Source organism: Ylistrum balloti, unplaced genomic scaffold, assembly GCF_031769215.1.
Source record: "Ylistrum balloti isolate Yb309-2 unplaced genomic scaffold, AGI_CSIRO_Ybal_v1 Utg369972, whole genome shotgun sequence".
Lineage (NCBI taxonomy): Eukaryota > Metazoa > Mollusca > Bivalvia > Pectinida > Pectinidae > Ylistrum > Ylistrum balloti.
Window position 1 is genome coordinate 670,148 of NW_026782064.1, and position 60,948 is coordinate 731,095.

The 60,948-nt window shown below is 37.0% G+C and overlaps 2 protein-coding genes across 2 annotated transcripts; one reads left to right on the top strand and one right to left on the bottom strand.

The window, feature by feature from the left end:
- Positions 1-5,470: 5,470 nt before the first annotated feature.
- LOC132547720 (uncharacterized) lies at positions 5,471-8,394 on the bottom strand. The gene is made up of 4 exons (XM_060211524.1): positions 8,360-8,394; positions 6,977-7,479; positions 6,583-6,879; positions 5,471-6,456 (listed from the first exon to the last, which is right to left on the bottom strand). The coding sequence occupies exons 1-4, from the start codon at positions 8,392-8,394 to the stop codon at positions 5,471-5,473; spliced, it is 1,821 nt and encodes a 606-aa protein (XP_060067507.1).
- An 8,878-nt stretch (positions 8,395-17,272) lies between these two features.
- On the top strand, positions 17,273-57,638 carry LOC132547721 (uncharacterized). Its single transcript, XM_060211526.1, has 8 exons — positions 17,273-17,291; positions 17,997-18,241; positions 33,966-34,089; positions 42,412-42,561; positions 44,240-44,383; positions 53,454-53,648; positions 56,341-56,556; positions 57,262-57,638. The coding sequence occupies exons 1-8, from the start codon at positions 17,273-17,275 to the stop codon at positions 57,636-57,638; spliced, it is 1,470 nt and encodes a 489-aa protein (XP_060067509.1).
- The last annotated feature ends 3,310 nt before the right edge of the window (positions 57,639-60,948 follow it).

Here is a 60,948-nt window from a genome sequence, read left to right on the forward strand (position 1 = left end):
GACTGTAATCAGTGACCTTGGTTACATGTTGAGTTTAATAAGTTACCTTGGGTACATTTGGAGTGCAATCAGTGACCTTGGGGAAATGCAGACTGTAATCAGTGACCTTGGTTACATGTTGAGTTTAATAAGTTACCTTGGGTACATTTGGAGTGTAATCAGTGACCTTGAGTGCATTTGGAGTGTAATCAGTTACCTTCAGTACATTTGGAGTGTAATCAGTGACCTTGGTTACATGTTTAGTGTAATCAGTGACCTTGGTTACATGTTGAGTTTAATAAGTTACCTTGGGTACATTTGGAGTGTAATCAGTGACCTTGAGTGCATTTGGAGTGTAATCAGTTACCTTCAGTACATTTGGAGTGTAATCAGTGACCTTGGTTACATGTTTAGTGTAATCAGTGACCTTGGTTACATGTTTAGTGTAATCAGTGACCTTCAGTACATTTGGAGTGTCAAGAGCTTTTTGTAGAAATTCCAATAACATGAAATATTAAATCTGATGAAAATCACAGTACAATGGGAACCATGGCCACTGATTGTCATACCTAGAGAAAAGTGGTTGTTAGTACATTTCAGTCCTAAATTAAAATTTGATGCTCAAAACTGAAAAATTTTTATCACAGAGAGTTGAATAAATGTTTGTTTAGCTAGAGTGAAAAATTCTTTTGATAATCACCCTTTAAGTGAGGGAAAAATACAAAAAAATCGGGATGTGGTTGATTGGGCCTCAGGACAGACAACTTGCCCAAAAAAACTTATTTTCTGCTTCTGAGGTTCAAAATGGGTGGCTATTTCGTAAAGGAACAAAAGAAGAATTGTAATTATGAAAGTGGTAAGGGCAAAATAGATAACTAACAATCTGTAAAAAAGAACAACAGCAGGGCACTCCCACGTGAGTTACCTCATTTATTAGTTGATTAGTATGTACTGAAACAAAGGTGGAGGTCAGGGGACCCACTCACAAAGCATGTACAGGTCATCTCTCATTCTTGCCATACGAGTAGCAGGTGTGGAGCAGGTTGATCCAGTGATATTCCTTCCTGAGACATTGTTGTTCACCCCTATGGTCGATGGGGATTATGTACCTGCATGTCTTGACATTTATAGCTTGCAATGTTGAATATTTTACTACAAACAGGTTTGGACCTGTGTGACAGCAGTCAAAGTGGTGTTGGTGGGCACTCCAGTGACAACAGACAAGATGGTTGGGGGATTCCTTTGTGACAGCAATGGAGATGGTATTGGAGGGCACTGTTGTGACAGCAGTCAAGTTGGTATTGGAGGGTATTCCTGTGACAGTAGTCAGGGGGGTTTATGGGGCATTCCTGTGATAGTAGTCAATGTGGTGTCCGAGGGCACTTCTGTGACAGCAGTCAGGATAGTTTGTGTGGCACTCCTGTGACCGCAGTCAGGGGGTTTATGGGTCACTCCTGTGACAGCAGTCAGGGGGTTTATGGGTCACTCCTGTGACAGCAGTCAGGGGGGTTTATGGGCCACTCCTGTGACAGTAGTTAAGGTGGTTTGTGGGGTACTCGTGTTACAGCAGTTGTGGTTTGTGGGTGCTCCTGTGACAGTAGTTAAGGTGGTTTGTGGAGTACTCGTGTTACAGCAGTTGTGGTTTGTGGGTGCTCCTGTGACAGTATTCAGGGTAGGTTGTTGGTGCTCCTATGATAGCAGTAGAGATGGTGTTGAAGGGCATTGCAGTGACAGCAGTCAAGATGGTTTTGTGCCAGGGTTTGAGATGGTGTTGAATGGCATAATTGTGATAGCAGTCGAGGTGATGATGAAGGGAACTCTTGTGACTGCAGTCAAGGTGGTGTCTGGGTTCACTGCTATGTGACAGCAGTTGAGATGGCGTCGGGGTTCACTTCTGTGTGACTGCAGTCGAGGTACTGTTGTGGGTCACTCTTGTGTGACATCCAACAAGGTAGTGTCTGAGCAGGTGCTATCTCCTGACAGATTTACTTTTAGGTAAAAGTGGGTAATTATAGCTTTAAACTGGGGTAATACCAGGTAGTTCAGAGTGTCACATTTTTGTTAGTTCTGGTTCAACTTTCATAATATACTCTAACTTACGGAGCAAACATAATCCATTTAAGCTTTTCAATTATACTAAGGTTTATGTGTAGTCTTCACTGAAAAAATAGATGCCTATATTCACATGACATGTCTTAAATGTCTACAGTTAGAAATTTTATACACATTTTACATGTAAATGAAGAAGGTAAGAATGTGGGAAGTTTTGTGTTTATTTGAGTGTAATTGTGGGGCTGAGATTCCAATATGATTGGGTTGTTATGTGCATTTTATAGCTCATCAGATCAGTGTCATCAGAATTCATTTCGTTCATTCACCTTTGCTGGAGGGCTCTTCCATAGATACACATACCTGCATTATAATGAGAGGGGAGGGATTTAGAAGTGAAAAACTGGGTAGGTTTTAGTAGGATTTCCCACCACACCTTGAAAAGAATGGTCATTACATTACAGAGATCATGATTCATGCCAGGAAGTGTTTTTGTCTCAGAAAAAATAAAAAATGTTTTGGTCAATGGTCTGTTGTATTTGATTGATGCAGATATGTTTAAGTTTTGAAAACCTGCCAGAAAAAACACTCGTTTTGGAGTACCAAGCTATTTCCCTTTATGTTCAGTTGTGATAATTACCCCAGTACATAGAGGAGAGGATGGAGACAAAGACATCCCTACAGAATCCAACTTGTTGATGGCCATAGGTCGGTTATATTATCTGTCTTAAGTATACTTCTGTTGCCCTCTCCTTAATAATAACAGAAGTAAAAATACACCTGCTAAGCACTGTGTGAAATCTTTGTAGCTCACATTAGGAGGAGAGCACCTGAGAGCCGTAACAAACCGCTGATGGAAAGTTGCCTATTAGAATTGCATTTGTACTGATGAAATCTTGGGAATTATTCTATCAGTTAAAATTATAATCTGATTATATTTTTTTCATTATTTTAAAGAAAGTGATATCAATGATACAAAGTATGTTAGCAAAAGTACTTTTAGTACCAAATTGCTTTTATAAAAGTGTACACTACAAAGACAAATCTCAACGAGGTTGGAGTATATGTTAGCAAAGTACTTTTAGTACCAAATTGCTTTTATAAAAGTATACACTACAAAGACAAATCTCAACGAGATTGGAGTATGTTAGCAAAAGTGTTTTAGTACCAAATTGCTTTTATAAAAGTGTACACTACAAAGACAAATCTCAACGAGATTGGAGTATATGTTAGCAAAAGTCTTTTAGTACCAAATTGCTTTTATAAAAGTGTACACTACAAAGACAAATCTCAACGAGATTGGAGTATATGTTAGCAAAAGTACTTTTAGTACCAAATTGCTTTTATAAAAGTATACATTACAAAGACAAATCTCAACGAGATTGGAGTATATGTTAGCAAAAGTATTTTTAGTACCAAATTGCTTTTATAAAAGTGTACACTACAAAGACAAATCTCAACGAGATTGGAGTATATGTTAGCAAAAGTATTTTAGTACCAAATTGCTTTTATAAAAGTGTACACTACAAAGACAAATCTCAACGAGGTTGGAGTATATGTTAGCAAAAGTATTTTAGTACCAAATTGCTTTTATAAAAGTGTACACTACAAAGACAAATCTCAACGAGATTGGAGTATATGGGGAAAAAATTAAAGAAAAACTAAGTACAGATTAATCAATTTAAAGGTTTTTTTATATTCTGTAAGTTTAGAATGTATTTTTGCCAAAAAATGTATTAATAAACTTGTGCCTGTATTTCTCTGAAGGAATTGGTAACAGTTTGAACAGGGAAGAAAACTCTGTCTGAAAATGTAATTATATGGGAGGATTAAGTTTGAGGAAAATGCAAGCCATTGATAGAACTTAATCATTATCCAAGAGCTTGACTCTGTATTGTTAGCCAGTACATGTAACACTCTTTATCAAAACAAGTCATACAGTTACAATTATATTACTAGTTGACCTGATAATGGCTTACTTTAATTAATAAGTTGCAGTCATTTTACGCAATAAAGAAAGAATAGTAGTGTACTGAGATTAAAGCTGATGTCACCAGATTGTCATAATATATATATAAGATGTTACAAACATGACAGATGAATGAGATAATGTAATCATGTAAATTTTTTTATTGTTAAAAAGCCATTTAAAAACCATTGTGCTTGTTATTAATTGTTCCACAATTGAAAATTATGGAGATCAAGGTTTGATGCTCTGATATAAATTAAATTCCTTTTTTAACGTACCACATTTACAAAGTATTACATATACCACAACGGACATCATGACAGATGTTTGTAATTAAACAGACATTTTAATTAACATGACTGAAAGCATGCAATGATGAAGGACTAAGAAAGTTGTTTCAGTGAATGACCTTGTTTCCTTATATGGTCTGTAGGGTCCAAGTGTAATGGATTCAACAGCTTGGTCAGAGTTAAAACGGAATTCTGAATCCTGTTTGCTATGTATTCTGATGGAATGAAAGTCAGACATTGATAGAAGTAGGAATGCCTGGTTATAACTATGGAGTATGTTGTTTTATAATTTTGTAAATGTTTTATACTTACATGCTGTTTTCTTCACACGTGCACATTTCAAATCTCAGCGTTACAAAATATTATTTCAACATTTTATCAGCATCATATTTTGGATTGTGATTTTTTCTGGTTTGCTTTAAGTAATTTTTAGATATTACAGTCAACTTAATAAGGAAAACACATGTATTCAACCATTATGGTTTCATATTTTATCATCTAAACATGATTTTATATGGCTTTCATATGAAATTTTCTAGTCATTTGCTACAGGTACATAAAGGAAAGCTATTTTTGTCCATCCATTAGCAGTTGAAGTCCAGGGTCCTATCTAAATGGTCTGATTCGTGAGAGAAGCAACTGACCACATGCCTAATTTACCGACCAAATGTCCAGTGGAATTCAGCTAAATGAAACAAATATCACAATAAACCATTGGAGCGGATAAGATCTGACACTGAGAGCTGATAACCTGTGATTTAGTAGTATAAATATATTGATATGTCTAATTGTTTGTAACTTAAGATATCACTGGACAGGATTTACTGGGCCAGTTTTGTGTTCTTAACATTGATACTGTGTGAACTTTATCCGTAAGCCCATGTAACCTGTTTCTAGACTGTGGTATTTCTAGTATTGGATTGACTGGGTAATTTACTTGTGTTCCCCATTACTCCTGATTGAGGGTACAAAACCCCCTAAATTTGTAACATTCAAGATTTGTATAAGTTTTCAAGGACACTCCTTTATGAATACATTGTTAGAGGTAAACTGTACCCCCAGATTTAAGCATTATCATTTCAATTAAATTAACCCATCATTCAGGAATGCATGTCAAACCAAGCTGTGGATTTATTTTGTGTCGGAATCAGAATTGATATTGTACTTTATTTAAATAAAATGATCACAGGACGGGTTTGGTTGGATTGATTAAATGGTTTGATGATGGCTTGTAAGGTTTCGGTTCTGGTGGTGTGCTGGTACCACCACTAGTTACTTTGTTACTGTTACCTGACTTGTAAGGTTTAGGTTCTGGTGGTGTGCTGGTACCACGACTAGTTACTTTGTTACTGTTACCTGACTTGTAAGGTTTAGGTTCTGGTGGTGTGCTGGTACCACGACTAGTTACTTTGTTACTGTTACCTGACTTGTAAGGTTTAGGTTCTGGTGGTGTGCTGGTACCACGACTAGTTACTTTGTTACTGTTACCTGACTTGTAAGGTTTAGGTTCTGGTGGTGTGCTGGTACCACCACTAGTTACTTTGTTACTGTTACCTGACTTGTAAGGTTTAGGTTCTGGTGGTGTGCTGGTACCACGACTAGTTACTTTGTTACTGTTACCTGACTTGTAAGGTTTAGGTTCTGGTGGTGTGCTGGTACCACGACTAGTTACTTTGTTACTGTTACCTGACTTGTAAGGTTTAGGTTCTGGTGGTGTGCTGGTACCACCACTAGTTACTTTGTTACTGTTACCTGACTTGTAAGGTTTAGGTTCTGGTGGTGTGCTGGTACCACCACTAGTTACTTTGTTACTGTTACCTGACTTGTAAGGTTTAGGTTCTGGTGGTGTGCTGGTACCACGACTAGTTACTTTGTTACTGTTACCTGACTTGTAAGGTTTAGGTTCTGGTGGTGTGCTGGTACCACCACTAGTTACTTTGTTACTGTTACCTGACTTGTAAGGTTTAGTGGTGTGCTGGTACCACCTAGTTACTTTGTTACTGTTAGTTACCTGACTTGTAAGGTTTAGGTTCTGTGGTGTGCTGGTACCACCACTAGTTACTTTGTTACTGTTACCTGACTTGTAAGGTTTAGGTTCTGGTGGTGTGCTGGTACCACCACTAGTTACTTTGTTACTGTTACTGTTACCTGACTTGTAAGGTTTAGGTTCTGGTGGTGTGTGGTACTAGTTACTTTGTTTGACTGTTACCTGACTTGTAAGGTTTAGGTTCTAGGGTGGTGTGCTGTTACTTTGTACCACCTGACTTGTAGTTACTTTGTTACTGTTACTGTTACCTGACTTGTAAGGTTTAGGTTCTGGTGGTGTGCTGGTACCACGACTAGTTACTTTGTTACTGTTACCTGACTTGTAAGGTTTAGGTTCTGGTGGTGTGCTGCTACCATGACTAGTTACTTTGTTACTGTTACTGTTACCTGACTTGTAAGGTTTAGGTTCTGGTGGTGTGCTGGTACCACCACTAGTTACTTTGTTACTGTTACCTGACTTGTAAGGTTTAGGTTCTGGTGGTGTGCTGGTACCACCACTAGTTACTTTGTTACTGTTACTGTTACCTGACTTGTAAGGTTTAGGTTCTGGTGGTGTGCTGGTACCACCACTAGTTACTTTGTTACTGTTACCTGACTTGTAAGGTTTCGGTTCTGGTGGTGTGCTGGTACCACCACTAGTTACCTGACTTGTAAGGTTTAGGTTCTGGTGGTGTGCTGCTACCATGACTAGTTACTTTGTTACTGTTACTGTTACCTGACTTGTAAGGTTTAGGTTCTGGTGGTGTGCTGGTACCACCACTAGTTACTTTGTTACTGTTACCTGACTTGTAAGGTTTAGGTTCTGGTGGTGTGCTGGTACCACCACTAGTTACTTTGTTACTGTTACCTGACTTGTAAGGTTTAGGTTCTGGTGGTGTGCTGGTACCACCACTAGTTACTTTGTTACTGTTACTGTTACCTGACTTGTAAGGTTTAGGTTCTGGTGGTGTGCTGGTACCACGACTAGTTACTTTGTTACTGTTACCTGACTTGTAAGGTTTAGGTTCTGGTGGTGTGCTGGTACCACCACTAGTTACTTTGTTACTGTTACCTGACTTGTAAGGTTTAGGTTCTGGTGGTGTGCTGGTACCACGACTAGTTACTTTGTTACTGTTACCTGACTTGAGCTTGTGTAAGTTTGCTTCACTAAGGTGAACAAGTCAATAATATTTGTCTGTTTTTCTTAATGATTGATATCATGGTTGAGGTCTGTGATAACTTTGACGGAGTAACTGTGATTATTATCGGGATATATCAATATATTCGTCCACAGAAAGGCCTAAAGGCTGTTGTGGTAGATGTAAACCCTGCTAAATCAGATATCAACATAAACTAATGAAAAATTGTAACACAAATTATTGCTATAATTAAAAAAAATTTGTTGTACATCTTTGTGATCTTAAGTAACTATATGGTAGAAATATTCTGTCACAGGAATTGGAGAATTTGTTTTGTGATATCTGTGTTAACTACTGTATATTTGACCACACTGGTTTTATAGCTGGACAGTGTGTAGGCAGGTACAAGTATGACATGTAGATATCATCTTCCTGTGTGATACCTTACGATGACAAAGCCTGAAGGTCAGTCCAGGTAAATCAATCATGGGCTAAACAGCCTGTATACCCTCTCATTATTTAGGATGTGTAACTGTACCTAGGTTACCATTACATACCATTCATTGCAGCTAGAAACTTGTTGTTGTCATGGCAACTGTATGGAAGTACTAGTAGCTGGTGTGTAAAGGAAGACGAAAATGTTTAAATGGTGAAACACTATATAAGTGTGAAATAAAATTAAGAGTGATTGAAGTTGATGGGATAGAAGGTGAATGCACAAAAATAGAAAAAGCCCTTTCAGATTGTACAGAGGTGCAATAGGCCCTCAAGGGGGTCAGGAAAGCTGAAATAAAATGGGATGATGATTAACAGACAAAGAGTCGAAAGTAAACCATATTTGTTTGGCATTATGTCTATACCTGATAGAAGGCCATAAAAACATATTTATTGCTATTAAATAGTATTACCTGGAAACATGATTTCTGTCCTTTGACAAGCCCATTCCTGTTTTTTGAGTCAGGTAAGGGGTAATTTAGTAGAATAGCTTTGGTAGCTTTAAACATCTTGAAAATAAAACCAGAAATAACAAATTTGTTAAATAGACAAATTGAACACAATTTTTTTTAGGATATGTTATATTTGATCAATTCTTAAAGATATGCTTCTCTTTACAACAAAATGATAGGCTCTGAGCCTGAGAGTGTGCTTTTTAAACTTAAAAAGGAAGAATTTGATATACTGTTAGAGAGATGAAAGGTCATCATTTACAAGGTCATATCGGTGATTAAATGTCACCATGTACAAGCGATAGGCATTTCTGCTCTACCAGTCATTTCTCAAAAGGTTTGCTACTTTCTTTATGTTTGACCTTGTTAAAGGTCAAGACTAGGGTTGGTGTGGTCAAATAAACCACAGAGTCTGGTGGTCACAATATGAAAGGCAGGTTGTGGGCAGAGTGACTGGACAGAGTAAATACATTATTCAGTTGTCATGTCCAACTGTCATTTGAAATGCTCCATCCTTTATGTGATACACACAAGGAACGTTAATGACAATTGGTCATTGATGGAAGTTTTGTTAGTCTTCTTCACTTACATTCTTGAGAATATTTTGTTAAAGTTTTAAAATGTTTTAATTATGGATATCTGAGTGATAAAAGTTTTAATATCTAAATTTTAATGAGTTAGATGATATAAAGATAATCAAAAACATTTAAATGTTCAGCAGACTGTTCACTAAACATAGCACATGGAAGGTTTGCTCTGATTTACCAGCTCAAGGTAACAAGTATGCCTAAAGGTGTTAACCAGTTCTCATGATGTCTTCAGTTCTGCAGGGCAACAGGTGTCTGTACAGGGGATGTCTGGGTGTGAAGTGCTGTTGTCACTTATAACTTGTCCGACATGACATTTTATACCACACATTAGATATAATTCTACTTCTAGGTGATCTATGAATGTTCTGCTCCTTTTTATGTCCATACATCTGGTCAAACACATGTGATGATCTGTAGCTGTGTACTAGATACACTACAATCAGTACAAGTATCCCTATAAACCTGTTTAGGGATTATCTGTTGACAGTTAACTCCCTTGATCTTATATCTTCCAGCAGGCAATAAGTTATCTCCCCTGTAGGTTGTATCCCATTTTGTTGGGAGCACTATCTTAATTCTACTGGCCTTGTTGGTGTATCCAATAGACAACCTTATAGATAACAAAACTAAGGTTTGTTGAAGTATGATTGATATTTCAGAATGCTAGCACTTTGAATTGATGAATCCTGTCTCCTAAGGTTACCTATGGTTTGTTCGATGCCTTCGACCTAAGATAGCCTTTACCAATCAATAGGTTAACTGTAATGCCTTAAGTGTATTCAAGCATAAGTCACTGATGATATCTTTACTTCTCAAAGAGGTGCTTCCTTTTTAGCAAAATGATGATTCAAGATGTAACGTTTGTCAGTAATTAGAAATACAGAATTAGGTAGGCTTCTTTGATGGTAAATAGCTAAACGTGTAGGTGACCTTGGGAATCCTAGCCATTGTTGTTTTGGTCATTGTTCAGAGGACCAGAAAATTAGGACCCCATTGGTGAATTTTAAATCCTGTTTTCCACAATGTAAGTGTTGTAGCTTCTAACAGATCACAGTTATATCCTAGATGGATGTGAATTTTAATTGAATCATTAAAAGCTGTACATGAAATTTGAGCTATTAAGTGGGTAGGATGTTAATCTGTTGTCAGTTTTGGACCACCCAGGTTTGGTATGTATTGATACATGTGATCTTGTCAGATTATGTCATCTTGGGGCGGTGATTGGCCCTGTATGAAAGTAAAGGACTCTGTTTACATTTACTCTTTGATACCAGGTTAATAAACAAATTACCTTGTTGGTTTGATGTGACAAGTAATTTTATTGGAAGGTGTTGTAATACCTACGACAGGTACCACAGGTAGGGTCAAATGTACAGGTGTAATATGAAATATATACCTTCTTAAAAGTGTAATTAAATTTAAAACTGAAACAAACACAATCTGCACAGATTTACTGTAATAGGTTCAGGTGAAGAAAGGGAAAGAGGAGGTAAAACAAAGGAGTGAGGAAGCTCATTATGTTCCATTGGGTTGGGGATGAGAAGGGGAAACAGAGATTGTGTATACTAATGAAATGTTTAAAGGAAGTGTTTGGTAATTTCTGGTCAATTTCTCTGCTCTTCATGTAATGTGTAGGTAATACCTCCTAACCCTCCAATGTAAAATAGTACCTTGTGGTCAGTATATAATACCATAATTTGTCCTGTTTGTCTAACTGGTTTAGGCTGGTCTGGCCACTTCATTTGCCACAGTTGCCTGGCCACTCCGCTTTATCCACAGTTAGCTTTATGATATCAGATTAAAACTCCAAGCTTGAGAACATCAGGTGTGTCCTACAATGACTGAAGATTATATGTATACATGTGTGTGATTATGTGAAAAATCATATATATTGTAAATGGTTTTCATTAAATTTTCAAATAGTAATATTTTCCCTTTTGTAGCCTTCAATAATTCTATAGCTAAGCTTCAAGATAACCATACATTGAATTGTTCCAGACATTTGGCAATGAATGGTGCTGCCCCATGCCATGAACTCTGGCTGGTGCTTAAATGAATTTAAGCTAATTATTAGCTTTATTTCATAGTCCAAGTCTAGACATATTCTGTGTAGTGATAGACAAACTGTTACAGTAGTCATAATGTTATCTATTGTGGGTAAAAATTCCTATAGAATATAGCTAAATTCTAACAGAATTGGTTGGGGCCCAGTGGGAGGTCAGGAGATACAAATTCTGTGTAATGATTGACAGTAGTCGTAATATTATCTATTGTGAGTAAAAATATCTTGGTTCTATAATCAGCAGTAAGAAAAACTGAAGAAATGAGCAGGAATTGGTCAGAGCCCTGCGGGAGGTCAGGGGAGACAAGTTCCTTGGACCTGCTACATAATAACTGTAAAACGTTGCATCATTGTTATAAGCCTGGAAAGATTATATTTTCATGTTACATAAGTTGTGTGTATAGTGGACAGTGACGTTGATGAGAATAATATCAGTATTGGAAGTTAGGTTTGTACATTTTCATCAGGGAAGAATTTATTCATCTGTGATGTATGTTTTATGTTACGTATCCTGTGATATGCAAATTTTGTTTTCATCTTATATGCAAATGTTGTTTTGGTTGTGTTGAGGAAGGAAAATACATTTTTTGACATTATCATGTATTATCAATGGTGGCCTTGACTCTCAGTCCCCTGTAAGGCAAGAAATACACAGCTTATGACATGAATGGCAGTAGGATTGAACAGTTGTCATTGTGTGGGTTTTTTTAATTGAATTTGATAGATAATTATCTTCTTATATGGAACTTGAGAAAACTGATCTAGAATGTTAACATATGAGGTTTGTACTAGAAGAAAGTGCTGTAATTAACAGATGATAATCTCTGTCCAATAGAGTTACAAACAGTTTTATATAAGCTGTATATATTTTCAGTGTTAAATTTGAAAAGTCTTTGTAGATTCAGGACAATAATATCATTATATAATGTTTGAGATATGACATCAAAGTCTTGGCTTCTGATGTTTATCTTATCCATGAACATTTTTTTTAGATATTTCTTTGGATGTGACTGATTGTTACATAATAACACATTTATGTATCATTTTTTGTCCCCTCATGATAACGATCAAAATACCTCTTGGCTTTCATGTTTAATAAAATGTCTTCATGGTTGATGACACTGTACTGAGGAAGGATGATACAACTAAATTTATGTGAGAAAACAGCAACTGCTCTTTTATTTTAAAAAAAGATTTTAAAGGCATCTTTGCCTGAAGATTTTAAAACAAAAAAAATATTAACATATGTTAGGTTCATAGATGATTAAGCAACATATGCCAAGAAAATTCTATTGTTGATTAAAAAAAGCCCAGAGCACTTGTAAAAGGACTGGGGCTTTAAAGAATGTAATAATTATCAACATGGTAATGGCAGTGTTGCTGTTGTTGAATTCATCAAGATTTCAGTAATTACCTGGCTGTTTAACCAGGTATTTCAGAACAAAGACTGGAAGTATAGCTGGGAGGGGCCACATATACTCCAGCTGCAATGAGACATTAAACCTCATTCATGGAGATGGTTATCTAACAATGCCTTTAAGACTAATTCCATTTGATTTCTTTCACTATAGGGGACCTTTGTTACAAATCCTCCATAAAAGTTACCTCGGAGAATAATAAAATTGTGACAAAAAACGTAATGTTTTTATAGGTTTTGTCCTTTTGATTTGATATAAATCCTAAAAATCCATGATTAAAATGTTTATGTTAAGCTTGTTAAAATGTTAGCTTTATGTATAAAAGTGTTCAGAATCACATTCATGACATTTAATGAAAAATCTTCAAACTGGGATCATGTGTCTTCTTAACATGTTTTACGCAATCTGTATGCACTTTATCGGGACTGTTTCCTACAGAAGTATGTGATGTACTTAACCTGTTCAAATTTCCCATTTATCAGTTAATATATGCATCCAATCAAATTCTACCGTGGTGATTTTCAAATGACTGACCAAATAAGGAAGCCATGAAGAGGAAAAACATCATTGTCTGTTCACTTCTAGAATAACCTAACAGCCGGGCCTGAAAAAGGGAGGACCTTCAAATGAATTGATATGGTAATTTTTGTAAGGTTTGGAGAAGAAGGAGAGATGTCGCAATCTACTACCTCAATGACCTTGAGTTTCAAAGAAATCATTAAGAGTTTTATGTTGAGGAGTATCACATACCTTCAATAACAAGGGATAAAGTGTCTCAGATTGGGTTTTATATTGGGGTTTTACGTTTATTTGTTGTGAGCGGGAGCCGGGAATCTCAAGTGCTCTAACACCCAGAAACCTGGCCTCTCCCATTCAGTATAAAACCTCTTTCACTTAATGCTAATAGAGCGAGGCACGAAACTTGGCTGGAAAGTAAATTCCCCCGGGCTTATAATGTATTGAAAAAATGCCTTCATGTATTTGTGATACTTATGGGATTTGAATTCTAAAAAAAAATACACATTTATTTTTATTTTTGTTTATATTGCATGAGATTTTTTACTTATCTACCTGAAAAAGATGACCGGGCAGTTCTCTATGTAGAAGTTTGCTGTTTAAGTAAATCTGTTGGTTAATCATTATGCTGTAAAGTGTTTCCAGGCATGGGTAGATACAAGCTGTATTATATTAAAGCTTCCAATGATTTGGATGCTGTTCTACATCATTGTCAGTTTAGGTAAGGCTGTGTATTTATTTTGGGACATTTTGAAAAAAAATAATGAATTCATAGCTAGTCTGACGTAAAATGCTGCAAGATTTTGTATTGGCTGCTGTCGATCGGATTAACCACTTTCCCACACAAAATGTTAAAAAAAAATGATTTAGTGATGGACGTTACACCCATGTAAATGCTTGAGTTTGTGTAAAAAGCAAGTAAACAAGACTTCTCCTGGGCGACATTCTAGCGAAGGACTAGTTGGTTAAGGCCACAAAGATTATTTCACATTCTTAAGCTTGGTCTGTTAATAGAGTAAGTAGTATACATACTGGTCAGAAGTAGACAAGACTTGGTCTGTTAATAGAGTAAGTTGTATACATACTGGTCAGAAGTAGACAAGACTTGGTCTGTTAATAGAGTAAGTTGTATATATACAAAGTAAGTTTAATAATCATTTAGTTATGATGGAAATCTGAGGTTCACTTGGTCCAAAACTCTGTATACATGTCCAGTTGTAAAAGCAGAGGTATACAAATATTAAAGACCATTTGTTCACATCTAGTGCTCTGTTAAGATTTATGTCCAGTCCATATTTTTCCCATCAGGTTAAGTCTGAAATACCATGAAATTTTAGATCTCTCCCAACAAGGAATCATGATGTTTTGTTTAAGATGCAGGCACTTTTGTATCAGTTCATATCTTCGTTATGGAAAATGTGTTGAAATTAAGGCAGGACTTTATGGTCAAAAAATGTCCTGAATATATTTTTTAATTACAACCTGTTCTACATCAAACATCAAACACTTACAGTAGAAGGACTCAAAATATTAAATGAAAAGAAGGATATGCATGGAATGTTTTCAGAGGCAGAATTAACCAATCAAAAGATCAGATGATTATAGAGAAGCTTTTGTTGTTGGGTAGTAAAAATGTTTAATCCAATGAAATGAAGCTGTAAAGGTGTGTAATGACCTAGTTTTTCAAAAGTCCTGTCAACAGTAGGACAAACATTCTTCAAAATTTGTTCTTGAGGAATTTTGTTTGTCGTGTAAATGTTGACTGTGGTAATTGGTTTGTACCCAAATTGGATACCTGTATGGAGAGATAGAGAATATTGAATGAATATGTCATCTACTCGTCCTATTGTAAAGCTGACCTTCAGAGTGGTTTAGTAGGAGGTGAATGAAGAGTTCATATTACAAAATCTATTGCTGCTTAGACCTCCACAGTTATTGAAAAGATCTCTTTCAAAAGAAATACTCCAGATTATTTCATCGATAATAAGTCAGAGAAAACACATTAAGGATTACATTAGTGGAGATTTATTTTAATACATCATAATGGGATATTAATTTGGGACGATGTGTAATCATTGATTATTGATGTAATGATAGATAATTGTATTGAACTTTGAATTTGTCTGTATACTCCTAAGGTTATACTGACCAATCTTTTCTTCAGTGACTATGTAGGTCAAATTACACTGACAATTATTATTTCTACTTTTATAGAAGTCAAGATTAAGCTGAAGTTTCTTGATTCAACCCTTAATTGATAAACCAATGTTATGCTGGACGTCCTTCTCTCCCATTGAGATCAAATTTACACTAACAATTATTACTTCTACTTTATAGAGGTCAAGGTTATACTGACAGTCCTTAATTCTACTTTATAGAGACCAAGGCTACACTTTATAGAGGTCAAGGTTATACTGACAGTCATTAATTCTACTTTATAGAGGTCAAGCTTACTCTGACAATCCTTACTCCTTACCCCTACTAACTTGTACAGGTCAATCCTCATCCACATCCATCTCAAAGTTCATGTTCCTGAAGATATATACATTTCTTTGGTTCATACAGGTATATACTTTCACTATACTTTATTTTTAAAGAAAAGTTTGAGAGAGAAATGTTAATGTTGCATTGTTTATTTATTGATACTTTTCAGTTGAACGTTGAGTGACATTTGTGTAAATATAGCCTTATTAGGTTTAGCAGGCAGTTTTTATGACATATTTTATGTAGCATGTCTCCCTGTGTGCTTATTAGCTTGCTACGGTTCATTTACGTTAATGGTTTACCTGTCTCAAGTTGTATACCTTGACAGTGTCTGTCGTACAGTTATACCTGTATAATGTCATACATGTTGATTTACAAAAAGTGGGTGATGTGCTATTAACCCTTTACTGCAACTTCAATATTACACAAGATACTCACTCTAAACCCACAGTTAATTTCTAAAGTGCCCCCTTTGATCTTTTTGTGTAGATTACTTGTTGAAATATTTATTGTGTAAAAATTACATTTTGATTATACAAGTCAAGAACAGCCTATTAAAAAAAAAACTTACATTAAATTTCAATTAATTTACAAGGTCTTTGATCTTGATTGTAATATTAAAATATTTCAAGTATTTTAAGTAAAGTATTTATTTGAAATACATTGCATTAAAATATTACATATCACTGAAAGTCCTTTCATACTCAAGATCTGATGAAACAAATTAGGAAATTTTCATGATGTCATGATCTTGTTGAATTTTCCAAGTCAGAATAACACTGACAAGAAGGAAGGGTGTTGATACTAGATATAGATTAAAATCTCCAGCGTGCATTACTTGGTCATTTGTTACAGAATCTTCAAAGTCTTGAAACTTCATTGACATCACCGTATATTAAAAGCTTGTTATACCTTTTAATTCTGACTTAAAGTGATGATTTGTATTTGTGTATTGTATTTTGATAGTGTCCTTTTATGATCCTAGAGGTCAAAGTTTATTTGTACTGTACTTGTGGTTACAAGAAATGTACCATAAGGTCATGATTAGGACGTGACATATTGACGGGAGAAATCCATCAGGGTATGTGTACATTGGGATCAGGTATGAATACAAAACAGGAGTCGAGGGGTGAAATGAGACCTGTCCATGATGTAAATGACAGCTGGCTGTTTTTGCCAAATACAGTTAAGGTGTTGTAATGTAAAATTGGTCTTCACAATATCAGTTTAGATAGCTTGGATATCTGTGTCCCTGTGGTGGACAGGGTGATAAATCTTGACACTTCCTCCCTGGTGGGCCAGTATTCTATCAGATATTAGGTATGATTGAACACATTCCTTAACTGATATGTATGAGCCCTTAATGTATAAAAAATACAAAGCTCAAGATGAATTCCACAAGGGGCAATTCAAGAGAAAGTTAATTTAACTTATGTATTTGGTAAGGCAAAACATCTTAGTTAATATAATGAATCTTGGATGTTATGTCCGCTATGTTGATGATTTTTGTATAAATTTTCTTTTTTGTGTTCTGTGGACTGTGTCCAATGGATTGTGTATGTAGTGACATGTTGATGACAAGTTGTCACTTACATAGCTTCTTCTATATGATCCTTATGTGGAATGTTTGTGTTTAGGTACACAACATGGCAATGAAAATAGAAAAAATGGAAACCATGAGATTGGCATCACTGGTTATCTGTTGGACTGTTCCTGTTCTGTAAGAGTTATCCCCCTTCGATTAAATCGAGATTTTGTGGAGAAAAGTTCACCCTTGTTTTTATTTTGCGATGAACATTTAAAAATGAAACTTGCTGATGGTGGTTTGTATGAGATTTTTCTACTGAAGGACAAGGTTTAAGTAAAGTGAAACTATGACTGGTAACCATCTTAGATATTATATCTTGTTACCCTTTCAAATGAGACATAGTGTCTTCTATGTTTAATAATGTCTTGTATAGGCAATAACACCTACACTGTTGAAGATATCTTGATGGCACTAACAGTGTACTTGCGTCATCTGATGTGAAGTACACTGCCTTTAAGTTAGGTCATTGTGACCTTAACCTCAAGATCATAGGTCAAATAAGTGTGAATTTGTTAAAGATGATTTCTTGTCCAGCAGATAACTTTCGAACTGTTAATAATATCTTAATTTAAATTGCTATGTACTTAAATCACCTTCTAATGAAGTGCATGCAGTGGTTTGTCTGGTTCATTGTGATCTTGACTTCAATGTCAAAGGTGGAATAAGTATTGTTTTCATATAATGGAGTAAAGAAGAATACAATTTCAGAATTTTGATACATTTTTGCTATTTGATGTGACATGTTCTTGTTCACTAAAATAAATCTCAAGTTTACCTGGTCATTTGAATTAAAAAACTCTATTCATGAAATATTCATCTTTTCATCTTGAATGTGCATTTCATTTTACAGGTAGTCTGTAAAAAATATGACTGATCTTTACATTTCAGAATAATTGCAATAAAAATCATGACCTGGAATATGTAAATCTGTGTTTTGCAGGCTACCTGACAAGTACTCTCTTTACTTTTGAGAATTCTGCTTGTGATGGGGAAAAGTTGCACCTCAACTGTCCTCCCAGCACCTTGATCACGATCCAGTCAGCTGAGTACGGCCGCAAGGTTCCAAGTTACCAGATGTGTCCCGCAAAGGACAAGGCTGAGGATTCTAGTGCTGGTGGGGACCTAGGAGAACATTTATGGTACCTACAGGAGAATACCAATTGTCTGGCCACCACTTCCTTTAGGGTGAGTGAAGTATAAGGGTAGGTGCTCTGGATTAGGTGGAAAGGAGTCACATGTGGCTCAAAGAACACCGGTAATCTGGAGAATGTAAAGTCAGGAATGAATCATATATAGAGATAATACATTCAGGAAAGAAGAATCTCAATGGCTGTATTAGCAAACTAATTTTCTATGTAAAAAATTATCATGTTGTGATAAAAGTAGTTTTTAAATTTTTAAAAATAAAACCTCATTCAGCTATTGATTGATATGTTATTGAGATATTTTAAAGTTTGTTTAGTGATAGGTTCAGAAAACGTCTGGTGTAAATATATCAGAACAGTAAGCATGTGTCACTGCAATGTTAAAAAAAAAGAAAAAGAGAATTATTTTTGGCTAGGTTTGACATCAAGTGTAGACATACCTTTCCATTGATTCACACATCAGACTGAGAATTTAACTGATTCACGGATAAATCACAGAGCCGAAGCTCAAAATGTATCCATGTCGTTATCTTTTTGTGTGTGCAAGTGGCACACATCAAAGTGCTGGTCTCGGCCTGGTGGTACCTTGACAAACCAGTTACTTAATTTTCTAACATTTATCCTCGAGTACAGAAATATGTTTAGTCAAGGTCATGATCCTGCAGGAGATTGATGAGAATTTATCATACACAGCTCTAGTCATTATGTAAGATATATTTTGGGACGATAGACCAGTGTTTTCTATAGTGAAACACGAGAAATAAGATATCATATAAAGACTATTATTTGTGACTATTCTGATATTTTTTTTTCTCAACATTTACAGTAAGATGTTATAAGTCATGCCCTAATATGGTAATCAAGTAATGCCAGAGTGGAGACAAGTTAGCTTTACTTTTCCATGATCTTGGATAAGATGGTATTTCTTAAGCATACTTCCATTCCTTCCTAGATCCAAGATGTGATATACTAGGGGGTACATGCCTGATGAGGACTAGCGTTACCCATGGTCATAGATAAACATGTAGTTGTATATTGCGCCACAATTCTGGAACCTCAGAATCCTTAAGTCACTTGTGTCTTTTCAGTGATCATGGCTTGTACAAAGCTGAAATCAATCCACTCAAAGCTGTTGTCTGAAGTTCAACAGGCTTTGATGTTGGATGATTCTAGGATTAGGTAGTTTTAGAACTGGATGGGTCTTACTGTGAACAAAGTTCTAAGGTCACTTAAATTCTGATACTTGTTGACACGGAAAAGATTAAAAGAAGTTATTAGATATTACAGACGTCATGAAAGAGATTTTATTTGTCATAATTTGACAAACATCATACTAAGGGAATAACAATGTGATAAGAGATTGTCTACAGGAAATAATGGTCATCAAATATTGTGTGCAGGAAATGATGTCATCAAATATTGTGTGCAGAAAATGATGTCATCAAATGTTGTGTCTAGGAAATGATGTCATCAAATGTTGTGTCTAGGAAATGATGTCATCAAATGTTGTGTCTAGGAAATGATGTCATCAAATGTTGTGTCTAGGAAATGATGTCATCAAATGTTGTGTCTAGGAAATGATGGTCATCAAATATTGTGTGCAGGAAATGATGTCATCAAATATTGTGTGCAGAAAATGATGTCATCAAATGTTGTGTCTAGGAAATGATGTCATCAAATGTTGTGTCTAGGAAATGATGTCATCAAATGTTGTGTCTAGGAAATGATGTCATCAAATGTTGTCAACAGGAAATAATGGCGACATAAAAAAGTAATAGGATCGTCAAATATTGTTTACAGGAAATTAGGATAAATACAAAATGATTTCATGAAATATTATCATTCAGCACACAGTGATAATGTCTCTTATACGGAAAAAATGTCATCAAATATTGTTCACAGGAAACAATATCATCCAATTTTTTCTGCAGAAAATTTCATCAAATAATGTGCTAGAGAATATGATATATTGGAGAATCCAGATTTTTGCAATGTATTTCTAAGTATATTCTAAATATGCATTGATAGACTCATCACAGAAATAATTGACTCCCAAATAATCTGCTAAGTTAACATGGGATGGTCCTTCTCTGAATAAAAAAAACAATACCTTTCTTACCTACATCTGTACTTTAATGTCATCAATATACCAGGTTACTGTGGTCTTGCACATTTTGAAAGCAACTAAAGGGAGATAATAACTTTAAAAACTGCTTAAAAAATAGGTGTGATATATCATATATATAAAATGTGGTCTGAGTTGTTGGAAGGAAAATTAAACTTGTGAGTTACAGTGGTATTAGTCATGTTAAGAGTAATTGGAAGCTATCTCCTGTGATATGTTAATGTATAGGGGTTGTACCTGTCTTTAGTAACATTATTTAACAGGTGGGTGGATACAGGTGAATGAATTAGTGTCAACTGTGTTCCTTACCAGGTAAACAAATCTTCTCACCTGGTCGGGTTCTGTTTGATGTCAGGTCCCCGTCATGTTACTGTGCTCTGAAAAAGGAAAAAAAACTTTAACATTTTATCTAATGCACATTTTTTTTAAACAAAAAAACAAACTGAAAGAAATGTAGTTCTAATGTTTCAGGTTATAAAACTTAATGTCAAGATACACAGGTGATTATTTAAAAGATTTAAAGATACAGAGTGGAACAGAATGACTTTGATACTGTTACTGTAATAAAAATTGGTGAATGGATTCAGTTGTCTGATTAGCTGGAAAGTTGTCTATCAATAATAAATAGAAAACATGATGGTTTTCATCATGTACAGGTGACTTTATGATTTGATGACAAAATGGAAAAAACGTCAGATGTGTGTTATTTCTGAATTCATGTGAAACTGTATCTTGGATATTCCTTATTAAAAAGAACCCAGCAGTACTAATTGAAATGTTATTTTTCTTGATGAAAATCTGTTGATATTGTTTATGGCTATTCTGATGATTGGTGTTGCCTACTTACCTGATATTGGTCAGATCATGAACTGCTCAAAGCACAAAAATGTGTCACTTGATATTTCTTTACTGTTAATCGGTATTTAAAATTCATGTTTTAGATAATAAAAATGATATTCATTCATAACATAGAACATCATTTTATTACTAACAGATGTAATAACTATACACTAGAATTGATTATAAGGTCTTTTAACAGTACCTGATGTCTCTTCAAAACACCCTGTCACCCTTAATATTGAAGACCATGACTAGCTGTTATTTTACAAGAGGTTGGCCACACTGGATGTTGGAGTGTTATAAAGTTAATATATTTCTTTTACTCCTGTTTTATTTAATTTATAAAGTGTTCGACATATACAACAATGGTATGGGTTTGAAACATCTGTTTTTATATGATATTATAGTTTAGGTAAACTCATGAACAGGATCCTGGTATATTGAGGTTAAAGACAAGCATGCGGATGTTTATTCATAATGTGATAAATGACTTCAAATTACAGACCCTATTAATGTGAACGGTATACCTGACCATCCCCAAATAAAATGTTGACACATTTTTGTAACTGTTATTGATACCAACTAGGTGTGTTTCCATACAGGATATACACAAACCTGATCTCTTCACATACATTTTAAGGGAACTAGGGTATTACTACACCAGTTGTACAGGTGTCAATGATTTACCTGGTAAAAATCTGCCGTTGCATCATTGAGATTTATAGGTGTAAACCCTTTCTTTGATCTAGGAGGATTGAGTTATTTGTGAGATATTTGACACTGGGAATATATTGTTTATGTTGATGTTTTCAGGTCAAAGGTTACATGCATATTCAAGGTCACTAATAATGGAAACTTTGAAGTATTTCTATTAAAAAGGGATTTTAGAAGATAACGGTGAATGAATAAGGTTTATGTTAATAAGTATCGTACCCTCCTCATCATAATGGTGAATACATAATGATGTTGACAGGAAAGTTATAGACAATGTTGTGTTTATACAAGAGGGTCAACACCTAACTTCTGAATCAAAGTATAGGGATTAGCACCAGACACAGTTCATTGCCTGAGAAATATAATGAACAAAAATTTGCAGGTCAGTCAATTATTATGGTGAAAGAAAAAGCAGATATTTATCGTGTGAAAAAGTCACAGGTCAATTAAATTATTGATTACTGTGAGTGCAAATTGAGTAGGGCAGTAATTATTTAAAGTGAATAATATACATGTAAAGTAGGTCAGTAATTATTTACAGTGAATAAGATACAGATAAAGTAGGTCAGTAATTATTTACAGTGAATAAGATACAGATAAAGTAGGTCAGTAATTATTTAGAGTGAATAAGATACAGATAAAGTAGGTCAGTAATTATTGACAGTGAATAAGATACAGATAAAGTAGGTCAGTAATTATTTAGAATGAATAATATAGGTAAAGTAGGTCAGTAATTATTGACAGTGAATAAGATACAGCTAAAGTAGGTCAGTAATTATTTAGAGTAAATAAGATACAGATAAAGTAGGTCAGTAATTATTTACAGTGAATAAGAAAAGTAGGTCAGTAATTATTTAGAATGATAATATAGGTAAAGTAGGTCAGTAATTATTTACAGTGAATAAGATACAGTTAAAGTAGGTCAGTAATTATTTACAGTGAATAAGATACAGATAAAGTAGGTCAGTAATTATTTACAGTGAATAAGATACAGTTAAAGTAGGTCAGTAATTATTTACAGTGAATAAGATACAGTTAAAGTAGGTCAGTAATTATTTACAGTGAATAAGATACAGTTAAAGTAAGTCAGTAATAATTTAGGTTAAGATGAAAAATGTTGTACACAGTTTTAAAGAGATAAACTAAGTAGGATGAAGACTTACACATCAATCTTTCCAGCAGTCTGATCAGTGAATCACAGTGATATAATGGTTTGCTGCACAGCTTTCAGATAAATGGTTGCTATTTTTAATCCTGATGATGTCGTTCTAGTCTTAGTAATCAATCATGCATATTTCATGATATAAAATTCTATTCAAATACACATCAGGAAGTGAACAGCTTCAAAGCTTTGTGATGGTGGTGATAGGGAGGATGTTAATTTGAGCTAAATTGCCAGTAGTATATAATCCTTTTTGGTAAATGGTGTAGTTTATGTAGGTATGGAGAAAGATGAGTCTGTACCAAGGTGTCCTGTTACATGTGATCAGTTTGACCTCTGTAGTGATGACATCACCATTCTTTCTGGTGATGCATTCTTGAGACCAACTGAAGCCCCACTAACACAGTACAGCTCACACACACATGGCAGACATAAACAGTGCAGCCTACCACATGAGATAATGCATCAGTTCCCTGTGCTAATCGCTACTAAGCCCACACCATGATTTTTAATCAGACGTAATGTGTTGCCCCCCCCCCCCCCACCCCCTGGGTTTATTGTCCTGTAATCCCATCCCCTGCCTTGTAAGTCAGAGGTAATTTGTTGACCCCCCCCCCTCCCCCGGGCTTGTTGTCCTGTAATAAGCCCATCCCCTGCCTTGTAAGTCAGAGGTAATGTGTTGACTCCTGGACTTATTGTCTTGTAATAAGCCCACCCCTTGACTTTGAGTCAGGGTAATGTTTTGCATGCCTGGTTTATTGTCCATTGATAAGCCCACCCCCTGACTTTGAGACTGGGGTAATGTTTTTGCCCTCTTGAGCCTAAAGCAGGATAAATATAGAGTAGTATCAGTTCAATCAATATTTTTATTGCCCAAGGACAGTTATACTTAGACTTAAGGTTGGGGTTTTAGATTCAGCATCTGTACTTCAAAAAGGGGAGGTAAGTTTCCTTTTGTTTTCCCTATGGGTCCATGTTATTCAAAGACTGTTCCAGAACACATTTATTCTGGAAAGTGATCATATTAAAGATAATTTCAAAAAATGAAATTTTTATCAATATTTCTGATGAAGCCTCATTTTACATAAAGCTGTTGATGGAAAGCTGTTGATGGTAATAGCAGATTTTTATGGTAGTGAAGGAAATTTTTAAGTTTTTCACTCAATTAATATATACAAATATGTGAACCTGATACATATTGATTTTCCTGTGAATCAAGTGTCTAACTTTATATGTGTATAGCAGTGAGGTGTCACCCTGTTTTTTGTGTGGAGACAGATAAATCATGTCAGGTTGTCCAGCATTTGGACAAGTCTTTCCGGTGAAGTATAAAACACCCTTCAAAGAATATTTTGCAAGGTGCCTTAAGCTCTTTGTTGATCATGTTAGCACCACAGGTGATTTAAACATATAAGAGATGTCCTTCCGTCTGGGTTAAAATGTGTATGTGTTTTTTGTTGATGTTTTGATAAGATAAGGGTATATAGGATTATCAGTGGATAAGATTATTAATCTGACAGTTTTTGTAATTAGGCTCTATTGAATCAATAATGTGCTAACCAGCTGGTTGGTTAGTTGGTAGCCATTGTGTAGTTTTGTGTAGATTGAAATGTTGTTATTGACAGCCGTGGATTGGCTTGGTGTTATTGATTCTGGTGGAGCTTGATGGTATATTTAGTGGTCAAGACACCCAGTGTCCCGAGCCCATTGGGTTTGGTTGTCAAGGTTTATGGAAGAAAAGGGGTCACCTGTCTAATTACTTGTGATTACATTACCTCACCTGTGCACTTTTTACCTGAAGCAGCACAGACATCAAACAGTTTACATACAGACATCAAGAAATGTGGATAATCGTTTTTGTACAGATAAAGAAGGAAAGCAAACAATTTGCTCTGTCGTCCCTTGTGTGCAAACTTGTCCAGTTATTGTCTGGCAAATAGTTGTGGTTTTAGATCGGATGATGTAGCTATGGAAATCATTGGAAAGGAATAAGGAGAGGACAAAGGAAGCTTGTCTAGTTAAGGACTCAGTCACAGAGTAAGTGACCTTGTCATGGAAGATCAACTATCATAGCCTGCAAACTACACTACTCCCAGGTTTGGAACACCCTGGCAGTATTACAGGATATCTCACATGGTTTGAAACCCCCTGATGGAGGTAAACCTAGTCAAAGTTTGGAGGAGTGCGACAGAAAACTGTTTCGTGTGATGATAACAGCATATGTGTTGAAATTTTATCTTATACCGAAAGGATTTATAATTAGGAAAAGAACAGATGTGCTGCTTTCTTAAGAAAACAATACTTGTTGAAACAACACATATCTTGTTGTAGACGTAAGATACGATTGAGGATACTCTTTGAAAATATCATAGACAATGTTTGAAGTGTTACTTTGATGGAAGAGTTGAACCTATTGATGTCTACAGGAGGCAATTGAATCTATTGTGCGAAAGACTTCAATAATTTCATGCTTGAAGACTGTAGTTTATGGGGAATCACCTCCAGTGAACATGATGTCTTTGTGGCTGATCTGACATTTAAAGAGTTTTTTTTATAAAAAGGATTGGCTTCAAGAATTCTCATGATCAAGATTATAGGTTGTCAAAATCAATTTAAGATAATTTTAGGAGATGAAAGCTGACAGGTAATGAGAAAAAAAGTTGATGAGAGTTCCCAGAGGTGGAGGAGGTTACAGACATCTGATATAGTAAATCAGTAATTTCAATAATGAACTGCTGATATAGTGTCTTAGATAAGGAATTGATGGTGGTCTTAATTACTACAGTAAACAAGTACCAGCTGTTGTAATGAACAAAGTCCAGTCTCCACCAAATCTGAGTGATTGTAATTAACCAAAATATATTATCATTTCTTATTTACAAAAGTTTATTTTGTAACAACTAATTATGAACTGGTATTCATAACCAGTTGAATTTTGATACAGATAAAGCCAGCCTAGATAGAACCACTCTAAGTTTACTGCATTACTAGTGAAGCTGAAGAACAGAATGATGTTCCATATGGGAAGAATTTTTGTAGAATATTCCCCATGGGTTGCTGGTCACGTTTACCTTAATATGAAATCTACATCCATTGTCTGACACTCTGGTTCTTCAACAGTTCTCCAAACGATTCACTGTAAAGAAGACTTAGGATAACAACACACAATGAGAATCACAATAAAAATGGAATAAGTGACATTGGACAAACAGGAGAAGCTGATGTTGAATGCATATTAAGTATCTTTCCAATCAATATTCTATGCATCGTATTGATTGTGTCAATTTTGTGGTAGCCACTCTACCAGTGATTCTTTAACTGGAAGCTGCAGCCCTCTCTGCAGTTTCTTGTGGAGAACATAAAGACTGATTGGATATATCATCATGCGAGGATTTATGTTGTGTCTGTAAATTATGTGATCATTCATCTGTATGTTTTAACCATTCTGAAAACCGTTAAAACTGTTATCTCTGGAGGATATATTTCAACCTTCATTCGTATACGTGGCATTTTGAAGATGAAATTTTAAAATCGGGAAAAACAAATCTTCCCAAAGTTGAAATATCTGCCATCTTCAAAAAAAAAAAAAAAAATCCAATGAGTAATGGAAATAGAGGGAACCTGTTTAATTCTTCATAAGTACATCACATTAAAACATGTCTGATACAAATTAAGCCCTGCTGCTGTGGCTGGGTGTTCTTGAGTCTCACAGAGGTTTTGGATAGATCCATGGTGATGCTGGAAACACAGGACTGGAGATAGTCTGATAGCAAAGGACTTGGTGTACATTGTGATGTATGGCAAGCCTGGGCCGTCTGCCCTCTACACACTGGAAACTGTTTTTGGATTTCTGCTCTGTGCAATAGAATACAACCATCTTAGATTCTCCTGGAGACATCAACAGGAAAATTGTTTGGGGTTGTTTTGAGTTATAGGGTGAAATTTCAGCGAGGAATATATCCTTCATTTATTTTTTTTTTGGTGCTTATCCTCTGCTGACAAGAGGTATGATAGGGGAGGTGTATTAAGATCAAGGAGATATCCTGTTGACTGTTGAGAGGGACAGGGCAGACAGCCGTTATCATCAACGATAGGGAAAGGATGGAGGCTACTTAGACTGGTAAAATGGATGCTAAATAATATGTGGTCCAGCTACACCTAGTGTCATGGAGAGGATATACAACAAGTGTTGTGTAGTGTGGTATTTTATTCTCAGTCTGGTAAGTGATCCTTTCTGTTACACTTCCACCACAGTACCTGCATAATATACTAAAATAGGTCATTTCTTTCTACATGAACGTCATCGTCATTATCGGTCAACACCATTTAGTGGTCAGTTATTATATCTGTAGAAATATCATACAATGCTTCATCAGTGTAAACTGGAAATGTGGTACATTCAGATTTTGTGGAACTAATCTTGTGTGTGTGATTTGAATTGTTCTTTTTAACATCACCAACATTATGTACAGATAAACCATTTTGATTTGAAAGTTTATTTGTTCTGTTATGATAGACACAAATCACCTGTCATGTAAGACCACCTGTCTAAAAGGACCATTTTGATTGGATTGGTTGTTAACAAGATCTTGTATATGTGTTCTCTGATTTGATCAGGCCTTCTGATGTCATACAGTACAGGCACTTTGACTTTTGACCTGACTTTACCTGGTAGGACTATAATAGGTCAAATCAATAAATGTTCCGCATTCTCAATACTTACACCTGTAACACAGGTATTACGAACAGGCTTACTCGCAGGTATTAATGTGCTACTCGTGAAGATCTATCAGTGTGAAATATCAATATATTGTATGGAATTCCCCTGTGTAAATGACAGGCCATTTCAAGTCAGTGATTTGTTGAGCACACCTGTTAATATCTGTCACAATTCATTTAATTAAGCGTGCATTTATAGATAAGTAAAAGTAAATATTAAACATATATAGTCATATATGTCAGACATACATCAGACAATTGAAAAAATGTAAATTGGTCAATATTTTTATTATGAAAATATGAAAATTGTATAATTTCTGGGAAGTGTCTGTACCTGGTACTGAATGATGTATTGACATGTATGGGCCATTGAGTTTCAATAGAAGTAAATTTTGTGGAATTTATCATTTTTGCTCGATGAAACTAGAAACTTGGCAAAGTTTCAGGATAAATTCTGAAAAAGAAAAGATGATATCAGGAGAAACAATTTTGTAATGCACTTTTATTACGTGTTTTATATTAATTTGGAATAAATATTTGAAGGTTATAAAATTTGATATTTGGAATGCACTTTTAAAGATATCTGTATTAGCTTCAGTGTGTTTCAAACAGATCAAATTTCTGTGGTATATGATAACAGTAACCTTCTGATCTGTGTAATGTTTGTGTTTGTAACATTGACAGAGTTGTAATTGGACAATTAGACGTAATATGTACTATACATTCCAATTAAACTGTAAACATGACCCTGCAATCTTATTATCCACAGAAATACTTGTCAGTGTTATCACACACAGACCCTTCCTGGAATATTGTCAAAAGAGGATGTTCTCAAAAACCTCAAAAAAGTAAATCGAGACATGTGTTACGAGGCAAAAAAGCAATTTCCTATGGCTGTTAGCGAGATTGATATCATGCGAACTTACCTGGTGTTGCTTCACTTCATTATCTAGGGTGTTGTTGCTGCATAATTCCTTGCTCATTTTTGTCTGTATTAAATATGAAAAAATGTAGATCTTGAAAATGCTTTAGTTTTCATGTTACAAATAGAAATTGAACTTGAATGGAAATTTTCCTAGACAGATACCTAACAGAAAATGTCTTTTTTCGTGAAGTATAATTTGATATGAAGACATGAAACAAGAATCATTTTACTTTATGTAAGGAATTATATATATTATAGAATATGAATAGAACATACCTGTAAAATCAGCACCTGAACGAATGTGCAATCAAAAGTGAATGGGAATTTTTACAGAATTTTATTATGGCTGTTTTATGTTGTTTCTGTCCTTAATGACATGGTAGACCAGAGGTTATTGTAGTGGTAGTGTAAAGGTCTGTACTGCTACGTTATAATCCTGAATTAGCTTTGTTAGGTCCAGATCTATCTCCAGGATCCTAGGACTGACAGGATACAGTAATAGCCCAGCAGTGGGATGGAGAACCACATGTCTCCAATACCACTCTTAAGTACTTACTCCATGAAATATTAATGTTTTTGTACTTGATTGTTTCCAAGGATAATCACCGATAAACATGCACATCCTCATCTGTGTTCTACTCTCGACCCCCTCCTTAAGTCACCACCAATGCATTTCTTCCTGAATGTTGTTATCTCTCCCCACCCCCTCCCTTCAGTCCAGGCATCCCGTGCACACTCTTGCTCAGCCCTCTCCCCCAGTCTCTAACAACACCTCCAGTTTTCTGTGTTCTCATCCTCTTACCTCCTTCATAATCTTACCTCATTATTTCACAGATCTACACAAATATATGAGTCCCCCTCCCAAAATTTCTACCCCACTGAACGCTTCATCCAGTTCATTGTTACTGCGCCAGACAGCACATGCTTTCGATACGAGGTCACATCACTCCTCTGTAGAGACCTAACATGACAATGGTATACAGATTTCAACTGTTATACTCCTCTGTTATCAATAGATAAAACCTTATATATCACATGGAAGACTGAAACCCATCAATGAAATTGTCCTTGCGTTGTGAAATGTGAACCTCTTTGAATATTGACTCTAGATCAAAACTTTGAAATTTGTATCTGACTGTGAAATTTTTATCAGACTTTGAAATTTGTATCAGACTTCAAAAGTTGTATTGGACAAATTGTATCAGACTTCGACTGATTGTCCATAAATTGGGCCACCAAACATCCACCATTAGCTGCCTCCACATAGCTGTAATGAAATTGTAATCATACCACCGCCATCTTCGTTGTCCTGAATCATTTAGGGATCAATACCGTAATGTTTTTTTCTGTCCTGTTATTTAATGCGAACTATTTAATGTGTTATCTAGTCAAGTCAATACCATGATTGCTTTTTTCCAATTTATGAATGAATAAGACGCCTTTTCCATTAGTATTGAGATAACTATCAATTAAAACACTTCGGGAGGTTTGTTAAGAGTTGGTGCCCTTCCTGGTGTGTTTTTTAGGGGAGGTCATAGGTCGTGAGGGATACATTCCATTGTGTTTACTCAGAGTAATTTGTTATTTTGTTTGGGTACTTGTTTGTGGTCACATTATTTGTATATGATACAGAATAGTGTTTACAGCAAGATAAGGTATGCTCAGGTATGATGTCCATAATTTTGTTGTTGTCATCTCTTGCAGTGTAACTAAACTGAATATGATGAATGTTATTCATGGAAGAAAACCCACAGTTGACTTTTCACAATTCAACTTCTAGGTGAATTTACAGTGAATTATAGTAATGATCCAATAGATAACATAAGTCACCATCCTTTGTTCCCTACACACTTCCAACCACCCCCACACACCATCACACATGCCCTCACACACTCCCAACCACCCCCACACACTCCCAACCACCCCCACACACCATCACATGCCCTCACACACTCCCAACCACCCCCACACACCATCACACACACCCTCACACACTCCCAACCACCCCCCCCACACACCATCACACATGGTCTCACACACTCCCAGCCACCCCCACACACCATCACACGCCCTCACACACTTCCAACCATCCTCAAACACCATCACACACGCCTGCACACATACATACCCTCACATACTATCACACCCTCATACCCTCATTACACACCATCATACACATCCTCACACACACTCTCACACACCATTACAGACACTCACTCTCATATATCATCTCACACACACTAACATCCCCACACACACCCTCACACACCATCACACTCACATCCCCACACACACACCCACACACCCTCACACACCATCACACTCACATCCCCACACACACCCCCACACACCCTCACACACACCCTCACCCCCCACACCCTTCCAGACACACCCTCACACATCCCCACACACCCTCACACCCCCACACACACCCCCACACACCATCACACATCCCCACACACACCCCCACACATCCTCACACACACCCTCACATACACCCTCACATCCCCACACACATCCCCACACACACCCTCACACATCCCCACACACACCCACACACACCCCCACACACACCCCACACACACCCCACACACACCCTCACACATCCCCCACACACACCCACACACACCCTCACATCCCCACACACATCCCCACACACACCCTCACACATCCCCACACACACCCACACACACCCTCACATACATCCTCACATCCCCACACACATCCCCACACACATCCCCACACACACCCTCACACATCCCCACACACACCCACACACACCCACACACACCCTCACATACATCCTCACATCCTCACACACATCCCCACACACACCCTCACACATCCCCTCACACACCCTCACACACCATCACAAACTATCACTCTTCATGTTAGGTATATAATTGTAATGCTTTTCTACTTTTTGTCCCTTAAGAATTAACCTTGTCTAATCTAGCTGATCACTGATATCAGTTAACCAAACAGGCCTGTATACCTGGGGAGAACACTTTTCACCTGGCCAGTATACCTCGGGAGAACACTTTTCACCTGGCCTGTATACCTCGGGAGAACACTTTTCACCTGGCCTGTATACCTGGGGAGAACACTTTTCACCTGTATACCTCGGGAGAACACTTTTCACCTGGCCTGTATACCTGGGGAGAACACTTTTCACCTGGCCTGTATACCTGGGGAGAACACTTTTCACCTGGCCTGTATACCTTGGGAGAACACTTTTCACCTGGCCTGTATACCTGGGGAGAACACTTTTCACCTGGCCTGTATACCTGGGGAGAACACTTTTCACCTGGCCTGTATACCTGGGGAGAACACTTTGAGAACACTTTTCACCTGGCCTGTATACCTGGGGAGAACACTTTTCACCTGGCCTGTATACCTGGGGAGAACACATTTCACCTGGCCTGTATACCTCGGAAGAACACATTTCACCTGGCCTGTATACCTGGGGAGAACACTTTTCACCTGGCCTGTATACCTGGGGAGAACACTTTTCACCTGGCCTGAACACTTTTCACCTGGCCTGTATACCTGGGGAGAACACTTTTCACCTGGCCTGTATACCTGGGGAGAACACTTTTCACCTGGCCTGTATACCTGGGGAGAACACATTTCACCTGGCCTGTATACCTGGGGAGAACACTTTTCACCTGGCCTGTATACCTGGGGAGAACACTTTTCACCTGGCCTGTATACCTGGGGAGAACACTTTTCACCTGGCCTGTATGCCTCGGGAGAACACTTTTCACCTGGCCTGTATACCTGGGGAGAACACTTTTCACCTGGCCTGTATGCCTCGGGAGAACACTTTTCACCTGGCCTGTATACCTGGGGAGAACACTTTTCACCTGGCCTGTATACCTCGGGAGAACACTTTTCACCTGGCCTGTATACCTCGGGAGAACACTTTTCACCTGGCCTGTATACCTGGGGAGAACACTTTTCACCTGGCCTGTATGGGGAGAACACTTTTCACCTGGCCTGTATACCTGGGGAGAACACTTTTCACCTGGCCTGTATACCTGAGAACCTGGGGAGAACACTTTTCACCTGGCCTGTATACCTGGGGAGAACACTTTTCACCTGGCCTGTATACCTCGGGAGAACACTTTTCACCTGGCCTGTATACCTGGGGAGAACACTTTTCACCTGGCCTGTATACCTCGGGAGAACACTTTTCACCTGGCCTGTATACCTGGGGAGAACACTTTTCACCTGGCCTGTATACCTGGGGAGAACACTTTTCACCTGGCCTGTATACCTGGGGAGAACACTTTTCACCTGGCCTGTATACCTGGGGAGAACACTTTTCACCTGGCCTGTATACCTGGGGAGAACACTTTTCACCTGGCCTGTATACCTGGGGAGAACACTTTTCACCTGGCCTGTATACCTGGGGAGAACACTTTTCACCTGGCCTGTATACCTCGGGAGAACACTTTTCACCTGGCCTGTATACCTCGGGAGAACACTTTTCACCTGGCCTGTATACCTGGGGAGAACACTTTTCACCTGGCCTGTATACCTGGGGAGAACACTTTTCACCTGGCCTGTATACCTGGGGAGAACACTTTGAGAACACTTTTCACCTGGCCTGTATACCTGGGGAGAACACTTTTCACCTGGCCTGTATATTCATCAACGTTCACTGGTTATCTGGCTAATTGATTTGTGGGTACACTTTTAGGAGTTAAGAGATACATTTTTCCAGTTATAAATACCACAAAACCACATACAACATGCACACACAGGATTAAAGTTTTGAGCGCCTTCTTTGATGTGGTTAAGTTTAATCATCGAACCAGTTTTTCTCATTTTGTGGAGTTTGTAATATATTTTCATTACTTCCAGCTTGTTATAGTGTAGTAATGCTGTATCAAGGATTTCTGTGGATCAGAGGTTGCTGTTACCTGTGAAGAAGTTTTCTATCAAATAGCTGAGAATTTCTCGCCTGTTATGTATACCCAGTTTAGAATATACTGTGTTAATTTATAACGATACCTAGACATCTTCTTATTGGCACTTTATATATATAACAAAATGGGGATGGGGTGGGTCAGTAATGGGATGGATGTGTTGTATTTTATCTATACTCAAACAACAAAGGTAGGTTAGGGTACAGATAAGTATTCTTTGCATGAAAAATAGATTTATTTTGATGAAAAATTAACATCTGACATGGTGACTTGTCAAGTACTTATATATTTTGTTTTATTAGGGACCATATGTTGTTTTTTATTAATTTGAAATTAAATTTTCAGGTATTATTGGATCGATGCCAGAACCAGCGTAAATGTTTTGTGGTGGCCAGCACCGACACATTCCGACAGGACCCCTGTCCTCGTACATCAAAGTACCTCAAAGTTTCCTACAAATGTAACCCAGGTAAGTCCCTGGGACCCCTGTCCTCGTACATCAAAGTCCCTCAAAGTATCCTACAAATGTAACCTAGGTAAGTCCCCGGGACCCCTGTCCTTGTATACCAAAGTACCTTAAAGTATCCTACAAATGTTACCTAGGTAAGTCCTCGGGACCCCTGTCCTTGTATACCAAAGTACCTCAAAGTATCCTACAAATGATACCTAGGTAAGTCCTCGGGACCCCTGTCCTCGTACATCAAAGTCCCTCAAAGTATCCTACAAATGTAACCTAGGTAAGTCCCCGGGACCCCTGTCCTTGTATACCAAAGTACCTCAAAGTTTCCTACAAATGTATCCCAGGTAAGTCCCCGGGACCCCTGTCCTTGTATACCAAAGTACCTCAAAGTTTCCTACAAATGTAACCCAGGTAAGTCCTTGCAACCCTTGTCACAGCAAATAAGAGTACCTGGTAACCCGGGTAAGAACATGTCGTCATGAGCAATGTGACTCTGTGATTTTGGTTTATAATGGTAGTTAGATAGATTTGGTTGGTTAGACTTTTTCATCTCAGTGACTCTATAATCCAGCTGCTAGGTGTTGTTTCGCAGACCAATATCAGTGTTCTGGTGATTGGGTAGGTTGAAAACTTGATACCTTATTCAGCAACATGTCCTCACTCTCACAAAAACCTATTCACTGATACCTTATTGGGTGACCTCTTTATAGTGTTTTAACAAGGTGAGACAACTCTACTCTATACTGTTGGTCTGTTGTATAAATTCTTTGTCAGTTTTCACTTCCTGTGATTCTGTGTAATTGGAATGTGTATAGCCTCTTGCTTTGTACCAGAAAACTGTACAAACTGACTTAAGATAAAACATTTTTTACGTGATTTTAATTGAAGTGAGATAAAGATAACCGTTGATAGTTTTGTCTCCATAGCAAAGTGTACTACATGACTTTCTGGAACACATGTTAGGTCACACTCCTTAAATAGTGCTAAAAATAAAATGTATAGTGTGCAGGGGTAATTATCACATGGGGTAGCATCTGGTGTAAAATATGACATCAGATGTAAATTGACAAGAGCTCCCTTTTGGATGGTAAATACCCTGTAGTACAGATGGTACACAGAGATGAGATGGATGGATGCAAGGGATTGGGGAAGCAGTGGCAGGGGTCTCATGCCACACGGGTTCAGGGCATGGTTAGCTTTTAGTGTAAAAGTTTCTTTAACCACCAAGCATTCTCACTGATATAGGGATGTATCTTAATGTGTGTAGCATATTACTTTGGTGGCAATTTATAAATGTTTGAAAAAAAAATCAATTGTCTTCAGTTTTCAAAGGTGATTATATAATTAACAGCAGGGAGTTTTACTTTGTCTCTATACAAAAAGATTTGGTCTTTGTTTAGTTTGTTAAAACAACAATAATCGATATAATTTGTGAAGTTCTCTTTAAGTTAACTAGGCATTCACTGATGTTCATGGGGGCTTGTAGTGTTATTGTGTTAAAGTGTGTCTGGTGTAGACTGCTAATGTCTCCACCTCCCTCCATCACTTGTGGAGAACTCCATGAAAAAGAAAGCAAATACATTTTAATTTACCTATTATTTGGTCTTTTGAAGTAGAAAATTTGAACTGACACATTGATCTTTGCACATGGCCATGCATAATTGAAAAGGGAACATTTACTGTGATGAAAGCAATGCTGGCATTTATGGGTGTTACTATCAGACTTACAGAGGAGAAATATCATGGGATGTAGGATAAAAAGCAGTCTGATTTGTGTTCCGTTATGACAGGAATGACAAGAGAAATGCCTGCCATCTAGGTCAACTGTCATGGGATTGTTACAGGTCTCCATGGTGATCTGAAGAAGAACAAAGAGTCCAGGACAACAAGCATTTCTTTAACTTCACAAAAATTTTCTGTTTAAGAGGGTAGGATTCAAAGTGAAAGTGTCATGGCTATGGTACTGTTGTATGCCTTTGATGTGGTTTTACTGTTGTTTTATAGTTGCTGGTGAGTTGATTACTGTTGATAAATTACAGACTTGATGAAAATAGCTGCCAGCCATGATTCAGCTATGAATCAGCAATTAATCAGGTTCCTACATAAAAGCCTGACTTCTAACTAAAACATTTCTTAAATTATTAAACAAGAATTAATCAATTTTTGATGGTTTGAAAATGATATGTGAATAAAACGATTTAACACTGTTCTTTGTGTGGAAGTTAAAGAAAAAACGCCTTTACTTGTTCACGTTTTTATGGACTTTGAGCAAATTAAGTTGTCAAAGTTTGGCTGATTGTTGTGATCTTGTCCCTTTGCGTGTAAGGAGACACGACAACCCTTAACTGTTGTACTCTTTTCAATGACAAATAGAACTTATATAGAGTAAAACTAGAGAACTTGTAAATTGATGTCTTATTGAAACAACTTAATCACCCAGAATTAAATAATCATTTACAGCATTTTTGTGTCATCATATTGGGCTTTAAGTATCTGGTATAAGAAAAACACCACACCACCAGGGCTATATAAATCTCACTTTGTCAAAAATGTCAGAAATTTAATTTCATTATTCAAAACATTGTAATTAGGCAGTGACACATGTAACTTATAGAACACAAAATTGATGTACTGTATAATCGGGAAGGAATTCTAATTTAATTGAAATCAGATTATTTTGTATTTTAATTAAATTTAATACAAGCTAAATATGATTTGAATATTATAAAATATCTGGCTTCATAGGTATGTACATAGGTATGTAGTTGTCTTATATTGTATCAAGCTTATGTGACACTGTAAGATTACAAAATGGCAATCAATTTTTTTATCAGAAGAATGAAGAAAATAGTGGAAGAATTACTAGTAATGTAGAGTATATAGTTGTTATTTTATAAATACAATTTAGACCATCAAGTGGCTGGGATGATACAGAAGTAAAAATGCAAACATCAATGGGTGTAATAGGATATTATAGAACTATTGGTAATGGGCAGATATGACCCCCTCAACAGTAGATATGATCTTTCAACAGTAGAAATGACCCTCTCAACAGTAGATATGACCCCTCAACAGTAGATATGACCTTTTCAACTGTACATAGGATCCCCACCCCCTCAACATTAGATGTAACTTTCTCAGTAGTTGTTATGACTGCCATAGCAGTAGATATGACCCCCACAACAGTAAATGTGGCCTCCTAAGCAGTAGATATGACCCGTTCAACAGTAGATGTGTCCCCCTAGACAGTAGATGTGTCCCCCTAGACAGTAGATGTGTCCCCCTGGACAGTAGATGTGTCCCCCTAGACAGTAGATGTGTCCCCCTAGACAGTAGATGTGTTCCCCTGGACAGTAGATGTGACCCCCTGGGCAGTAGATGTGACACCCTTGACAGTAGATATGACATCCTTGACAGTAGATGTGACACCCTTGACAGTAGACGTGACACCCTTGACAGTAGACGTGACCCCCTAGACAGATGTGACACCCTTGGATGTGACACCCTGGACAGTAGATGTGACACCCTGGACAGTAGATGTGACCCCCTAGACAGTAGATGTGACACCCTGGACAGTAGATGTGACCCACTGCACAGTAGATGTGACCCCCTAGACAGTAGATGTGACACCCTGGACAGTAGATGTGACCCGCTGGAAAGTAGATGTGACACCCTTGACAGTAGATGTGATCCCCTAGACAGTAGATGTGACACCCTTGACAGTAGAAGTGACCCCTAGACAATAGATGTGTCCCCCTGGACAGTAGATGTGACACCCTGGACAGTAGATGTGACACCCTTGACAGTAGATGTGTCCCCCTGGACAGTAGATAAACATTTAAATGTTTGGAATACTTCATTATTAATAGAAAATGTCCATTGAAACAACATAAAAATGTATACCTGCTATCAGTTCCAGACATCTTTAATGAAACTTGATGTATATTAAAGGTATGACAATAACTGTGCAATTACTAGGGAAATGGAGGAGCTGGAATAGAGTTAGAAAGTCAATACCAGTCTACATTCGGTATAGAGTAGAACTCCCTGTGGGGCATCTGTGTCTGTATAGACAAGAGAAGTAATGGTTTGTGATGATGGAAACAGTGATGGTGTTTTAATGTTAATGTTTGGTAGGGGAAGGTGGAGTATTGACATACAGAAAGTATATAGCTTATAGACATACACAGCCAATTAATCCCTAATGAATAAAATATCAATTTGAAAAGAGTTTGCACAAACCAAGCATTTTTCAACAGAAATTTTCACTCCAACTGAAATTCAATTACAAATCTGCCTTAAAATGATTAGAGATTGGTGTGCCAGGTGATAGACAGAACATGTAAGCAGACATATTGGTTTAGGAAATGATGGTGACATGTCTAAATTCAGACAACTGTTTACCAAATGTCATGGCTGTTATCATTACTTTGTCTGGAGTATGAGGCTGAAATAACTGGTAATGACATGGTGAGTTTATCTAGATTAGAAATTTGATTCTTCCTGAAGGTCAGTCACTATTTATATGGCCTTGAGTCTAGTAAAAGTCAATTACTGTTACTGTGACCTTGAGACTAGTGAAGGTCATAGTCAATCTCTGTTACTCATGGTTTCTATGTCTACAACCATGTTTATACAATCAACATCCTGGTTTCTTGAGGATAATTGTGGATTGTTAATCTACTGAATTCTTGGCTTGTTACTCTGGTTTAGACATCTAAATGGAAACACTTCTGAACATGTGATAAAGGAAAATGGATTTGGATGGATTTATTGATATAAGATCTTGTGATTGAAGCGGTCAGATCGTTCTTGTTAATGATCAGTGTTTAAACATTACTTTATTTTTCATGAAGCATTAAGTTGATATTTCTAAGCTAGCAATGGTCGGTGAAATTCTGCATATTAAAATTGATTGCTAATCAATAATCCAAGATGGCTAATAGTTAGCTATCTTGTATCTGGATAGTTCAAACAAGTTTCAGCACTATTTCTATGAAAAGCTGGAGAGAAATCTCTTAAAAATTTGCAAATATATTCTTTATACTAAGATTTCAATAGTTTATTTTGAAAAAGATCAAAACAACAAGCTGGTTGACAGGTGGCAATTTTTGGCTGTCTACTGTATGTAAACTTTCTACATTTCAAACTTCTTATCAAGTTCAGCAGGATTAAGCTGAAATTTACCTAAAATGATCCTGAGATGGCCTTGACTAAGTGTTATCATTTTTCAGGTTGATCCATAATTCAATATGGTCACACTTATTGCCATCTTGAAAATCACATTTTAAACTTCTTCTCAAGTTTCACTGTGCAATGGAGCTGAAAATTGAAATTCAATATGGTCACACTTGCTGCCATCTTGAAAATTACATTTTAAACTTCTTCTCAAGTTCCACTGTGCACCGGAGCTGAAAATTGATGGGAATGTTAAGGAAGGGAAGCCAATAAAGTGTTGTTATTTTTCAGCCTCATCAAAAGTTCAATATGGTATCCATGGCAGCTGTGTTGTAACATGATTGCGCAATCATGATTTCACAGGACAACACTAAAACTTCTTCTCAAGCTCCAACAGTGGGATTGAGCTGCAACATGCCTGAAATGATTCTGAAATGGTCTTGACCAAGTGTTGTTTTTTTTTGGTGGTTGGTCCAAAATCAGTTATGGCTAGCATCTGATAAACATGTTTTTAAACTTTTTAAATCCACAGGTGCTATGGAGCTGAAATTTTGTGTGAATGTTGAGAAACTGACGTTAGGAGTGTTTTTTTCCTTTACTGCTAAATATTTTGAACTGTTTTTATCATTTAAATAACTGTTCTACTACTACTGTTAGACTTTGTGTAGTTTTATATAAAAAGGCCATTAAGGCAAACTAACCTCTTGTTGGAGCTTTCAGAGATCTTCCAGTTCAAGTTTCTTACTATTTCTGAGAGAGTCGGTGCCACATGGAACCAATTCAAAAGGCTATATGTGAATGCAGACACAGTGATATACCTAGATTCTTCAAAGATCTAATAAAGAAATCTTTTTAGGAAAGCATAACCTTACCAGTTAAAAATTTAGAAAAGAATTATTGAGTTCTACAAATTTGCAGTAGTATATTACACACAGAATAGCTGCTCTTTGGCTGCTGAGCTGGCATGAAATTGAAAGTGTTTAGAGGGACATTGGCAATCATCATCTGAAACATCACTGGGCCGGATTATATCAAGTTTTATCAGGGGGAAAGGCAGTGTGATTGATGTAACAGATAGTTCCTATTCAGTTTTGGCGTTGCGCCCATCTACAAGTCACATCTAGCCATATGTTGTTCCTGTAATATCAGGATAAATGTTTTTATAGGGAAAATTATATTTTTGATTTTTGTGGAATTGAGAGATGAAAATCTGCTGTCTTGTGATCTAAAAATGCCTCAACTGCATTTAAAATGTGTTAATGAGATTAACAACTTCAGACAGGAGAATTTCTTGTCTAAAATCCATACTTAAGGATGCTGTTGTATTTCCTATTTGAAGCTACTTACTGTGAACAATTCAATTTTACTGCATTATCACTTTAGGCAAATTGAAGAAATGAGAAATTAGCTCATCCACAATAACTGCTTTGTAAACAACATTTAGAAACTGCAATTAGTGGAATCAGGTGTTGGCTAAGAAATGTTTAGCTTAAAAAGCACTGAAAATTAGATTGGTACCTTGTACAATACTTGAAAAATAAAGTAGAACTTTACTGAATTTGTTGAAATTTGAAAAATACTTGAAGAGCTTTCCTCCTTTCTTTGAGAAAATTCTAGACACAATGTACAAGTTGTATATTATACAAAGGTGTAGTAGTGAGGTCATTGATGGGCTGGGTTAGTTCTAGACCTCCGTTTAATGAAAGGAGACACGAGATAAAGTACAGTTATACTATTTACGTAATAGGATGCTGAATCATCAAAGTTTCAGAATATTACATCACAATACTCGAATCGTGTCAAACTATAAAATCTATCTTTGTCAAGTATTGATTTTCTGGCATGCTGCATTGTGCTGCAATTTAGGTCATTTTGAGATTACAGTGTTGATATGGGAAAAGCAGCCATGTTTTGCCATGAGCATATGTTTTTCTAAAACTATATTTTGTTCCTGAAAAAAAATTTTTAGAAACAGTCTACATTATTCAATAGAAAACGAAATAACTGTTGAACAGTAATAACAGTCAAGGGAGCTGTAAGGTTTCTGATTGTGAACCTAGTTTCTTGAATATGTAGATGATTTTCAGGGTCTCGCATATATTCTCAGCCTGTATTACCGTTAACATGGTTTGGAAAGAACAGAAAGCTTTTTGATGATGTTCGGTCACAGAAAACTTCTGGAATTAATGTAAGGTATTGATTTTGTCTTCATGATAAAACATGGAGCTTCATTCTCTGTATTAGGACTGGACTTGGATCTTTGGTACTTCAGACAATTTATACTTTGATCATTCAAAGATACTTTTGCACCAGCTTTTCTTTATTCCTTAATAGAGAAGGAATTTTAAATGAAATCACAAAGTGACCTTTGAATTATATGGTTACCATACTAACCAGACAACATGGATTTTAGGAATAAAGATGGTTTCCATGGTAAGAGAGTTGGAATCACTCTCAGTGGTACATATCTGAGTAGCCCGTGACAGTCTAATTGCATTGGAACATGGCAAAAATGCATAACCAAAGCTTTGTAGCATGTTTACAGTAGTTTCTGCTTAAACCTTACCTAGCCTGTACTATGTTGTAAATCCTCACTCTCTTGGCCCATAGTCTACATAGCTGAATTTTTGTACAATGTGTGGAAATCTAGAAGTACAAGGGATTCAATTTACTCTTATAGATTTAGTATTGTGAAAGATTTGCTCTCTAACCCATCTCCTCTCCCTTCCAGCCCCAATATCTCTCCCTTCCAATGCCAATATATCTCCCTTCCAGCCCCAATATCTCTCCCTTCCAATGCCAATATATCTCCCTTCCAGCCCCAATATATCTCCCTTCCAATGCCAATATATCTCCCTTCCTACCACAATATATCTCCCTTCCTACCACAATATCTCTCCCTTCCTACCACAATATATCTCCCTTCCAGCCTCAATATATCTCCCTTCCTACCACAATATCTCTCCCTTCCTACCACAATATCTCTCCCTTCCTACCCATCTCCTTTCCCTTCTTTTCATCCTTTCAGTTCAAACTAGATTTAATGAGCTTAGTCTGATTAAGATCACATTATAATACTTTATGCATGGGAGTGCTCCATGAGGCAATTTTATCAGTATGATATTACCAAATAAATTATGTCATATTTTTCAGACAATTTTACGAACCAGACTGTTTGTCAGGGAGAACAGCTTACCATTACTTGCCAGAAATCCACAAGAATTGTTATATACTCAGCGCTGTTTGGACGCGCATCCGAAGACAGTTCATTATGTTCCTCAGGCACCAGCACAACATACGCAGGTATGGTACCCTTACTGGTCAGAACTCTAGATTAATTCAGGTTAAAAGATTTACAAGAATTTGTCTTTACTTATAACATCCAATGTATGAGGTCTGGGCTTTTATTTTGACAATGTTATTAAGCAGATTGGGATGCTATTGTCAAATTAAGTTGGTGATAGGCTTTACCAATGCCTGCTCTTGAACATAGTCAAAAGTATCATATATATATATAAGCTTTGTTCATGTATGTGCATCCATCTGTCTGTCTGTTTGTCCGGTAGTTCTGCTGCATGTCTCATTGTTGGATGTTTGGACTAAAGACATGGTTTGTAGGTACATTACCAAAAGGAACTGTTTACATACCAATCTGAAGTCATGAAAATTATATATCTGATAATACCTCTGTTTATCCTGCAATAAGTCCAGGGGTCAACACATTACTTCTGACTCAATGTCAGGGGGTGGGCTTATTACAGGACTCCAGGTGTCCAGGCATTACTTCTGACACAAAGTCATGGAGTGGGTTTTTAACAGGACCTCTGAGGGTCAACATATTACTTCTGAACCAAAGCCAAGAGGTGGGCTTATTACAGGACCTCTTATGGTGAACACATTACCTCTAACTCAAAGTCGGAGGTGAGAGAGAGATACATGTACTGTTTAAGAAAGTGAAGAACATGATGATAAAGTGAAAAGGATTGTAGAAGATTGAATCTTATAAGCTGAAATAAAGGTATTATATGAGGAGAAGAAATAGAAAGCAGCCCTATGTTGAGATGAGGGACATAGAGTTTAAGAATGGGACAGCAGTGTGGGAGGAGGTACATCAAGTACCTGTGGTAGTAGAGAATTACACAATGTGGGTGGCAAGGTTAGTAAGAGCAAATGACCTAGAGGTCTCTGATTAGGATATTGTCTTGAGGTTTTTACCTGCATTTTAATACTAGAGAGTAATGATGATTATCATTTTAATATGACAAAGTGTTTGTCAGTAATGATGAATGATTGTTAAAATAGATGGAATTGTGTGTGTGGAGTATGTACAGAGGAATGTTTCAAGTATCCATCACCCTGAAACATTAGAGTCTATGTGATACTATTAGGCTGGTATGTAATTATTGAATGATGGATAACATAGAGAAAGAAATAGACATGTTTTCATATTTTACACCTTCTTGCATATTTATACCTTGAGGGAGTGTATGGGAAAGGGTGTAAATTAGCTAGAAAGGGCAGACAGGTTTTTTTGAGAATCTTTTTATCTAGATCCTGGAAAGAAAACTTAATGATTTGCTTGCTGGCATTGATACCTTACTTGTGTTTGCCAAAAACAAGTGTAGGTTTTGAATACTGCCAGCTTCACCCCTAGAGAGACTTTCAGGTTCCATCTGTTGTTAGTGATACCATCAGTATAACACAACTAATCAAGTCTTCCTGCTATCTTCACCTCTAGGAACCATATCCAATCCCATTTGGGGATCTAATGTTGGCTTTTAAAATGGAGAGCATGTGACTTGAACAGTAGGCCCATACAAAATTGTGTTTCAGAGTCTATTTTAAAGGTTAACTTTGTACAACAGATGGGAAACACTTTGTACTACAGATAGGAAACACTTTGTACTACAGATAGGAACACTTTGTACTACAGATAGGAACACAGCAGACATCATTAGATGATTTTTATTTGTTTACATAGTTTGCAGATCTCGGACTGCTGTAGAGGAAATTATGTCCCGTTGCCATGGCCGCAAACGTTGTGCAGTAGAGGCAGAAGAGTATGTCTTTGGTAACCCCTGTCCTCCAGGAATTCCGAAATACCTCAATGTTGTTTATACTTGTGGTAAGTAAGGTGAAGGTCATAATATCTACAATACTGTAATTATGTCATAACTGACAACTTGGACCAAAGTGACCACCAAACTAGTCTACCCAATGGTAATGTCAAGGTCATAATATCTACAATACTGTAATTGTGTCATAACTGACAACTTGGACCAAAGTGACCACCAAACTAGTCTACCCCATGGTAATGTCAAGGTCATAATATCTACAATACTGTAATTATGTCATAACTGACAACTTGGACCAAAGTGACCACCAAACTAGTCTACCTCATGGTAATGTCAAGGTCATGATATTAAGAATACTGTATTTATACCAAAACTCATCAGTCAGGTCTTAGTTACCTGTGAACTATTTGACTCCAAATGTTCATAAAGTAAGATCAAGGTCGTTACCTGAATACTGTAATGTCATAATGAAGTGTCATATCAATATGACAACTTTACCAGTCTTTCCCCAAGGACAAGATCAAGGTCGTTACCTGAATACTGTAACGTCATAATGAAGTGTCATATCAATATGACAACTTTACCAGTCTATCGCCAAGGACAAGATCAAGGTTGTTACCTTAATACCGTAATGTCATGAAGTGTCATATCAATATGACAACTTTACCAGTCTTTCCCCAAGGACAAGATCAAGGTTGTTACCTTAATACCGTAATGTCATGAAGTGTCATATCAATATGACAACTTTACCAGTCTATCACCAAGGACAAGATCAAGGTTGTTACCTTAATACCGTAATGTCATGAAGTGTCATATCAATATGACAACTTTACCAGTCTTTCCCCAAGGACAAGTCAAGGTTGTTACCTTAATACCGTAATGTCATGAAGTGTCATATCAATATGACAACTTTACCAGTCTTTCCCCAAGGACAAGATCAATGTTGTTACCTTAATACCGTAATGTCATGAAGTGTCATATCAATATGACAACTTTACCAGTCTTTCCCCAAGGACAAGATCAAGGTTGTTACCTTAATACCGTAATGTCATGAAGTGTCATATCAATATGACAACTTTACCAGTCTTTCCCCAAGGACAAGATCAAGGTTGTTACCTTAATACCGTAATGTCATGAAGTGTCATATCAATATGACAACTTTACCAGTCTATCACCAAGGACAAGATCAAGGTCGTTACCTGAATACTGTAATGTCATAATGAAGTGTCATATCAATATGACAACTTTACCAGTCTTTCCCCAAGGACAAGATCAAGGTTGTTACCTTAATACCGTAATGTCATGAAGTGTCATATCAATATGACAACTTTACCAGTCTTTCCCCAAGGACAAGATCAAGGTTGTTACCTTAATACCGTAATGTCATGAAGTGTCATATCAATATGACAACTTTACCAGTCTATCACCAAGGAGATAATTATCCCAATTAATCTAGGGACGTGGAATCACATTGTCATTAGCCTATAGTTGAAATCCAAAAGAGTTGAGTTTATATAAATGGTGTTTAAGAAAATCTTAACATAACAGCCCATTTTGCATTATTCATTCAAGTCACTTTCCATCGTTGATATGGATGGGAAAAATTCCAGTTGATGTAATTTAAACTCGTTCTGTGTAGTAAAAGTTTGGCATCAGTTTTATCTCATTCATAGAAACAAAACAAAAGTTTAGATACAGGAATGTGTTACCTGTCAGTTTTTGTTGATTGACAGCTGATGTTTATTACTTTACCTGGTGTAGGTGAATCTCGTGTCAATTTCGCTTAAATTTCAGAAATAAATGTTAACATGAAAAAGTCATTAAATTGGTAAAACAGACTCAAATGAACCTTATTAACGCAATTGTCTTAACTTTTATTGGAAAACAAATAAAAAAGATTTATCAACTTGAAATATTATTATGAATGATGTTCTGAAGTAAGTGTCATGTGTGGTCCACATGTACTGAGAGGGTAATAAAACTGTTTATTTAAGAACATGTTTAGGAAACATTGCTACAGGTTGAGACAGTGTTTATAGTTAGAAAGGGATGGCAGGTTGTTAATCTGTGGCCCGCCAACAGCTGTACCAGGATGTAAACATATACTGGGTAGACCAGGTTACCAGTGGCTCTCCTACAAAATAGGTTACAGGTTTAGGGCTTTTATCGGCTAAGTTTAATGATCTAAGAAAAACAAAAACATCCCTGAAGGGAAAAAAAATGTATTTAGAACACCCACATGCTGGAGCTTTTGGCACTGCTGTGTTGACTTTGGAGAAGCCGTTTATGTGACAATGCAAACAAAGACAGATATTTAAATTGAGAGATTATGTACCAGCATGTGGGCTCCTTAGGTACATTTATGATTAGATCTTCATGTTGTGTAAAAGTAAGAACGAGAAAGGAAAACAGGAGGAAAACATGAAATAGAATGTAGAGAGATGAATATAGAACTAAAGGAATTTAAAAATAGAAGGCGCATAAAATAGAAATTAGAGATGGACATCAAACTACAGGAAGTAAAGGAAAAGTGTAAAATAGAAAGTAGAGATGGACATCAAACTACAGGAAGTAAAGGAAAAGTGTAAAATAGAAAGTAGAGATGGACATCAAACTACAGGAAGTAGAGGAAAAGTGTAAAATAGAAAGTAGAGATGGACATCAAACTACAGGAAGTAGAGGAAAAGTGTAAAATAGAAAGTAGAGATGGACATCAAACTACAGGAAGTAAAGGAAAAGAGTAAAATAGAAAGTAGAGATGGACATCAAACTACAGGAAGTAAAGGAAAAGTGTAAAATAGAAAGTAGAGATGGACATCAAACTACAGGAAGTAAAGGAAAAGTGTAAAATAGAAAGTAGAGATGGACATCAAACTACAGGAAGTAAAGGAAAAGTGTAAAATAGAAAGTAGAGATGGACATCAAACTACAGGAAGTAGAGGAAAAGTGTAAAATAGAAAGTAGAGATGGACATCAAACTACAGGAAGTAGAGGAAAAGTGTAAAATAGAAAGTAGAGATGGACATCAAACTACAGGATGTAGAGGAAAAGTGTAAAATAGAAAGTAGAGATGGACATCAAACTACAGGAAGTAGAGGAAAAGTGTAAAATAGAAAGTAGAGATGGACATCAAACTACAGGAAGTAGAGGAAAAGTGTAAAATAGAAAGTAGAGATGGACATCAAACTACAGGAAGTAGAGGAAAAGTGTAAAATAGAAAGTAGAGATGGACATCAAGCTACAGGAAGTAAAGGAAAAGAGTAAAATAGAAAGTAGAGATGGACATCAAACTACAGGAAGTAAAGGAAAAGTGTAAAATAGAAAGTAGAGATGGACATCAAACTACAGGAAGTAGAGGAAAAGTGTAAAATAGAAAGTAGAGATGGACATCAAACTACAGGAAGTAGAGGAAAAGTGTAAAATAGAAAGTAGAGATGGACATCAAACTACAGGAAGTAGAGGAAAAGTGTAAAATAGAAAGTAGAGATGGACATCAAACTACAGGAAGTAGAGGAAAAGTGTAAAATAGAAAGTAGAGATGGACATCAAACTACAGGAAGTAGAGGAAAAGTGTAAAATAGAAAGTAGAGATGGACATCAAACTACAGGAAGTAGAGGAAAAGTGTAAAATAGAAAGTAGAGATGGACATCAAACTACAGGAAGTAGAGGAAAAGTATAAAATAGAAAGTAGAGATGGACATCAAACTACAGGAAGTAAAGGAAAAGAGTAAAATAGAAAGTAGAGATGGACATCAAACTACAGGAAGTAAAGGAAAAGAGTAAAATAGAAAGTAGAGATGGACATCAAACTACAGGAAGTAGAGGAAAAGTGTAAAATAGAAAGTAGAGATGGACATCAAACTACAGGATGTAGAGGAAAAGTGTAAAATAGAAAGTAGAGATGGACATCAAACTACAGGAAGTAAAGGAAAAGTGTAAAATAGAAAGTAGAGATGGACATCAAACTACAGGAAGTAGAGGAAAAGTGTAAAATAGAAAGTAGAGATGGACATCAAACTACAGGAAGTAGAGGAAAAGTGTAAAATAGAAAGTAGAGATGGACATCAAACTACAGGAAGTAAAGGAAAAGTGTAAAATAGAAAGTAGAGATGGACATCAAACTACAGGAAGTAGAGGAAAAGTGTAAAATAGAAAGTAGAGATGGACATCAAACTACAGGAAGTAAAGGAAAAGAGTAAAATAGAAAGTAGAGATGGACATCAAACTACAGGAAGTAAAGGAAAAGTGTAAAATAGAAAGTAGAGATGGACATCAAACTACAGGAAGTAGAGGAAAAGAGTAAAATAGAAAGTAGAGATGGACATCAAACAAACTGAACAGTGAAAAGAAAATGGATGGGTGGAACACGTCATAGATAATGGTAGAAAAATGAATAGGATGGGATTGGAAATCGAAAACTGAGAAAGGGCTTTTCAGACAACAGAATATAAGTAAGAAAAATGAGATAGAGGTTAAAGAATAACCTCAGAACAATTTAGCTTAATTCTGGGTAAATTAAGGTCAACCAGTAAATTTTGAGTTTGTGATTTTTTGAAGTGTGTTTTACGTTAACATACTCAAGTGTTATAGAATGTTTGATTCTTGTAAGAAAAGTTAAGCAATAGACTTCTATTAGCAAAGTTTGTTCATAGTTGCTTAGTCTTCAGTCAGCACCCACTGACCACCTAATGTCTTCATTTTGTCAATACAAACATCCTGTAGATGTTGACACTGAATTCAGCTAAAGAATGGCATAAAACAAGAAATCATTGTTCCATTCATTGATTTGGGACATTTCTTTGAGACAGTAAGGAGTAGAGGATATAAACCATTGGGGCACATGTTTCTTATTTTCTCTCTCAGTGCCTTTCTGTTTGATGATGATGGGATTCAGGGTTTGTCTTGTACCTCTACAACCAAAAACAGCAGTGTTTTTACATGTTTTTTATTTTCTGTCTAAGTACCATTCTGTTTGACGGGTTCAGGGTTTGTCTTGTACTCTAAAACCAAAAACAGCAGTTTTTTTACATGTTTATCTGACTTCTTAAATTAAAGCACATGTTTTTTCTTCCAACTTTAATGGTTGTTAATTAACTGGACATAAACTCTGGCAGTGCATACACATTGGTCTGTTGATTAGACATGGAAATAGTCTCTCCAAATCAAATGATTAGGTCTATGTTGATAAGGATTTTATAAAACAAAATGTTAGATATCCATATTTAAATCCTGATCATTTTAGTTTATTTAAAGGTAAAGGATGGTAAGAAAATGCCGTGATAAATGCTAGACGTAGTGTAAGGCTTGGGGAAAGAGAACTTCCTAGCTCATTGGTTGAGAATAAGACTAGTAAACCAGAGGCTCCGGGTTTGATTCCTAGTGGAGGCAATGCAATAAATAATGAACTCTGGTACATTGGTGCCCATGTAGGAACCAGGTAATAGTACTTAGCCATGTCACATAGGCATCAATGTAACCTCTGGAAGCTTGAGGACATCTTCTTTCCTGATAATTACTAGCTACAACATAATGTTCAGTTAGGGAAAACTTCTCTTAAGCTCAATCAGTTGAGCATCAGACCAGAGGTTTGGGTTTGAATCATAGTGGATGCAATGGAATCAAAAATTACCTCTGTTACATGTTTGTTCCATTTATCGCCTATGAAAGCAATTGGTCATTTTAAGGTTGTGTCTCCTTGTAAATGCTGGTGGTTACCTCAATGAACAATGTATTGGATCTCTGTCGCATGCTTTTCAGAGCACTTAGGGTGTCTTACCAAAGGACACACCTATATCAGTACAGGCCAGTCCATTTCTTGAGAAACACAAATTATTACAGGTAGGAAACAAGAAACCATGCACCTGAGATCTTCACCATAGGCTCATGGTGACCTATTGCCATCATGATTTGTCTGTCGTCGTGCGTCGTTAACTTTTCACATATTCGACTTCTTCTCAAGAACCACTGAATGGATTTTGACCAAACTTGGCACAAAGCATCCCCATGAGAAGCCGCTTCAAGTTTGCAAAAAAAAAAAAAATGGCGTAGTCCCAATAGGGGCCACAGGAGGGGGAAAAGGGGAAACTTGATATGAATGTTCTACACAAGGTCCAGGCAAGTGTTTTAACTTTTTGGGGCAATTCAAAATCCAAGATGGCCACCCTGGCCTCTGATTGGCTAAGACATTTTGGACTTCCTCTCAAGTACTGCTGGGTGGATCATGTTCAAACTTCGTACTGATGTTTTACACACGGTCCTGCACAAGTGTTATTACATTTTTGCAACATTTTAAAATCCCCAGATTACTGAAATATATTCCTCAGGTGACCGTTAAGGGCCCTTGGGCCTTTTGTTATTTTTAGCATCTGTTCTAACCTATAAGAGTTTACCTTGTCTGTTTGTATTTTTGTTGGTTTGACTGTCTTGGTTTAGTTGTTTGAATACAACTTCATCTCTTTCATGTATTTGATGATGAAAAGTTTAATTAATTTACTTAGCAGTCAAGTTCAACCTTCATCAAACTTTTTTTTGTCTACATCTTCAGGATTATTACATCTGGATATGAAATATTGGTCACTGGACCTACATCTTATATCTATCAGTTGGATTATACATGCTTCTCCAATGTCTCAAATAAAGGTCACTCTAACCCCTAATTTACCAACTGTGATAAGATATCACCATTCCTTCAGATTGATGCCTGTCATTTGATGGCTTAAGGATGGCCAAGGGGTGTAAGTCAAGTAACCTATGGAATTAAGGGCCCCCGATAATCATTGGTGATCATTTATATGGAAAGGGCGTGAATTCTTAGGACCAAATGACCTTTGGTGACTTAGACAATGAGGAGGCACCTGTGGATGATCTATGGTGACCTAGAAGAAGAATGTGGAGGGGGCCCTCGTGGATTTTGCAGAATCATTGATCCTTGGTGACCTAGAAGATGAGTGTGGAGGGGGCCCTTGTGGATTTTGCTGAATCATTGATCCTTGGCGACCTAGAAGATGAGTGTGGAGGGGCCCTTGTGGATTTTGCAGAATCAATGATCCTTGGTGACCCAAATAAGAAGTGTATGGTGTACTGCTTTTCATCACTTGTCACCACAATTTGTCATCACTTTTTAATTTGACTAAGGAAAGCTTACTCACATGGTTGTTATACCTTCCTAGGGCTGTACGACAGCATCTGTATAATTAGAGCTTGTCAAATGTTGCAGGACAAGGGGTCTAAAACATAGAAAGGTTGGCCTTCATTTTCAGTATCTAAATTGACAGTAATTGGTTGTCTGGAAATGTAGACATTGGAGACAGGGTAAATTAAATCCACTTGTTAACAGTTAAAACTGTGCCCTGAGAACTGGTTAACATTACCTACTTGTGTAGTACTGATGTTTTAGTCAGGTATTTAGTAAGAATAATCAGCTTTGATGTAATGAGACATTGACATGTGTGGAATGGCAAGGCTTCCTATGTAAGAGGATCAAGGATTTAACATAAGGGAAACTCTCCACTTATTTCCTTGGTATTGTATGTACATCTAAAAGGAAGACATATCCTTAGAGGGATTGTAAATGACATGCCTTAAAAAGTCATATGATTTGTGAACGAAAAAAACTGTAAATGGATTAAAAACAGTGTTCCTGTACAGACAAAGTGAGGCTCCCCACCATCACAGACTCGTCCCTCTACAGACTGCCCTCTTCCCACAATCACACATCCTCCCTCCACAGACTCCTGCCTCCACAGACTCCTCCATCTACAGAATGCTGTCTTCCCACAATCACACATCCTCCCTCCACAGACTCCTCCTTCCACAAACTCCTCCCTCCACAAACTGCTCTATCCACAGACTCCTGCCTCCACAGACTCCTCCCTCTACAGAATGCTGTCTTCCCACAATCACGCATCCTCCCTCCACAGACTCCTCCCTCTACAGACTGCTCTCTTCCCACAATCACACATCCTCCCTCCACAGACTCCTCCCTCCACAGACTCCTCCCTCCACAAACTGCTCTATCCACAGACTCCTCCCTCTACAGACTGCCCTCTTCCCACAATCACACATCCTCCCTCCAGACTCCTCCCTCTACAGACTGCTCTCTTCCCACAATTACAGATCCTCCCTCCACAGACTCTTCTCTCCCCACCTTCACACATCCTCCATCCACAGACTCCTGCCTACACAGACTCCTCCATCCACAGACTCTTCTCTCCCCACCATCACACATCCTGCCTCCACAGACTCACATCCTCCCTCTACTGACTACTACCTCCACAGACTCCTCCCTCTACTGACTCCTCCCTCTACAGACTCCTCCCTCTACAGACTCTTCTCTCCCCACCATCACACATCCTCCCTCCACAGACTCCTCCCTCCACAAACTGCTCTATCCACAGACTCCTCCCTCCACAGACTCCTCCCTCCACAAACTGCTCTATCCACAGACTCCTCCCTCCACATACCAACACTGGTGCAAGGAAAGCTAAATAAGTCTTAGAGGCTACCCACTATCATACAGTTCCCTCTTCATACTAACACCCTATATGGTGCCAGGACAGCTTAATTAGTCCTGAGAGGCTTCCTACCATTATACATCACCCTCTTCATACTAACACCATATATGGTGCCAGGACAGCTTAATTAGTCCTGAGAGGCTTCCTACCATTATACATCACCCTCTTCATACTGACACCATATATGGTGCCAGGACAGCTTAATTAGTCCTGAAAAGCTTCCTACCATCACTCATCCTCCCTCTACATACTGACACTGGTGCCAGGGAGGCTAAGTTTGCCTTAAGAGCACTTCCCTACCATTATACATCACCCTCTACATACTGACACTGTATCTGTCGACAGAAAGGCTAAATTAGTCCCAAGAGGCTCCCTACCATTATGCATCCTCCCTGTACATAAAGTTGCATTGTAGGCTTAGACAAGAGGAAGGAAATAAATAAATAAACAAACTGACCTTTTACTGCTCTGAACTAATGGACTAAGCCTAATCTTTATTTCTTTATAACGGGTTGAAAGTGTAGTGTAAGAAATCAATATTGAAATGTGTGTGTGTGTATGTGTCATGGATTGCTCACTGATTCTCTTCACTTTTACTTGTTTCAGTTCCTAAACGAATATTAAAAGAAAACAGTCGACATCATCATAAGAAGAAGAAAAAGAAAAAGAAGCCGTCAACAAATGTGGTCAATATTGACATAGGAGACAGCGACAGCAACATTCCAAGTGACCTGACCACCTCAACAACGTCGTCTTCAATCCACAACACCATCACAAGGGCTCCAGACGTGTTCCCAGCAGGTATTACCATGGTTCTCTACTTTTATTTCTGTTATGTTACTGTTATGTCACACTAGATCTGGCCATATTCCCTACAGGTATGACCATATTCCCTACAGGTATGACCATGGTTCCCTACAGGTATTACCATGGTTCTCTACTTTTATTTCTGTTATGTTACTGTTATGTCACACTAGATCTGGCCATATTCCCTACAGGTATGACCATGGTTCCCTACGGGTATGACCATGGTTCCCTACAGGTATGACCATATTCCTTACAGGTATGACCATATACCCTACAAGTATGACCATGGTTCCCTACAGGTATGACCATATTCCCTATAGGTATGACCATATACCCTACAAGTATGACCATGGTTCCCTACAGGTATGACCATATTCCCTACAGGTATGACCATGGTACCCTACAAGTATGACCATATTCCCTACAGCTATGACCATGGTTCCCTACAGGTATGACCATGGTTCCCTACAGGTATGACCATATTCCCTATAGGTATGACCATATTCCCTACAAGTATGACCATGGTTCCCTACAGGTATGACCATATTCCCTACAGGTATGACCATGGTACCCTACAAGTATGACCATATTCCCTACAGCTATGACCATGGTTCTCTACAGGTTTGACCATGGTTCCCTACAGGTATGACCATATTCCCTATAGGTATGACCATATTCCCTACAAGTATGACCATGGTTCCCTACAGGTATGACCTTGGTTCTCTACAGGTTTGACCATGGTTCCCTACAGGTATGACCATGGTTCCCTACAGGTATGACCATATTCCCTACAGGTATGACCATGGTACCCTACAGGTATGACCATATTCCCTACAGGTATGACCATGGTTCTCTACATGTATGACTATGGTTCCCTACAGGTATGACCATATTCCCTACAGGTATGACCACGGTTCTCTACAGGTATGACCATGGTTCCCTACAGGTATGACCATATTCCCTCCAGGTATGACCATGGTTCCCTACAGGTATGACCTTGGTTCTCTACAGGTATGACCATGGTTCCCTACAGGTATGACCATGGTTCCCTACAGGTATGACCATGGTTCCCTCTAGGTATGACCATGGTTCCCTACAGGTATGACCATATTCCCTACAGGTATGACCATATTCCCTACAGGTATGACCATATTCCCTACAGGTATGACCATGGTTCCCTTTTTTAAGTCATCTGACCCAAAGGGTCCAGATGACCTATAGCCATCGTGCTTCGTCCGTCGTCGTCCGCCGTGCGCCGTCCGCCGTGCGTAAACTTTTCATTCAAACAACTTCTTCTCAAATACTAGAAGGTCTAGGGGGCTAATACTTGGCACAGAGCATACTGGCATGGAGCTCTACCAAGTTTGTTCAAATAAATGACCTTGACCCACTTTAAAGGTCACAGGGGTCAAATAACTTGTATCTAATGTCAGATGACCGTTAAGGCCCATGGGCCTCTTGTTTATGTTACATAAGAGCTGATCATCAAGCTGCTGGGTTAAAAGTTTTAGTGTTCACCTGTCTTTTTCAGTCTTCTATGTGTACAGGATAACATTGCAATGGTTTGATAACGGTATTATGTTTAAAAACAATGCCTTATACAAACTTATCACTTACAGAGAATGCCATGAGAGGGATGAACAAAATTGGTTTGTTTAACTGCAGGTTATCGCTTTCAAATAACATCATCAAGGTTATCATCATTAAGTAAAATTACCAAGGTTATCACCATTAAATCATCAAGGTTATCACCATTAAATAAAATTGTCACCTGCAGTAAATATAGATGGGCTTATCATAAGTCATCTGTGTATAAAGGGATAAAAACAACAGATAAAGTTTGTGGAGAAGAATAAAAGGATAGAGATACAATACATTTATTATCACATTAAGTAAGAAACTGTAATTCCCTGAGTTGTCTTGTTCATGAACATTTTAGATATGAACAAGCGACTACTTTCTAACATCGCAGCTTATTATTAGTTCCCTACCGGTGAAACCGTCCGTCCGTCCGTCCGTCTGTTTGTTCGGATGTTGGTTTCCAGAAACAGTTTGAAAACAGATTGATGGATTTGGATCAAACTTCATACAATGGTAGTTTATAAGGCAATATAGTGTGGGATTTTGTTTGGGGTCAAAAGATCAACTACAATGGTCACTGTTACTAAAAATAGAAATTGTTGTCACATTTTAGTTTCCGGACAATAACTTGAGAACGGATTGATGGATTTGGTTGAAACTTGATACACTGGAAGCTTATAAATAATAAAACAAGACACTTCTGATACAGAACAAGTTCTACGTTACTTGAAAAAATAATGTTTTTATTCTGCAATTAGATCATGGGGCCAACATATAAACTCGGATCCATAGTAAAGGGTTAGCTTATTGCAAACACTTAAGTAGCATATGCTTCCATTTGCTTTACAACATAACATTGTTGGGCTTATTAGCAGACATTGGCTTATTTGCTGATAAATACAGTAATTTACGGCAGGGGACATGTGTTGCATGCAACACTAACTTTAAGCTTGTTTTATACTCATTACAAATATTCTTTGTTTATAAAAGCGTTTTTTTTTTCTTTTTTTTTTTTTAATTTTAAGATGATGCAAAACAATGCGACTACTTTCTAACATCACAGCTTATCATTTTATACTCCTTACAAATATTATTGAATTTTAAGATGATGCAAAACAACCTGGGAGGAAAGGTGACCTGACTGTTGAAAAGGGAGATAACTCTAAAGAAAAGAGTGAAGACAGTGATTTGCCAAACACAACAGTGCAATGCAATAACCACACATTGAGAATCCCTGGAGCTATTGTACCCTCTACCAGTATGGAGCGTGCAGCTAGTGGCATGGTTGTTGACTGGTTCAACACATTCTACTTCTTAAGGGGTAAGCATTCACATTGCAATACAATTACTGCAAAAAACTGATATCTTAATTTAGGATGATTTTTGTTGGTAAATTTCTGAAATTCTGTGTACTTCAACATACTAAAGAGAAATACAGTGTGTATATAACTGTACCCTCTAGGGTTGCACCAGCTCCTAACTAAGAAATGGTACAGAGAAAGTAAAGTACCAATTCTGAATGGTGATAGAGGAGTAATACTTTTCAATTATCTCATAAAACATGCTAGAATAGCTCTCCCAATAGTTCACCATTATGATTAAATAGCCAATTCTGACTGGTGATAGGTTTGGACTACTGTATAGTGTGTACTATAAACATTCCCTCAGATAAAAATGTTCATTTATGCTGATTGTTAAATTCACTCCAAAGAACATTCAGACGTATAATCCAGCTACAATATCAGGAGAGGTAGACAATAGTTAAAAGGCTGTGTGGTCATTATTGTGTCATATCTGCCTGAAATATGAGAGCCAAGAGCCAGAAAATCTTATCATCCTATAAATTATCTCCAGTCTGGCAACAAAGGCCAGAAAAGTATATTACTTAATTCTATTCTTTTCATAATTTATCATTTCATCCACGAGTAAAATAGATAAAGGGAGATAATCCAAAGTGATACACTTGATGCTGTGATTTTATATACAAGGCGCAATCTTAACTTTTCAAGATTTTTTTTTGTTTCAGAGAACCACGAGAAAGCAGTGCTGTATCTAGTCCTCGGGGTTTGTTTTGGAATCATCGCCCTCCTTATAATAGTTGTGATCAAACTCATGATAAACAATCGACGCAAAAAGAAGGTGAAGCTGGATATAACTGATCCAACACATTCAAATGTGTTACCTCCTCCCAATCACTTGGACACTCCCACACTGTCACGGGCAGATTCCATAGACAGGATTGAGATTGTCAGGTTTGAACCACGATCCACACTACGTAGGGACAGAGATGCTACTCTGCGACGAGACTTTGAGTCACACATTCCTCTAAGAACTGACTTTGAGGCTGAGGACACTCTACGGAGTGATCCTGGGGACCGTACCTTAAATAATTACTATGGATGAGTCAGTGATGGGTGTTTAGCAATGTTCTACAGTTAGCTAGTACATCACAGAAAGGTAGCCACACCTTTAACTAAATGTATTGGCTGTTGTGGTCGGTCAAAGCTTGTGGTATTCCTTTGTCATTTAGTACAGATGCTGTGAATGGCTGAATCGAATGTGAGCTTGTTTATGATTGGCTGATACACGTATAACCTTTTAACCTGTGATTGACTTTGATCGGTCATTTAAGCATTTGGTGATATGATTTCCAGTGTTATATCAGGAAATGTGTTTCCTATTTGGTGCTTTAATAAATGTAGTTGTCTTGAAGTCTGGAGGTGTAAATTCATGCCTGGAGGATTTTAGTAGTAAATAAGATACAATATACAGGTACAAACTAAAGTTCTCTGTAAAACAAAAGGAAATACAGAATGCAACCTTAATCAGTGTTGTACAGAATTCAATGGTGATTTCATAAGTTCATAAATTTAATGAGCAGTGTTGATTTCATAAGATTTCATAAAATGGTATATTTTGCCACTCTTTAAGAAATATGTAAAATTTCTTTTTCAATTTTTCAAATTATCACATTTCTTTGTGATGAGGAATGGTTTCATGAATCACTACCAGGTTTTAGAAGTGTAGAGGTAGAGAAGTGATCAGTGTTGTCTCTACCAGGTACTTATTACAGAAGTATGGAGGTACAGATCTATCATAATGGCAATCTCTACCAGGTACTTATTACAGAAGTATGGAGGTACAGATCTATCATAATGGCAATCTCTACCAGGTACTTATTACAGAAGTATGGAGGTACAGATATATCATAATGGCAATCTTTACCAGGTACTTATTACAGAAGTATGGATGTACAGATCTATCATAATGGCAATCTCTACCAGGTACTTATTACAGAAGTATGGAGGTAGTGATCTGTGTTATCTCTACCAGGTACTAATTACAGAAGTATGGAGGTAGTGATCTGTGTTATCTCTACAAGGTACTTATTACAGAAGTATGGAGGTACAGATCTGTATTATCTCTACCAGGTACTTATTACAGAAGTATGGAGGTACAGATCTGTGTTATCTCTACCAGGTACTAATTACAGAAGTATGGAGGTAGTGATCTGTGTTATCTCTACAAGGTACTTATTACAGAAGTATGGAGGTACAGATCTGTGTTATCTCTACCAGGTACTTATTACAGAAGTATGGAGGTAGTGATCTGTATTATCTCTACCAGGTACTGATTACAGAAGTATGGAGGTAGTGATCTATCATAATGGCAATCTCTACCAGGTACTTACCGTATTACAGAAGTATGGAGGTAGTGATCTGTGTTATCTCTACCAGGTACTAATTACAGAAGTATGGATGTAGTGATCTATCATAATGGCAATCTCTACCAGGTACTTATTACAGAAGTATGGAGGTAGTGATCTGTGTTATCTCTACCAGGTATTTATTACAGAAGTATGGAGGTAGTGATCTATCATATTGGCAATCATCCAGCTGCCAAACCAAGAATAAATCAGAGATTTTATAATTATGTATTTTATACAGGGATCCAATTCAACATGTAGGATCAATCTTTAAGATAATTTTGAAATACCATTTTTTATGTTTCTGCCACCTGCCAATTCTGTGTAGAGGTTTACCATATATAAGCAAACAGTTAGTGCAATAACAATCAATTATTTTGTTAAGGTTATTGTATTATTTTAGAACAGGTACTTGTAGGGGTTCTACAGTACTGTAAAATATAGAACAGGTACTTGTAGGGGTTCTACAGTACTGTAAAATATAGAACAGGTACTTGTAGGGGTTCTACAGTACTGTAAAATATAGATCAGGTACTTATAGGGGTTCTACAGTACTGTAAAATATAGAACAGGTACTTATAGGGGTTCTACAGTACTGTAAAATATAGAACAGGTACTTATAGGGGTTCTACAGTACTGTAAAATATAGAACAGGTACTTGTAGGGGTTCTACAGTACTGTAAAATATAGAACAGGTACTTGTAGGGGTTCTACAGTACTGTAAAATATAGAACAGGTACTTGTAGGGGTTCTACAGTACTGTAAAATATAGAACAGGTACTTGTAGGGGTTCTACAGTACTGTAAAATATAGAACAGGTACTTGTAGGGGTTCTACAGTACTGTAAAATATAGAACAGGTACTTGTAGGGGTTCTACAGTACTGTGAAATATCAGTACAGGTGCAGGCTTACAGTACTTTTTTGGTGGTTTCACAATAGATTTAGGAGAATTTTGTTATGATAACATAGGGCATACCAAGTGTTTTTCCTTCTTCTTAGCATTAGTTACAGTTTAACTGTACAATTTCCCCATTTACATGTCTAGTTCAGTATGCAATAGAGTGAAACAAAATGGCAAACAGGGGAACTATATACAGGGGAGGTAACTCTTTTAAAAGCCTATAACATACCAAACGTGATATTACTGCATGTAGATAGTTTTGCTTGAATGTTATGTTTTTGTTAGTAATGCATTTTTACATTCAAATATGAATCCCTTTTAGCATCATCCTATTTGTCTGTCTACACTAGAACACAAAAATATCATGGTATTGTAATATTTTATCATTTATACAAATGTTGTTTTTTTATCTGAACTTGACAAGGGATTTACATATTTACATAATATTTTAATGAATATGTTTTATTTGTTCAGGTTATTATTAGCGCAGCAGTCAAATAATATCTTGATATAATAATGTGTTTCATACATTAATAATGCATCATTAAATGATTGAATCTCGTAATATACAACTGGCGTTAATTTGAACACAATCATTTTATGTTTATAGTGCTTATATATATAGTTATGTTGTAAATTACCCTTTACCAAAGGATAAAAGTGTTTTTAAAGAATTTTAAATGTACATATTTCATTTTATTAATGATAAATAAATGATACATGGTTTATCCCTTGTGATTTTTGTGAGATTCATGATTATCAATGTTTTCTACTCTCACCAGACATTGTACCAATGTGTATCATTATTATATGCGTCAAGTTCCCATCAGTATGTATACTAGACTGCTGACATGAAAGGATCACTCAGTGTCTCCATATAAAGATAGATTGACTTAAAGGAAAACTTCAAATTGAATTATTTAACAATACCTGAGAGAGTATGAAAAAATGATGAAATATACCTTGTTATATAAAACCTACAGTGTAATATGTATATTTATTATTGGTTCAGCTTCCTTTTTAAAGTCTGATAGTGGTTTATTCTGCGACTCAATGGCTGAATTTTCCTGTAGGTTTGGCAACATGTATGCATTCATATACCTGT

Bases quoted from the DNA above. Each gene is read 5' to 3' on its own strand.
- LOC132547720 (XM_060211524.1), bottom strand. From the start codon at position 8,394: ATGGGCTTGTCAAAGGACAGAAATCATGTTTCCAG. The intron at 7,480-8,359 runs GTAATACTATTT...TGTTCACCTTAG, and splicing joins GACAGAAATCATGTTTCCAG to TGAAGCAAACTTACACAAGC. The intron at 6,457-6,582 runs GTAACAGTAACA...ACACACCACCAG, and splicing joins ACCTAAACCTTACAAGTCAG to AACCTAAACCTTACAAGTCA.
- LOC132547721 (XM_060211526.1), top strand. The intron at 53,649-56,340 runs GTATTACCATGG...TTGAATTTTAAG, and splicing joins TCCAGACGTGTTCCCAGCAG to ATGATGCAAAACAACCTGGG. The intron at 56,557-57,261 runs GTAAGCATTCAC...TTTTTGTTTCAG, and splicing joins CACATTCTACTTCTTAAGGG to AGAACCACGAGAAAGCAGTG.